Source organism: Schistocerca serialis, chromosome 1 (genome assembly GCF_023864345.2).
Source record: "Schistocerca serialis cubense isolate TAMUIC-IGC-003099 chromosome 1, iqSchSeri2.2, whole genome shotgun sequence".
Classification (NCBI taxonomy): domain Eukaryota; kingdom Metazoa; phylum Arthropoda; class Insecta; order Orthoptera; family Acrididae; genus Schistocerca; species Schistocerca serialis.
This window is the reverse complement of record NC_064638.1, coordinates 358,531,215-358,603,303: the sequence shown is the minus strand read 5'-3', so window position 1 is coordinate 358,603,303 and position 72,089 is coordinate 358,531,215. Positions and strand designations below refer to the sequence as shown.

At 43.0% G+C, this 72,089-nt stretch overlaps 1 protein-coding gene across 1 annotated transcript; it reads left to right on the top strand.

Moving 5' to 3' along the window:
* Nucleotides 1–28,556: 28,556 nt before the first annotated feature.
* On the top strand, nucleotides 28,557–48,699 carry LOC126473258 (mRNA export factor GLE1-like). Its single transcript, XM_050100237.1, has 5 exons — nucleotides 28,557–28,766; nucleotides 40,756–41,007; nucleotides 44,823–45,074; nucleotides 47,911–48,503; nucleotides 48,603–48,699. The coding sequence occupies exons 1-5, from the start codon at nucleotides 28,557–28,559 to the stop codon at nucleotides 48,697–48,699; spliced, it is 1,404 nt and encodes a 467-aa protein (XP_049956194.1).
* Nucleotides 48,700–72,089: the final 23,390 nt, after the last annotated feature.

The following is a 72,089-nucleotide window of genomic DNA, read 5'->3' as shown; positions in this document are numbered from 1 at the left end:
TCCAGGATACCAAACAGCATAGATAGCACACGGCCGTTGGGCATTTTGATCCCAATAGCCATACATCAACACGATATCGACCTTTTCCGCAATTGGTAAACCGTCCATTTTAACACGGGTAATGTATCACGAAGCAAATACCGTCCGCACTAGCGGAATGTTACGTGATACCACGTACCTATACGTTTGTGACTATTACAGCGCCATCTATCACAAATTGAAAAGAGTGGTGCAACTAAAACATTCATATTTCTTTACGTACTACACGAACATGTAATAAAAAATGGGGGTTCCTATTTTAAAAAACGCAGTTGATATCCGTATGATCTATGGCAGTGCCTTCTAGCGGGCCAACCATAGCGCCATCTGCTTTCCCCCGTCAAGCTAGACGGGTTTCGTTCTTTGCCGTTTTTTCGTTTGATGTTTATTTCGTGAGATGTTTGGTCCGGTCACTATCAATGGACCACCCTGTAGAGGCAACATGGCTCAATATTTCTGCAGGGGACTCCCAACAACCTGTTGAGTCGACGTCACGTCGAGTTCCTGCATTGCGCTGGTAAAACGAAGCCCGTCACGATATTAGGAGGTATCCCATGACTTTTGTCACCTCAGCGTATGTAGTATCAGCATGATGAGTGCCCACCTTACTACTGCTTGTGGTTAGGAAAGTGTTTACCCAGTTCTTCTCTGCTTTCTGGATAGTTGGCTTACATCTTTACCTGATCCGGCGCCACTCAATTATTTCTCTACAGTAAATCAAAGATGAAATCTATGCCTAAGTTTCGACGAACGAAGATGATTTAAAAAAGTACATCGTTGCACCATGTGCAGTGATGTCTGAGGAAACTCATCAGTCTGTCTAGAAGTCCTTGCAGCAGCGACTGCGAAGGTATATTGCTGTAGACGGTGGGCATTTCGAACAAAAATGGCTCTGAGCGCTATGGGACTTAACATCTGAGGTCATCAGTCCTCTAGAACTTAGAACTACTTAAACCTAACTAACCTAAGGACATCACACACATCCATGCCCGAGGCAGGATTCGAACCTGCGGTCGCGCGGTTCCAGACTGAAGCGCCTAGAACCGTTCGGCCACAACGGCCGGCGCATTTCGAACACTTCAAGACACAAACTGAGTTTTAAGCAATGTTTATCTACCTCTACAACAATGCTTTGCAAGCCACTGTCAAGTTCAGGGCAGACGGTACGTCCCATTGTACCATTTATTAGGGCCTTATCCCGTTCCATTCACATATGGATCGCGGGAGGACTGACTGCATAAATATCTCTGTGTGTGATGTAATTAGTCTAATGTTGTCTTAGCGGCCTCTATGCGATCTTTATGTAGGGGGTTGGAATATTCTCTAAGATTCGTCATTTAAAGTTGGCTCTAAAAGAGGCCATAGTCAACGCTATAGAAGATGATAAATACCACATGTGACTAGCGCCCGAGACGACATATTGTTGGCTCAACTGGACTTACCAAAACTTTCTTACCATCAAGTAGGTTCATCCAGCTGTGTCTACAACATGAATAGACAGTTGATATTTGTCTTGTGCTTGTGCTGGGAAGGTGAGTAGTGTACACAGGAATCTGATATTTGTGTGAGGCGACCAGTCTGGAAGGCATCACTTACAGCACATCCCAGCAGTGATCGTATGCTCTGAGTATGCTAACGTGTACTCTGGATTTCTGATGAATGGAAGATCATTATCTTCAAACTTTAGTTTGCGAACTGACAGCATACGAGTCATGATTTGGGAGGTTTTTTGAATTCAGCGTCATTCTTTCTACATCTGCCGGCCGGGGTGGCCGTGCTGTTGTATGCGCTACAGCCTGGAACCGAGCGACCGCTACGGTCGCAGGTTCGAATCCTGCCTTGGGCATGGATGTGTGTGATGTCCTTAGGTTAGTTAGGTTTAATTAGTTCTAAGTTCTAGGCAACTGATGAGCTCAGAAGTTAAGTCGCATAGTGCTCAGAGCCGTTTGAACCATTTTTCTACATCTGTAAAATGGACGCCTTCGAACAGATCATTGTTTTTCTGCGGGATACTAGGTCTTTAAACGAATCCACAGACCTCAGTTTCCATCCTCGACTAGAGATCGTTTGCTTCATTCTTTTTTTCTTAATCCGATCCTACACTACTTCAGTGATCCACAATATAGCGGCTGTCTCATGGCGGATATCTTAAAAAGGAAACAGTTCAATACATGGGATAATCAAGTAGTTCTCTAGCCCTGAATTCAAAAGAACGCATCTGAGAGGCGTTTTACTGCCAACAGTTCTTCCTTCTCAGATCCTTACCGTAACCAGAGCTGTTTTACAGTAGGAATGACAATGACTTACTATAGTGGTCCTACACATCAACATTAACAGATCAACACAGCACTATTCGCACTATATTGGCGTTTGGAGCTAGTGACGTTACATGAACTCTACGAAGCGGTTTCGATTTTTTTTAATAATCTATTCTTGTACGAAAACCAGTGGAAATACGCTGCTGCCAAACGATATCTCAGGCATGGTTACTATAAATAACAGATTGGCTCCTTATAACAAATAACTTCAGAGCAATATATTTCAAGGAACGAAGTAGCTCACTATAGACTGATTTTTCACAGACTCCAGCTTACAAAGGCGCACTAACCCCAATAGGACTGAGCTACGGACAGTGTTCACACCAACCTAATGACTGTTGCCTATCTTTATCTGGCTATGGAAATTTATTAACGCTAGAATAGAGAAATGAATTCGCATCTTCCTTACTAAGTCCATGTTGTGTGAAAGTCGGGCCCTCTTTTCGCCTACGTCCTCCTCTAGCATGCTGTTGCTTCTTTTTCTTCAAATCTTTCTTGAGAGAAGTACTTGGCAGGAGAAATACTGCTATGACGCTAGCGAAAGTTCGCCCATCTGGCGGTTTATCGTTGTCATTTCCTGTCGTGTGTAATGAGCTCATAACTATCCCACCCCATCCATCAGCACTAAATATGCTCATTTGACTACCTCAAATCTCCAGAGTTTCCGCTACTAAAGTACATTTCATTGTCCTAGTCACAATGGAATCTTCTCAGGTTATACAACCCCAGAGTAATATTCTTGTTTTCTTTTTTTCGTGTTAACTGTACTGCAGATCTATTCTTATAACAGTGAAACAGTTTGTTCTCGTATATGGGTTTCTTATGAAATTGCTATCTAGTAGCATCGCACCTAGGATGCTAGGGATCCTGTGTATGCAGGACTAGTTTGCGAAGTGATAGCAGACAATTCCTCAACTTATATTTGGGATGGCAAAGTTCCATGACTGTTTTTAAGCCATACTTGTGTCACATTACATTAAACACAGAAATTACTGTATTAGTGGTGCGATGTTATTAATCTTCTATTACTGCTTTAAACTGGCTAAATTAGGTAAGCAGAATAGACCAGTAAAGGGCTGAGAACGGCAGTCTTAGGTCGAGCGATACATGTCTGCTTTCTTACGCAGGAGCTTAACTCGCTGCAGTCAAATAGTCTATGCACTGGCTAGAATTGCGAATTAATAAATAATCAGATATATTAACCCTTCGGTGAGCGCGCCTGCGGCAGATAGCCGCATGATTTAGTTTTCTGTTAGTGTCGCAGATAGCGTTACAGTTGCGTCCACGTCAAGATACGTATATGTTGTTCTCAACGGATGTCACCACTTACTACAATTGTGCTATTCATGCTTTCAGCAGTTTGGTCGCTGTTGCTGCTTGAAACGTGAGTGTTGCATTTGCGGTGTGCCTGCCGGTACGCGCTTTGTGATGTATGTATTTTCTATACTTGTGTTTTTCTTTCGCCTCAAGGCAATCTTTCTTTTGTATTAGTATATAATGAATATTCGAATCGAATCAAAGTTCCCGTATACAATTTTCATTACTTTTTTCAGTCTTGGATATTGATTTGCTGCAATATATTACTTTTACAAATATATGTGTTTCATTAGGTCTCATAAAAGCGTGGAAATGGAGAAAAAGAAGGCATTTGACAGGCACCGTCTAACTGTTCGTCCTGAAGACTATGAGAAAGTACTGCGAGAATTGTCAGAAGAAGAATTACAAGAATTGTCAGATTCGTGTGAACTGAGTCGGAAGAAGAAGTTAATCAAGAAGAAAACCACAGCAGTGACTTCGAACAATCAACTGGGGAAACAGATGACCACCTGGTTGAAGAGGGGAGTCAAGAAACAGAGAATTACCGATTTTACGTAGGAAAAGATAAAGAAACTATTTGGATAAGTAAACCGCTTCTTTCTTCTCCTAAAACCAAGGCCAAGAACATCCTAAAAGTTTTGTCAGGTCCAAAAGCAAGTGCTGAAATTACGGAAAAAGAAATTGATGCATTTTACCTATTTATTACTGATATTAGGTTAAAAACGTAAAACTTATTGCGGTGCAAAAGGCACAAAGCGCCCACTCATGGAAGAATGAAAGCCGCGCCCACCGAAGGGTTAAAGATAAATAAATAGTTAATAAAATGGATTTTAGTCTAACGTCTGAAAAGTATGAAGACGATACTAGAGGATTATGTTGAATAATTGTTGCTTTGATCAATCAGATAATCAGAAATATATTAAAAAGTGATCATACAGTTAACAATTATAATATATATATATAGAAATAAAATCTCTTTCAATAGCTATGAAGTTGCAGAATCCCAAAAAGCTAATAAGTCGTCAAAGACGCTCGAGAAGTAAGCCCAGTCCAGTGATAACAAAACACAAAATATTTGCCAGCTCAGCTTTAATCTACATATCTACACACGTGAGGTAAATAGTAGAAAATCATACTCTGCCCGTCTTACGTCCGTAATGATGACAGAAAAAATCAGAGTTTAGAACTGGAAAGCATTTAGAACTCGCGAAAGCTAAAGTCACCTCGAAAGTTAGAGCAATCGAAAGCCCGTTCACGCTCGAAAATCTATCACCTTCAAGACTGAATACCACAAGTTATCTCAGGCAGGTCTGCCTTCTCCCACCTGTCGGAACTAGTGTCCCTCTCCAACTCCCCGCTTAGCTCTGTGCTCCAGTAGTGTTCTGTCACTGCCTGATTCTCATTGGCTGAAGGCCATACCCACCAAAAACATTCTTAGGTTATAAAGACTTGATTTAGCTTGATCACCTTCTCTTTCAAACTTACGCATTATTACAATATTTAATAAATTGAATGTTATTAACTTTCTGTCGCACTCACACCAATTCTAATAAGTATAAATAACAGTTTCATGTCCGCGGCTCGTGGTCTTGCGGTAGCGTTCTCGCTTCCCGTGCACGGGGTCCCAGGTTCGATTCCCGGCGGGGTCAGGGATTTTCTCTGCCTCCACATGACTGGGTGTTGTGTGTCTTTCATCCTCATTAAGTAGCCGTAGTGGCGCTAAAGAACTCGTGGAGCGGCGGGCGAACCTCCCCGCGAGGGTTCTCCCGGCCACCAAAAAACTGCGAACTCTGCAACCAGACCGACACCATCGAGCATCGTTTTGGTTGCAGAGAGAGCGGGGAAATATGGGCGGCAGCGAGAAGAATGATCGCCCACTTCAACAGAGCCGACGAGAGGGCGATACATGTCACAGTTGTCACTGTCCCGGACGCGAAGCCTTTCCCCAACGCAAAACGCCTGGCCACAATGTGGATCATCGCCATGACGGCACACGCCATCGTCAGCAAACGGCAGACCGACAAGGCGCAGTTCCTCACGGACCTGTGGGAGGAACACAGGAGGGCTAAACAACGCTCCAAGTACCGCGAGACCTTCCAGAACTTCCTGCAGGTCCCGCTGGACGCCGCCTTCCGAGATGCCTTCAACACGACGTGACCGACGCCCTCCCACAACACCCACACCCTAGTCGCTGAGGACGTCGCCCACCGATCCCTCCAAAGCCCCGACGTCAAGTGTGGTGCAGTGCGGAAAGTGTTTGCGAAAATGTGCGCAAAGTGAAAGTGTGTACGTGTAGCAGTGCCAAAGTGAGAGTGACGTGTGCCAATTATAGCGATACAGTGTCCAGTGCCCAATAGCCAAATAAAGCAGGCAAAAAGGGAATGATCAGTCATTAATTTAGTGCAAAGGATACAAAGACGTGTTCCAAGATAACAACGAAATGTCAAACAGTGTGTTTCATGTAATTAATGTGTTCTCTCACTCACATCCTCTCTCTCTCGCTCTCTCCATTCAAGGTACGTTTTCTTCTCTCTTTTCGTTAATCATTTTTTGTTTTTTTGCTCTTTGTTTGCTGTGTTTATTCCTGTGATATCAGATAAATGTTTCCTGTCAATTGTTTATGTCTTTTTTTAATTACAAACTAGCGTTACTTTGATTTTTTTTTAATTTTGAATTTAAAAAAAAGTTTCCTGTATGCTATTAGAAATGCACCTATTTTGGCATGTTCGCTATATGTTTGCCAAAGGCGAAAGGGGAATTTATATATATATATATATATATATATATATATATATATATATATATATATAAATTTCGGCGCATCATGTGCCTAAACGTTGCATGCCCCTTTGCGATTTACAATAATTTTAACATTAGACATTCTTTGCCCCAAATTTCCGTGAAACTGTTGCGTCCACCCTCACGCAGTACATTAATAACCTCCTGCATTCATTAATTTATTCACATAGATGTTCTGGTCTATATTCCCCTTTTCGCCTTTGGCAAACATATAGCGAACTTGCCAAAATAGGTGCATTTCTAATACCATACAGGAAATTTTTTTAAAATTCAAAATTAAAAAAAAATCAAAGTAACGCTAGTATGTAATTAAAAAAAAGACATAAACAATCGACAGGAAACATTTATCTGAAGGACACTCAGATAATAAAAGTGTTGTAACTCAACCAAAAGACTACTAAAAGAACAATCAGAACAGAGAACGAGAAAATGAACATCACCGCTCAATGATCAAGCACACCATTTCATGTAAAGAACTGTAATTGTTAAAAAATTGTAGATAAAAGTTTATATACGTTACAAAAAAAATGCCATACACTCATTATTATTATTATTACAGTTTGATTATCAATAGATACGACAGAATTCTCGCGCTTGCATTAATTAGTTATCAATGACGCGCGAAAAGAAAGCCCAATTCCGTGATCACAAAATACACAGTGATGGTAAAATATTGTTAGATATTTGTTAAACAGTAACTTCGGCTTGCTTGAGAGAAGCGTCTTTTGGCGCTCGATATATTTGCGGCGTCAGCTTGTACTTGCGATTGACCACTTCTAAAACACAATTGTTTTTAGTATCGGCCGTAGTCAACGCTTAAATTTTCCTACCCAGAGGGTGATTGTGCTAGTGACTGGAGGCTCAAGAGGCGGATAACGAGCGCAATGAGCGCAACCGACTGCAAATAGTGGCACATGCCGGCACCAATAACACCTGCCGCCTGGGTTTTGACGTCATCCTTGGTCCCTTTCAGCGGATGGTTAATATGATGAACGGAACTAGCATCGCACACAGCATGCAGGCTAAGTTGACTTTAAAACATCGCAGCTAGGGTCGATCGCGGTTTTCTGGTTTGGAGCAGAGTCGAAAATCTGAACCAGAGGCTCAGACGACTTTGTGACGGTATCGGAAGCGAATTTCTCAATGTCCGCTATTGGGTGGAGAATTTTAGAGTCCCTGTTGACAGGTCAGGCGTGAACTACACGCTAGAAGCAGGTCCTAGGGTAACGAAGTACGTGTGGCATGCATATGGGGTTTTTTATGTTAAACACCACCTCCCCGCCTTGGGAACAAAAACAAATTGCCTGGCAAAATCAAAGTTACTTCATCCGTATTGTTCTCAGAGACTGCTCATCCTCGTAGGTTGGATACAGAGAAAGTTAGTATGATATTAGTAAACTGCACGAGCATCCGAGGAAAGATTCCAGAATTCGTATCGTTTATTAAAGGTTATAATGCCCAGAGTATTAGAAAGAGAAATTTGGTTGAAACTGGAAGTGAATAGCAAAGAAATCCTTTAAGTTCAGGCTGGAATATTTATCATAGGCGTATTTATGGCAGTAAGGAATTCGATAATATCTAGCGAGATTATGACAGATTCCGAACGTGAATTAATCTGGGTGAATCTAAGTATCAAAGGTCGGTCAAAAATTGTAATCGGATGCTTTTACAGGCCCGCTGGGTCATAACTGCAGTGATAGAGCGCTTCAGAGAGAACTTGCAGAAAATTATTATCAATTTTCCTGATTATGCAGTTGTAACAGGAGTGATTTCAACTTATCAAGGACAGATAATGAGAGTCATGCCATCAAAACTGGTGCTAAAGACAGAGATTTGTGCGACATTATTCTGAATGTCTTGTCGGAAAATTATTTCTAGCATATAATTAGAGAACAAAATTGTGGAGGTAATGTCTCAGACATCCTATCACCAAACGCATGTGAACTTATACACTACTGGCCATTAAAATTGCTACACCAAGAAGAAATGCAGATGATAAACGGGGATTCATTGGACAAATATATTATACTAGAACTGACAAGTCATAACATTTTCACGCAATTTGGGTGCATAGATCCTGAGAAATCAGTACCCAGAACAACCACCTCTGGCCGTAATAACGCCTTGATGCGCCTGGGCATTGAGTCAAGCAGAGCTTGTATGGCGTGTACAGGTACAGCTGCCCATGCTGCTTCAACTCGATACCACAGTTCACCAAGAATAGTGACTGGCGTATTGTGACGAGCCAGTTGCTCGGCCACGATTGACCAGACGTTTTCAGTTAGTGAGAGATCTGGAGAATGTGCTGGCCAGGGTAGCAGTCGAACATTTTCTGTCTCCAGAAAGGCCCGTACAGGACCTGCAACACGCGGCCGTGCTTTATCCTGCTGAAATGTAGGGTTTCGCAGGAATCGAATGAAGGGTAGAGCCACGCGTGTCGTAACACATCTGAAATGTAACGTCCACTGTTGAAAGTGCCGTCAATGCGAACAAGAGGTGACCGAGAAGTGTAACCAATGGCACCCCATACCATCACGCCGTGTGATGCGCCAGTATGGCGATGACGAATACATGCTTCCAATGTGCGTTCACTGCGATGTCACCAAACACGGATGCGCCCACATGATGCTGTAAACAGAACCTGGATTCATCCGAAAAAATGACGTTTTGCCATTCGTGCACCCAGGTTCGTCGTTGAGTAAACCATCGCAGGCGCGTCTGTCTGTGATGCAGCGTCAAGTGTAACCGCAGCCATGGTCTCCGAGCTCGTAGTCCATGCTGCTGCAAATGTCGTCGAACTGTTCGTGCAGATGGTTGTTGTCTTGCAAACGTCCCCATCTGTTGACTCAGGGATCGAGCCGTGGCTGCACGATCCGTTACAGCCATGCGGATAAGAAGCCTGTCATCTCGACTGATTGTGATACGAGGCCGTTGGGATCCAGCACGGCGTTCCGTATTGCACTTCCTGAACCCACCGATTCCATATTCTGCTAACAGTCATTGGGTCTCAACCAACGCGAGCAGCAATGTCGCGATACGATAAACCGCAATCGCGATAGGATACAGTCCGATCTTTATCAAAGTCGGAAACGTGATGGAACGCATTTCTTCTCCTTACACGAGGCATCACAACAACGTTTCACCAGGCAACGCGGGCAACTGCTGTTTGTGTATGAGAAATCGGTTGGAAACTTTCCTCATGTCAGCACGTTGTAGGTGTTGCCACCGGCGCCAACCTTGTGTGAATGCTCTGAAAAGTTTATCATTTGCATATCACAGCATCTTCTTCCTGTCGGTAAAATTTCGCGTCTGTAGCACGTCATCTTGGTGGTGTAGCAATTTTAATAGCCAGTAGTGCAGAATCAGTTAACATAGATGAAGGTATCGGTGATCTTTAGGCTGTGATAGCAGCTGTGACTTCGAGTTTGACAAGGAAGTTAAGAAAGGCAAGAAAGTATTTTTGCTAAGCGAGCATGACAGGATACTAACTGTAGAGCGCCGGCCGCTGTGGCCGAGCCGTTCTAGGCGTTTCAGTCTGGAACTACGTGACCGCTGCAGACGCAGGTTCGAACCCTGCCTCGGGCATGGATGCGTGTGATATTCAAAAATGGCTCGGAGCACTATGGGACTCAACTGCTGTGGTCATAAGTCCCCTAGAACTTAGAACTACTTAAACCTAACTAACCTAAGGACAGCACACAACACCCAGCCATCACGAGGCAGAGAAAATCCCTGACCCCGCCGGGAATCGAACCCGGGAACCCGGGCGTGGGAAGCGAGAACGCTACCGCACGACCACGAGATGCGGGCATGATGCGTGTGATGTCCTTAGGTTAGTTAGGCTTAAGTCGTTCTAAGTTCTAAGGGGGCTGATGACCTCAAATGTTAAGTCCCATAGTGCTCAGAGCCATTTGAACCAAACTGTAGAGTATCTGAGTAGTCAGCATCATACACTCCTGGAAATTGAAATAAGAACACCGTGAATTCATTGTCCCAGGAAGGGGAAACTTTATTGACACATTCCTGGGGTCAGATACATCACATGATCACACTGACAGAACCACAGGCACATAGACACAGGCAACAGAGCATGCACAATGTCGGTACTAGTACAGTGTATATCCACCTTTCGCAGCAATGCAGGCTGCTATTCTCCCATGGAGACGATCGTAGAGATGCTGGATGTAGTCCTGTGGAACGGCTTGCCATGCCATTTCCACCTGGCGCCTCAGTTGGACCAGCATTCGTGATGGACGTGCAGACCGCGTGAGACGATGCTTCATCCAATCCCAAACATGCTCAATGGGGGACAGATCCGGAGATCTGGCTGGCCAGGGTAGTTGACTTACACCTTCTAGCGCACGTTGGGTGGCACGGGATACATGCGGACGTGCATTGTCCTGTTGGAACAGCAAGTTCCCTTGCCGGTCTGGGAATGGTAGAACGATGGGTTCGATGACGGTTTGGATGTACCGTGCACTATTCAGTGTCCCCTCGACGATCACCAGTGGTGTACGGCCAGTGTAGGAGATCGCTCCCCACACCATGATGCCGGGTGTTGGCCCTGTGTGCCTCGGTCGTATGCAGTCCTGATTGTGGCGCTCACCTGCACGGCGCCAAACACGCATACGACCATCATTGGCACCAAGGCAGAAGCGACTCTCATCGCTGAAGACGACACGTCTCCATTCGTCCCTCCATTCACGCCTGTCGCGACACCACTGGAGGCGGGCTGCACGATGTTGGGGCGTGAGCGGAAGACGGCCTAACGGTGTGCGGGACCGTAGCCCAGCTTCATGGAGACGGTTGCGAATGGTCCTCGCCGATACCCCAGGAGCAACAGTGTCCCTAATTTGCTGGGAAGTGGCGGTGCGGTCCCCTACGGCACTGCGTAGGATCCTACGGTCTTGGCGTGCATCCGTGCGTCGCTGCGGTCCGGTCCCAGGTCGACGGGCACGTGCACCTTCCGCCGACCACTGGCGACAACATCGATGTACTGTGGAGACCTCACGCCCCACGTGTTGAGCAATTCGGCGGTACGTCCACCCGGCCTCCCGCATGCCCACTATACGCCCTCGCTCAAAGTCCGTCAACTGCACATACGGTTCACGTCCACGCTGTCGCGGCATGCTACCAGTGTTAAAGACTGCGATGGAGCTCCGTATGCCACGGCAAACTGGCTGACACTAACGGCGGCGGTGCACAAATGCTGCGCAGCTAGCGCCATTCGAAAGCCAACACCGCGGTTCCTGGTATGTCCGCTGTGCCTTGCGTGTGATCATTGCTTGTACAGCCCTCTCGCAGTGTCCGGAGCAAGTATGGTGGGTCTGACACACCGGTGTCAATGTGTTCTTTTTTCCATTTCCAGGAGTGTATATTCGGCATTGAGGACAAAGACGTGGGGCACAAATGGAATAAATTCTAAAGTATGGTTCAATACGCCTTAGACAAGGATGTTCAGAGCTAGGTCTTAAGAGATGGAAAACATCCGCCATAATTTAATATACATGTTAGAAAACTTCTAAGTAAACAAAGAGAGCTTCATCTGTTTCGTCCAGCCTCGTCGTCAATCTTTTTGTGTCTAGGAAGCCTGCATTATCGGTTCGCTAGACAATCGAACAAGTCGTGTTAATGAGTTTTATCACAATTAATGAAATAGAATACTTAACATTGACAATTACACAAATGTGTCGCAAGCAAAGCGTGGCATACGAAATAATCAGTCTTTGCAGTGACTGCTGATCTCTAACTGACAAAAGTCTGTCCTGAACTGCTATCGAAGGCGCTATCGTTGACACTGCTATCCAAGTGGAGTAGACGCCGCTATCGAACAAGTTATTCACAGAGATCTTTTAGTAACAATTCTAAAAAAAAATCAGTATTAGTTGTGAAATGTAAACAAAATTGAAATAAGTGTATCAGGTAAGAAACTAAGAGAAAATGGAAAACTAATGAGAAAGAGAACCAAAAGGGACGCTTCTAGCGAAAGTATTCACTGTAAGTGAAGCGTCCTCTGATATCCGTACAATAAGGCAACTGATGAAGTGTTGGCAAAATGTTCGCGGTACTGCGGTGAACGGCGCAATCGTTGATGAGATTCTCACAGGTAGACCATGTACTGCACAGCGTCACTGAGTTGTAACTCAAAAATGGCGTAGGCAGTGTGTCCCAGTAGCCCGGCCACAGCATTGCACTTCGTTTTTCGGTGCAGTTTAAGGACAGGGTCGTCACCTGTCGGTCGCGGAGCTTATGTCCCCTTCACATAGGGGCTGCTGCTGTCGCGTTCTCGTCCTGGAAGGAAAGTCGGTCAGCGTGCGACTGGCTGACTTCTTCTCACAGCCTTCTCTGCTCTATCGTTCCCGACTGGCGTGCCGGCGCTTGACTTTACGCCGTAACGTCATCAAAGATTAGAGAGAACTCAAAACCTAGCTGAGACAGAGAAGTTGCTGTCCATGCATCAGCACGGCTTTAGAAAGCATCGCTCCTGCAAAAAGCAACTCGCCCTTTTTTCACATGATATCTTGCGAACCATGCATGAGGGGTGTCAGACGGATGCCATATTCCTTGACTTCCGGAAAGCGTTTGACTCGGTGCCCCACTACAGACTCCTAACTAAGGTACGAGCATATGGGAATGGTTACAAAGTATGTGAGTGACTCAAAGACTTCTTAAGCAATAGAACCCCGTACGCTGTCCTTGATGGTGAGTGTACATCGGAGGTGAGGATATCATCTGGAGCGCCCCAGGGAAGTGTGGTAGGTCCGCTGTTGTTTTCCATCTACATAAATGATCTTTTGGATAGGGTGGATAGCAATGTGCGGCTGTTTGCTGGTGATGCTGTGGTGTACGGGAAGGTGTCGTCGTTGAGTGACAGTAGGAGGATACAAGATGACTTGGACAGGATTTGTGATTGGTGTAAAGAATGGCAGCTAACTCTAAATATAGATAAATGTAAATTAATGCAGATGAATAGGAAAAATAATTCTGTAATGTTTGAATACTCCATTAGTAGTGTAGCGCTTGAGGCAGTCACGTCGATTAAATATTTGGGCGTAACATTGCAGAGCGATATAAAGTGGGACAAGCATGTAATGGCAGTTGTGGGGAAAGCGGATGGTCGTCTTCGGTTCATTGGTAGAACTTTGGGAAGATGTGGTTCATCTGTAAAGGAGACCGCTTATAAAACACTAATACAACCTATTCTTGAGTACTGCTCGAGCGTTTGGGATCCCTTTCAGGTCGGATTGAGGGAGGAGATAGAAGCAATTCAGAGGCGGGCTGCTAGATTTGTTACTGGTAGGTTTGATCATCACGCAAGCGTTACGGAAATGCTTCAGGAACTCGGGTGGAAGTCTCTAGAGGAAAGGAGGCGTTCTTTTCGTGAATTGCTACTGAGGAAATTTAGAGAACCAGCATTTGAGGCTGACTGCAGTACAATTTTACTGCCGCCAACTTGCATTTCGTGGAAAGACCACAAAGATAAGATAAGATAAGAGAGATTGGGGCTCGTACAGAGGCATATAGGCAGTCATTTTTCCCTCGTTCTGTTTGGGAGTGGAACAGGGAGAGAAGATGCTAGTTGTGGTACGAGGGAGCATCCGCAACGCACCGTGTGGTGGATTGCGGAGTATGTATGTAGATGTAGATGTAGCTGATAAACAAAAGCTGAACGAAGGTAAAATGAGTGTAAGAAGAGCAATTAGATAAGCGTTCAGTGACTTTGAAATTAAAATTTTGTCATCCGATCGGAGTAAAAAGCGTAACAGGTTTCGGTCTTAAAATCAATAAGCGGTTTGAAATCCTCTATTCATTCACTCAGTTACCATACCGAAACCGAAACTGTAGATACCAAAGAGAAAGCCGAAATGCTGATTCGGCCTTTCGTAATTATTGTTTCACCCCGGTAGATCGTAACACGGTCCCTACTTTCAGTCACTGTACGAACGTCGAAATGCCAGATACAGAGATAACTGATTGCGGAACAGAAAAGCAACTACAATCGCTTAGTAATGGAAAGGCACCTGAGGTAGATGAGACACTCACAAGATTCAACAAAGATGATGCGAAAGAACTTTCTCCCTTTCCAGCAGCAGTTTATCATAGATCGGTGGAGCAACGAAGGGTAGCTAACGACTGGAAAAAAGCGTAGGTCAGTCTCGTTTTCATGAAGGGTCGTACGACAGATGCGCATAATTATAAGACTATAACGTTGACGTCAGTCTGTTGCAGAATTATGGAACGTATTTTGTGCTCAAGAAATATGAAGTTTTTGGAGAACGAAAAGCTCCTCTGTAAAAATCACCGTGGATTCCGCAAACAGAGAACTTGTTAGACTTAGCTCGCTCTGTTCCTCCATGAGATCCATAGCGCTGTAGACAATGGCGCTCAGGTCGATGCCGTGTTTCTTAACTTCTAGAAGGCATTTGACATCGTCCCAGCCGCACTGCCGTTTAGCAAAAAGAATGTCAGCCTACCAAGTGTTGGACCAGATTTGCGACTGGATTCAAGACTTGCTTATAGAGAGAACTCAACAAGTCGGTCATAACGGAAGAAAAACGACATATATAAAGGTAGCTTCCGGATCACCCTAAGGAAGTATGTTTACAATGTATATAAATGACGAAGCAGAAAGCGTCAGAAACTCTTCAAGACTGTTTGCAGATGATACGGTTGTCTGTAAGAAAGTAACAACACGAGCAGACTGTATCAATTTGGAGAATGGCTTGGCAGTTGATCCTGATTGTAAATAAATGTAACATATTGCGCATATCCAACTCTTTGGAATCAATTATGGGAAACAGATTTTCTAAAAGCAAACCGAATGTGATCTACTTATGCAATTTTTAGGAAAATCAGTTTTGAACTGATTTTGTAGAACTTTAGATAATGGCACGTGAACAATATTTTGTGCTGGAAAACCTTAGTTTACTAAGTTGTTGTGTCCAAAGTTTCATGTTTATCATGCCTTTAATCAACGGGATGTAGGAAGCCAAAGTTAAAACTTTATTTGCAGTGCTATTTTGCCGTATACGTAGCTTCAATTTAAGTAGCATTATCAGCCCTGATTAGAAATTAAACCCGCTTTTCTGGGGGAGCGGTGGATGGGGTATTTAGACACGTTGTTTCGAATGAGATTGATTTTGAAGGTTTAGTAGAAAACTATATTTGTAAAAGACGTATAGAATATACCCTATTTTCACCTTTTCACAAAAATCATCTTTTCTATAACTTTGTAGATTATTGGAAAATAGTAGGTGAATGAAATTTTGCATTTCACATCCTTGTGCTACCGACCTACTGCGTATTAAGTTTAATGTTCACCATTAGTTTACTCTACGAGATACAACAATCCGTAGTTAACATTTCTTTTCGTGTCGCGATTTTCGCGCCCAACTTTGATTCAGATTATCTAGCACTGTTAGCTCGCGCTGGACAATCAATTGCACTTTCTTAGCGGTAAAAACTATAGTCTTTCTAATGAGCCCAGTTGGGAAAGTTTTATGGAATACAGTTTTTTGAAAAATCATGTCCAAAATACCTCATTTTTACCTTTTTACAAAATCTTTAATTTTGAGCTTAATTTATTCAGTATTGGAAAGTGACACAGAAATGAAACTTTACATTTGAGACTCTTGTGTTGATAGGTTACTATACGGCAAGATTCACGTTCGTCGAGCCTATATAAGAACCTAAACTTCGAAATATTTTCTGGCGCCGACTTTTTCGGCCAATTTTGTCTAAACTTTTCTGGCTGAATATGACTCGTAAAATCCTGTTCATTGTTATTCTTAGAGGACGCATAAAGTTGTACAAGAGGACCAAACTTTATCTCTTACAACAAAATATTGCCGGAGATATAACAGCTCGTCCAGTATTACATCGAATAACTTTAAACTTTACCAGTGTTCATTAGGGACATGTGTGAATGCTCCTGTACAGTTTGAACGAATCAGTGACAGTCGAGCATGGAGGCCTACTTGAGTTGACATGAAATGACCCCTATTCTACGCAAGTGTCGACTGTTAAATAAACTGAAGAGCCAAAGAAACTGGTACACCGGCCGAATGTCGTATAGGGCCCCCACGAGCAAGCAGAAGTGTTGCAACAACGACATGTCACGGGCTCGACTGACGTCTGAAGTAGTGCTGCAGGGAATTGAATCCCGAAGGCCGGCCGAAGTGGCCGTGCGGTTAAAGGCGCTGCAGTCTGGAACCGCAAGACCGCTACGGTCGCAGGTTCGAATCCTGCCTCGGGCATGGATGTTTGTGATGTCCTTAGGTTAGTTAGGTTTAACTAGTTCTAAGTTCTAGGGGACTAATGACCTCAGCAGTTGAGTCCCATAGTGCTCAGAGCCATTTGAACCATTTGAATCCCGAAGGGCAGTCCACAAATCTATAAGAGTACGAGTGGTGCAGATTTCTTCTGAACGGCACGTTTCAGGGCATCCCAGATAAGTGTGGGGAGTTTGGTGGCAAGCGGACGTGTTTAAACTCAGAAGAGTGTTCCTGGAGCCACTCTGTAGCAATTCTGAACGTGTGGGGCGACGCATTGTCCTTCTGGAATTGCCCAGGTGCGTCAGAATGCACAACAGACATGAATCGATTGATGTGACAGCATGCTTATGTACGTGTCACCTGTCAGAGTTGTATCTAGACGTATCAGGGATCCTATACCACTCACGCCCCACACCATTACATAGCCTCCACCAGCTTTAACAGCCCCCGCTGATATGCAGAGTCCACGGATTCATGAGATTGTCTTCATACCCGTACACGTTCATCCGCGCGATACAATCTGACATGAGACTCGTCCGACCAGGCAACATGTTTCCAGTCATCAACAGCCCAATGCTAGTTCAAAAATGGCTCTGAGCACTATGGGACTTAGCTTCTGAAGTCACCAGTCCCCTAGAACTTAGAACTACTTAAACCTAACTAACCTAAGGACATCACACACATCCATGCCCGAGGCAGGATTCGAACCTGCGACCGTAGCGGTCGCGCGGCTCCAAACTGTAGCGCCTAGAACCCCTCGGCCACCCCGGCCGGCCCCAATGCTGGTGTTGACGGGCCCAGGTGAGGTGTAAAGCTTTATGTCAAGGATACACGACTGGGCCTTCGGCTCCGAAAGCCCATATCGATGATGTTTCGACGAATGGTTCGCACTTTGACACTTGTTAATGGCCCAGCATTGAAATCTGCAGCAATTTGCGGAAGGGTTGCACTTCTGTGACGTTGAACGATTGTCGTCAGTCGCTGTTGGTCCTCTTCTTGCAGGATCTTTTTCCGACTGTAGCGATGTCGGAGATTTGATGCTTTACTAGATTTCTGATACAGTACACTTGTGAAATGGTTGCAGCGGAAAATCCCCATTTCATCGATACCTCGGAGATGCTATGTCCCGCCGCTCATGCACTGACGACACCACATTCAAACTCACTTAAATCTTGATAATCTACCATTGTAGCAGCAGTAACCGATCTAACAACTGCGCCAGACACTTGATGTCATATATAAGTGTTGCCGTCCGCAGTGCTGTATTCTGCCTGTTTACATATCTCTGTATTTGAATACGCATGCCTATACCAGTTTCTTTGGTGCTTCAGTGTATATTATCCATCAGCCAGCAAACATCTGCATTTTATTGTTTTAATTTTTAACTAAATTATCCTGCTGCGCTTCTTGTTTTTTTGTGTGTTGTCGATGTATTTATGCATAAATATTACACTGTGCTACTTGTTACTCATTTAAACTCTACACTCTAGTGTTTACTTACACATCTTAAAATGGGGCATGGTGCTGTTTGGACAATGTAAATCAGAAGTAGTTACAGCGAGGTGGGTGTGTTTACGCGGAAAGAAATCATGACGTCCTTATGATATATAACTCTTTAATGTGTTTCGTGCCATTTGTTTAACATTTATAGCAACGTTAAATGTTCATACAATGGTGTGCTTACAAAGAATGTCTTGGATCAGGCGTCAAGTGTCTGGCGTTAGGCGTCAGGCGTAAGACATTGGGCATTACGCGTGCACTGATGATCCAGAACATTATGACCATCTACCTAACAGCCGGTATGTCAATATTTAGTTAGGATAACTATGGCAACAAGTCGTAGCATGGAAGCAACGAGGCCTTGGACGGTGCCTGGAGGTATTTGGCATCACATCTGCACACACAAGTCACCTAATTCTCGTAAATTCCGGGGAGTGGCGTGCCGAATCTGACACCACGTTTAATCACATCCCAGATGTGTTCGATTGGGTTCAGACCTGGAGAGTTATGGTGCATGCACATCAATTGTAGCTCCTCACTGTGTTCCTCGAACCACTCGACCACACTCCTGGGCTTGTGACATGGCGCATTATCTTGTTGAAAAAGGCCATTGCCATCGGGAAACACGATCGCCATGGAGGGCTGTACTGGTCTTCAACGAGTGTACAACACTCCTTGACTGTTATGGTGCCTTGCAGGAGCTACACTGGATCCGTGGATGCCAATGTGAATGTTCCCCAGAGGATAATGTAGCCGCCACCAGCTTGTCTCCAACGTACAGTGAAGGTGGCAAGGAGCTGTTCCTGTGGAAGATGATGGGTTCACACTCCCATCGGCATGGTGAAGAAAGTGTCGGGATTGACCAGATCATGCAACCTCCACTACTGGGCCAACACCCAGTGCCAATGGTCACATGCCCATTTTGGATGTAGTTGCCAATGTAGTGGTGTCAGCATTGGCACATGCATAGGTCGTTGGCTGTGGAGGTCCATCGTTAGGAGTGTTCAATGCACTGTGTGTTCAGACACACTTGTACTCTGCCGAGTATTAAAGTGAAATGTTAGTTCTGGCACAGTTCGCCACGTGTCATGTTTTACCAGTCTGCCCAGCCTACAATAGTAGGGGGACAAAGTAGGAATCAATGCAATTTGTTAGTGAGAGTAGCTAACATTCAGGGGAAAGTATACATTTAGGGGAAAACCTATTGTTGTCTTTTGATTGACATGTCTTTAACCCCTTCTTCTACTAAGAGGATTATGCCCCCTAGGGGTAATCCATTCTTAATGTATTGTTTGGTTAAGAGTTTTTCCATGTCATTACCACTCCTTCTCCATCCTTTTGGAAACCCAGCACCACTTCTGATATCAAATTAATTGACTAATTAGCCAGCCCGAGTGGCCGTGCGTTTCTAGGCGCTACAGTCGGGAACCGAGCGACCGCTACGGTCGCAGGTTCGAATCCTGCTTCGGGCATGGATGTGTGTGATGTCCTTAGGTTAGTTAGGTTTAAGTAGTTCTAAGTTCTAGGGGACTGATGACCTCAGCAGTTAAGTCCCATAGTGCTCAGAGCCATTTGAAACATTTAATTGACTAATTAATTAAACTGATTGATAAATTGGCGGAAAATAGCACAATTGTGCCACTTTCGGTATTCACGAGCTGTTTCAGGTTATTCGAATACCTAGCTACCACTGTAGCAAATTGATGGACTAATTAATTAATTAAATCGATATCTTTCAGATTCCTTTGCCTCTCCCTTCTGGAAATATTGATTGCTCGATCGCAGTGCATGGGATATTGTTTAAACAATTTAGACAATGTGTGGTATATTGTTTATTTAAACAATTTATGGGCTACAAGGTTTTCCATGGAATATAATTTAAAGAGAATTTCTTAGGAAATCGATTGCACTGTGTGGAATATTTAAACAATTGCGGGGCTTTTTTCATTCCTATCACATAAGGAAACAAGTAACTACACCATCACAGATCTTTTAAACTTACCTGAAAAACATTCTCACACGTCGCCACTCGCACAGGCTGCTCCAGCCGCACACCCCAGAACCCAGGACAGCTGTTGGCTGCCTCACCGTGGAGGCCTGTGCAGCAGCGCCCTCTGGCTTATGCCTCAGGGGCATGGAACCAGTGGTGTCTGTGACTTGCCAGCCACTACAGCCAGCAGAGAGCTGACCACTCGCTGAACAAAAACACACTTCCTGTCGGCGTCCACCGCGATCTCAAGTGGTCTGTATGCATGAACCAACCTGCCGGATACCAGCGCATGCAAGACACTTTCCTTCCAAAGCAAGTCCCTGACAGGGAATCGATCCAGAAACACTGTTTAAGATAATAAATAATTAATTTCCAGTCACATGATCCTCATCTAGGGGATATAAGATGGACGCAGTAGTACTTCACACGCAAAAACTGACGATGTCACAAAACTAGTAGCAGGCTGCTCTAAATACATTTAAAAAAATCGTTGCATACAAAGAGAGAAAGTGCTACGAACTAGCATGGGCCTTTAATTGCCCCAGCCTTCCTGGCGCATTTTTTTTGCGGTGCATTTCACAAACTGCTTCAGGAGTTGTTAGATCTGGTGCGGATATCGCATCTTGAAGATGTCACAAATGTTGTTTCAGAAGAAGTGACATAGGAAATACTAATATATGCAATTAAACAATTTGCTTCAAACACACACGGTTTAAACCTACTCGAAATAAAAAAGACCGTCACTGCACAGAAGTTTGCATGCATAAACAGTAGTGTTATTTTTTATGAGAAAATTCATTAAATAATCAAAACCAGTTTTCATTTGACGTCACGACTGGAAGTGGTGGTGTATGAAATGATAATTCGAATTTCAAATTTCGATGTGAATATATAGCGTCATGATTACGGAGTTTCCGATCACTACAGATCTACTAAGTGTATTTTCTTTGTTAAAAGAACTATAGAATTCCTAAGTTGAGTGGTTCTCTCACCAACACCAGGACAAAGAAGAAGGGAGGAGAGGGTATACTGCGTGATAGGAAAGTAACAACAAGAAATCCACTGTGATGTATTAAGAAACACGATCCAGTCACAGTTAGATGACTGAGACGGTTGAAAACACTCTTACATCTCACGGACGCTCATATTCACCATGAAGCAATACAGCTCCAATGCTGAGAGACCAGATAAAACTAATGCCGTAAACGCGGACCATGGCTGCAGCCGCAGAAGCGCTTGTCAGCCAGAGTGAGACCCGACGGCCGTGCAGGGCCCCCACCCCACGAGAAGTGGTAGCAGTTCAGATGCTATCAATACCTCCTCCCATCAGCCATGGACCTCGCAATTGGTGGGGAATCTTACGTGCCTCAGCGATACATATAGCTGCACCATAGGTACAATTACAACGGAAGGGTATCTGCTGAGAGGCCAGACAAACGTGTGGTTCCTGAAGAGGGGTATAAGCCTTTTCAGTAGCTGCAGGGGCAACAATCTGGATGATTGACTGATCTGGCCTTGTAACGTTAACCAAAACGGCCTTGCTGTACTGGTACTGCGAATGATTGAAAGCAAGGGGAAACTACAGCCATAATTTCTCCCAATGGCATACAACATCACTGTATGGTTAAATGATGATGGCGTCCTCTTGGATAAAATATTCTGGAAGTAAAATAGTACTCCCTCTGGGGGGAGACTACTCAGGAGGACGTCATTATCAGGAGAAACAAAACTAGCATTCTACGGATAGGAGCGTGGAATGTCAGATGCCTTATTCGGGCAGATAGGTTAGAAAATTTAAAAAGGGAAATGGATCAGTTACAGTTAGATACAGCGGGAATTAGCGAAGTTCGGTGACAGGAGGAACAAGGTGGTCAGGTGAATACAGTGTTATAAATACAAAATCAAATAGGGGGAATGCAGGAGTAAAAAATAGGCGCACGGCTTAGCTAATATGAACAGCATAGTGAACGCATTATTGTAGCAAAGATAGACACGAAGCCCACGCCTACCACAGTAGCACAAGTTTAGATGTCAACTAGCTCCGCAGATGACGAAGAGATTAAAGAAATGTTTGATGAGATAAAAGAAATTATTCAGATAGTGAAGGGACACGAGAATTTAATAGCCATGGGGGACTGGAATTCGATACTAGAAAAAGGAAGAGAAGGAGACGTAGTAGGTGAATATGGAATGGTGGTAAAGAATAAAAGAGGAAGCCGCCTGGTAGAGTTTTGCACAGAGCGTAACTTAATCACAGCTAACACTTGGTTTAAGAATCATGAAAGAAGGTTGTATACGTGGAAGAGGCCTGGAGACACTGGAAGGATTCAGAAGATTACATAATGGTAAGTCAGAGGTTTAGAAACAAGATCTAAATTTTAACATATTTACAGGGGCAGATGTAGATCCTGACTACAATCTATTGGTTATGAACTGTAGGTTAAGAAGAAACTCCAAACAGGAGGGAATTTAAGGAGATGGGATTTGGATAAACTGAAAGAACCAGAGGTTGTAGAGAGTTTCAGAGAGAGCATTAGGGAATGATTGACAAGAATGGGGTGATGAAATACAATAGAAGAAGAATGGGTAGCTTTGAGAGATGAAATAGTAAAGGCAGCAGAGGATCAAATAGGTACAAAGACGAGGGCTAGTAGAAATCCTTGGGTAACAGAAGAGATACTGTATTTAATTGATGAAAGGAGAAAATATAAAATTGCAGTAAATTAAGCAGGTAAAAAAGAATAAAAACATCTCAAAAATGAAATCGACAGGAAGTGCAAAATGGCTAAGCAGGGACGGCTACAGGACAAATGTAAGGATGTAGAGGCATATATCACTGGGGGTACGATAGATCCTGCCAACAGGAAAATTAAAGTCACCTTTGGAGAGAACCACTTGTATGAATTTCAAGAACTCAGATGGAAAAGCAGTTCCAAGCAAAGAAGGGAAGGCAGAAAGGTGGAATGAGTATGTAGAAGGTCTATACAAGGGTGATGTAGTTGAGGGCAATATTATGGAAATGGAAGAGGACATAGATGAATATGAAGTAGGAAATATGATACTAAGTGAAAGGTTTGACAGAGCACTGAATGACTAAGTCGAAACAAGACCCTGGGAATAGACAACACTCCATTAGAACTACTGATAGCATTGTAGAGCCAGCCATGATAAAACTCTACCATCTGCTGAGCAAGATGTATGAGATAGGAGAAACACCCTCAGAATTCAAGAAGAACATAATAATTCCAATCCCAAAGAAAGCATGTGTTGACAGGTGTGATAATTACAGAAACTATCATTTTAATAAGTCAAGGCTGCAAATTATTAACATGAATTCTTTTCAGACGAATGGAAAAACTGGTAGAAGCCGACCTCGGCGGAGATCAGTTTGGATCCTGTAGAAATGTTGAACATTGCGAGGCAGTACTGACCCTACAACTTACCTCAGAAGATAGATTAAGGAAAGACAAATCTATGTTTGCAGCATTTGTAGACTTAGAGACAGCTTTTGACAATGTTGACCCCTCTATTTCGAATTCTGAAGGTGGTAGGGGTCAAATACAGGGAGCCAAAGGCTATTCACAAGTTGCACAGAAACCAGATTGCAGTTTTAAGAAAAGGTGGTCACAAAGGTGAAGCAGTGGTTGAGAAGGGAGTGAGACAGGGTTGCAACCTATCTCTAATGTTATTCAATCTGTATATTGAAAAAATGGCTCAAATGGCTCTGACCACTATGGGACTTAACTTCTGAGGTCATCAGTCCCCTAGAACTTAGAACTACTTAAACCTAACTAACCTAAGGAGATCACACACATCCATGCCCGAGGCAGGATTCGAACCTGCGCTTCCAGACTGTAGCGCCTAGAACTGCTCAGCCACTACGGCCAGCTCTGTATATTGAGCAAGCAGTAAAGGAACAGAAGAAAAACTGGAGTAGGTATTAAAATCCATGGAGAAGAAATAAAATCTTTGACATTTGCCAACGACAGTTCTGTCAGAGAAAGCAAAGGACCTGGAAGAGCAGCTGAACAGAATGGACAGTGTCTTGAAAGGAGGATATAAGATGAACATCAACAAAAGCAAAACGAGGATAATGGAATGTAGTCTAATTAAATCAGATGATGTTGAGGAAACTAGATTAGGAAATGAGGCACTTAAAGTAGTAGATGAGTTTTGCTATTTGGGGAGCAAAATAACTGTTGACGGCGAAGTAGAGAGGATACAAAATGTAGACTGCCAATGGTAAGGAAATGGTTTCTGAAGAAGAGATATTTGTTAACATCGAGTATAGATTTAAGTGTAACTTCCTGGCAGATTAAAACTGTGTGCCAGACCGAGACTCGAACTCGGGACCTTTGCCTTTCGCGGGCAAGTGCTCTACCAACTGAGCTACCCAAGCACGACTCACGCCCCGTCCTCACAGCTTTACTTCTGCCAGTACCTTGTCTCCTACCTTCCAAACTTTACACAAGCTCTTAAGTGTCAGAAAGTCTTTTCTGAAAGTATTTGTATGGAGTATAGTCATGTATGGAAGTGAAACGTGGACGATAAATAGTTTGGGCAAGAAGAGAAATGTGGTGCTACAGAAGAATGCTGAAGATTAGATGGGTAGATCACATAACTAATGAGGAGGTACTGAATATATTTGGAGAGAAGAGGAATTTGTGGCACAAATTTACCAGAAGAAGGGATCGGTTGGTAGGACACATTCTGAGGCATCAAGGGTTCATCATTTTAGTATTGGAGGGAAGTGCAGAGGGTAAAAATCGTAGAGGGAGACCAAGGCATGAAACAGATTCAGAAAGGTGTAGGTTGCAATAGTTACTCGGAGATGAAGAAGCTTGCACAGGATAGAGTAGCATGGAGAGCTGCATCAAACCAGTCTCTGGAGTGAAGACCACAACAACAATACACCCACACAAACACTTGTCATGCTGGTTCTTCTTAAATTTCCACCGAGTTTATACGCGACACACGCGGTCCCAAAGGCGACTCAACGCAAAGTGGCTATTAGTTCATTATTCACCTGTCCAGGGGACTCCTTCTGCCAAATCGTCATAAGCTTTGGCAGACCAGAAGCTTTCTTGGACTCTCTGACACTGGTACACATTGGATGGACCAGCCCCAGTCCTGAATAAAGGCGAAAAAACAAAAGAGCCTGTTAGAGTGTCGTATGAAGGTTTTGTTTTTTACATGTGTGAAAAACAGCGACTTAATGATGCAGACTTATAAAGGTCCTATAATATGTGTGTACAGGAACTGAATTTTCAAAAAGGAATACGATGTTATAGAATCCTCCTATAGGCTTTAATGCAAAGAATGCTTTATTCCAAGTGTACCATTGACTCCTGTTCGTCCGTTTCAGCACAGCAGCATGTAACTGAACAATCACTGCAAATCCATGCTCACTCAGTTATTTAACTTCAAGTCTGTGTAGGATGTCTGTGAATAAGGTAACGCCGCAATTCTAATAGTGAATACGACGAGTGGTAGTGAGCATATTGTGCAAAGTGTGGTCATGCTTTAGTTATTGCTATTGAAGAGGGATAGTGACTATATAGTTTTGCTCATTCAAAAAGCACAGCTGTACCCACACATTAGAAAAAATATTATAGAGCTATTAATTCCTCAATGTTTAACAACAATTAGACTTGAGAGTAATAAGTGGGCACCTCGAGCACACTAGGAGATAACTTAATGATCAAACCCACCCACACACAAAAATAAATATAAAAAATTAAATCATTGAAAATTTACTCACATAATGAACTCCAGATCGTGCAGTTCGTTGCCATTATTTTTAGTTCTTTTCATTCATTTATATTTACCTTAATATTACCATCTTCAAAAAACTGGAAGTCCCAGGAAGTCAAGATTTCATTAAACTTGTCTGGCAAAATAATTTTAAATTTAGTATCAAGCTCCAGACAAATTTTCTCCCCATGTCTCCCCATGAGATATATGTATGACATCTTATGCCTGATAGATGAACCAAACAATAAAATTGACCAGTTACATACAGACATAAATTCTGTTCGTGATAAGATACATTTTACAATAGAGAAAGAGCAAAATAAACAGTTAAATTTCTTGGACATCACCATAAAAATTCAAAACAACCAACATACATTTGCCACATACCGAAAACCGACAACAACAGACACAATTATACTTGAAACATCACACCACCCCAGTTCTCAAAGTAGGCAGAACTTAGATATATATTCCACAGACTATACACAGTATCACTAGATACAAACAATTAAAAAAAGAAGAAAGGAATACTAGAATACAAATAGCCACAAACAATTAATACAAAGAGAACTTAGTAACAAAGCTGAACAAGAAAATCAAGAAACAGAAAAGAACGAACTCCCAACTATCACCAACACAAGGACAAAATCACTCACGAGGAAGTATGCAAAATACAAGAATAAAAATGACACAAAGTGTGAAATAAACAGAAAATAAAAGACGGTACACTATGACACAGCCATAAATACACACACAGAATATCCAATATTTTCAAAAAACAAGGCATAGAAGTAGCACATCATACCAACAACTCAGTTCAAAAATACTTCCCAAAAACAATAGAAAAAACTGATCTATGTCAGTAATCAGGAATATACCAAGTGGAATGCAATACATGTGATGGAAGATACACAGGTCAAACCAGGAGGACATTTGACATCAGATATAAAGAATGCGCAAGAGCATGGAAGTATAGGATAAATCATTCAACTTTTGCAGAAACAGTTAAGAAAGTCAATTGTAAATAGTGCAGTACAGAAAATACTGCAGAATGCCAAAAACTTCCAAGTGCATATGTGAAATGAAGCCTGTCGACACCAACCACTGCTAAAAAGGAAGGAAGGAGCAGATTATGTAAAGAAACACTGCAAGTAGCTTGCAGACCAACTTTGCAAAAAAAAAAGATGTTTTTAACCTAAAACAATCAAAAAATGTACAAACTTATAGATCCAATTTACAGACTAACCACAGAAGAAGGTGAAACGCGTCTGGTGTAATTCTTTTTAATTAGATTGCAGTTAGCTCAAGACGGATAACCTACAGTAACAGATGTTAACAGGAGCTGCGGAAGATGGCCAGTTGATAAAATTTGCCACCGGGGGGGAGGGGGCACATTCTCCCACTCCCCATCTCCTCCACATTCGTTCAGTTTATGCAATATTCAGAGTTTCACTAAGAATGCAGTTAATCAACTGAAACGGCAATATATCTTTTCATGTGCAGAAGTAAATGAACAGTGTTTTCCTAAGTTAAGTAGTGAACTATTTATCGAGAACCAACCAATTCTTTCTGAAGATTTCGGTTCCTTCAGTTGTTTCATTTCTGTTGAACTTGGTCAGGATACTTGTCTCATTAACAAATCTGTGACTGTATAGGCTCCTGGTAGTCTCCATGGGTTTGCTGCAACGTCCTAATATGCTTCCCTTAAGCCACCCAGTGTACAAGACCAGCAGTCAGTTATCTGCCAAGCGGAATCGACGTGGTTCTGGCTTACATCCCTGTCTTGCGAGCTCACTTCAAGGAGTGTGAATCAGACTGGAACCGAAGCATGCTCTTCAGTAGCACGTACAGTATACAGTTCGCCCTGAATTATTTCTACAGAACACTGGGGGTCTTGCAGCCGTAGTTTCGAGATGACTGGCGCCGGAATGAGAGTTTCAGCGTTGCAAACAGCTCTGCAACATATAAACGTGCGCCAAAAAAAAGCAACCGATCAGGACCACAGGAGAGCCCAAAACTGTTTGGCTGTGTCGTCCTCAACCTAATCGCGTCACCTGAATGCAACACTCAGATACCTGGATTCAGCACACCGCTTTCATAGCCGCTGTCAGCTTTCCAGACCTTGAAGCCGCTAATTCTGAATGAAGTAATTCTTCGGTCAATCTCATAAGGCCGAGTGCATCCTATTCCAGTCGTCTCACCGTGGAAAATCGTCGGAAGTACCACGAATTGAATCCAAGTCCTCTGTCTGGAAATCATACATGCTAACCACTGAGCCTCAGAGGCAGATTATGAAGGTGCATGTACAGTAATTATAGCTATCAGGGCTGAGGCAATAAAAAAGTAATAAGGGAAATCTCATTACCTTAAAATGACCTCCCATATGCATAATACTGAGATTGTCATTTGATGATATGCACCTTAGAATTTACTGCCACAATTGCTATTGTGTGTCTTGCAAACAGTAAGTGAATGGTGCGGGGATGTGAGTGGACAGCGAGGCACGTGCGTTCCACGTTCTGAAGGGGCCAGCGTTAGTGCCAGACAGATTTTGGTACGACCACTATGGAGGCGAAGTCTCACCTGTTACTGCTCCTAGTGTCCGTCGCTGCAGCGATGCCAGCTCCAGCGCCCAAAAACGATAACCGGAGAGGCAGGTCCGAGGCAAGCAAAAGCGACGTTGACTTTGTGGTCGTGCTGCTTCCCACCAACCCAATGGAAGGAAAGATTGACGTCGCCGAGCTGCTGAAGAAAGCGAGAGATACCATGCACCTGGTAAGCTGATTACCTCCTCAATTCCAAATCTACATCTACATCTACATCTACATGATTACTCTGCAAATCAAATTTAAGTGCTTGGCAGAGGGTTCATCGAACCACAATCATACTATCTCTCTACCATTCCACTCCCGAACAGCGCGCGGGAAAAACGAACACCTAAACCTTTATGTTCGAGCTCTGATTTCTCTTATTTTATTTTGATGATCATTCCTACGTATGTAGGTCGGGCTCAACAAAATATTTTCGCATTCGGAAGAGAAAGTTGGTGACTGAAATTTCGTAAATAGATCTCGCCGCGACGACTTCCATCTCAACTCGCGTATCATATCTGACACACGCTGTCCCCTATTAAGTGATAATACAAAACGAGCTGCCCTTTTTTGCACCTTTTCGATGTCCTCCGTCAATCCCACCTGCTAAGGATCCCACACCGCGCAGCAATATTCTAACAGAGGACGAACGAGTGTAGTGTAAGCTGTCTCTTTAGTGGGCTTGTTGCATCTTCTAAGTGTCCTGCCAATGAAACGCAACCTTTGGCTCGCCTTCCCCACAATATTATCTATGTGGTCTTTCCAACTGAAGTTTTTCGTAATTTTAACACCCAGGTACTTAGTTGAATTGACAGCCTTGAGAATTGTACTATTTATCGCGTAATCGAATTCCAACGGATTTCTTTTGGAACTCATGTGGATCACCTCACACTTTTCGTTATTTATCGTCAACTGCCACGTGCTACACCATGCAGCAATCTTTTCTAAATCGCTTTGCAACTGATATTGGTCTTCGGATGACCTGACTAAACGGTAAATTACAGCATCATCTGCGAACAGCCTAAGAGAACAGCTCGGATTGTCACCCAGGTCATTTATATAGATCAGAAACAGCAGAGGTCCCAGGACGCTTCCCTGGGGAACACCTGATATCACTTCAATTTTACTCGATGATTTGCCGTCTATTAAACTGTGAAAGGCTCTAGCAATCTACCAGTGCTCTTATAAACACTTAAGTGGTTTATCCAGAGCCTTATCGCCATCAAAATAAGCATATTGGCCAAATATTCAGTCATTTTCATTTTCAGAGCGCGAAAAAGCCCCATGGGGCTTAATAACAGCTGTGGCATTGCCCACTCAGTTTCTCTACAGACCAGTGTTGGTATCTCGTCGTCCCTTGTAACGGGGTAACATGAAAGTGAAGAGTGAACAAAGGCTTCTTCCTGCCTTAAACGATACCCAATTAGTGCTACCAGGGAAGCAAAGTGTCGATACGGCATCGGACAGCCATGTGACATATGTTTACGCGTTCTTCTCCTGGACATTTTTGTAATTCCTTCTTTTGTCGAACAATAAATATTTATTCTGTCGCCCACAACATCTTTGCAATTACCTTTATTATACCTTAATCTCTCTAAATTTCTGTGATTATCTTTTTTTATGGATGTCTATTCTCGCCGGCCGGAGTGGCCGAGTGATTCTAGGCGCTTCAGTTCGGAACCGCGCTGCCGCTACGGTCGCAGGTTCGAATCCTGCCTCGGGCATGGATGTGTGTGGTGTCCTTAGGTTAGTTAGGTTTAATTAGTTCTAAGTTCTAGGGGACTGATGACCTCAGATGTTAAGTCCCATAGTGCTCAGAGCCATTTGAACCATTTTTTTGTCTATTCTCCAACTGATCTACTAAAATTAGTATTCAATATTGCAGTGTCCACAGCTCAGAGAAGCTCGAACGTTTTATCGTACCTTTTACGCCCTTGTACAGTAAGTCTTACTGTTTAGCTTGACCTTACTTTTCATGATTATTACGTTATGATTTGAATCTACAGTCTGGAACCGCGCGACCGCTACAGTCGCACGTTCGAATCCTGCCTCGGGCATGGATGTGTGTGATGTCCTTAGGTTAGTTAGGTTTAAGTAGTTCTAAGTTCTAGGGGACTGATGACCTCAGCAGTTAAGTCCCATAGTGCTCAGACCATTTGAACTACACTCCTGGAAATGGAAAAAAGAACACATTGACACCGGTGTGTCAGACCCACCATACTTGCTCCGGACACTGCGAGAGGGCTGTACAAGCAATGATCACACGCACGGCACAGCTGACACACCAGGAAGCGCGGTGTTGGCCGTCGAATGGCGCTAGCTGCGCAGCATTTGTGCACCGCCGCCGTCAGTGTCAGCCAGTTTGCCGTGGCATACGGAGCTCCATCGCAGTCTTTAACACTGGTAGCATGCCGCGACAGCGTGGACGTGAACCGTATGTGCAGTTGACGGACTTTGAGCGAGGGCGTACAGTGGGCATGCGGGAGGCCGGGTGGACGTACCGCCGAATTGCTCAACACGTGGGGCGTGAGGTCTCCACAGTACATCGATGTTGTCGCCAGTGGTCGGCGGAAGGTGCACGTGCCCGTCGACCTGGGACCGGACCGCAGCGACGCACGGATGCACGCCAAGACCATAGGATCCTACGCAGTGCCGTAGGAGACCGCACCGCCACTTCCCAGCAAATTAGGGACACTGTTGCTCCTGGGGTATCGGCGAGGACCATTCGCAACCGTCTCCATGATGCTGGGCTACGGTCCCGCACACCGTTAGGCCGTCTTCCGCTCACGCCCCAACATCGTGCAGCCCGCCTCCAGTGGTGTCGCGACAGGCGTGAATGGAGGGACGAATGGAGACGTGTCGTCTTCAGCGATGAGAGTCGCTTCTGCCTTGGTGCCAATGATGGTCGTATGCGTGTTTGGCGCCGTGCAGGTGAGCGCCACAATCAGGACTGCATACGACCGAGGCACACAGGGCCAACACCCGGCATCATGGTGTGGGGAGCGATCTCCTACACTGGCCGTACACCACTGGTGATCGTCGAGGGGACACTGAATAGTGCACGGTACATCCAAACCGTCATCGAACCCATCGTTCTACCATTCCTAGACCGGCAAGGGAACTTGCTGTTCCAACAGGACAATGCACGTCCGCATGTATCCCGTGCCACCCAACGTGCTCTAGAAGGTGTAAGTCAACTACCCTGGCCAGCAAGATCTCCGGATCTGTCCCCCATTGAGCATGTTTGGGACTGGATGAAGCGTCGTCTCACGCGGTCTGCACGTCCAGCACGAACGCTGGTCCAACTGAGGCGCCAGGTGGAAATGGCATGGCAAGCCATTCCACAGGACTACATCCAGCATCTCTACGATCGTCTCCATGGGAGAATAGCAGCCTGCATTGCTGCGAAAGGTGGATATACACTGTACTAGTGCCGACATTGTGCATGCTCTGTTGCCTGTGTCTATGTGCCTTTGGTTCTGTCAGTGTGATCATGTGATGTATCTGACCCCAGGAATGTGTCAATAAAGTTTCCCCTTCCTGGGACAATGAATTCACGGTGTTCTTATTTCAATTTCCAGGAGTGTATTTTGTTTCTGGTTCGCCTTACAATCCAGTAGCTGATTTCGCAATTTCTGTCTCAAAATTATATTATTCAGCTGGTATCTTCCTGTGTCTCTAGGCTTTTCCCAAGCGTACCTCATCCTATTGCAATATATGGTCGATGTATTTAGTTCATAATATTACACTCGAATTTTTTGAACTGTGAAAGGTTCTAGCAATCTACCAGTGCTCTTATAAGGCGATACCATCGGATTATTTTAGTTTGTTATGGCCATTTTGGTGCATTTATCAACATATAAAGGTAGCTGCCATTTAGTGAAATTCTGTGAAACTACTGTATTAGTAATCGTACACAGTTAATATTCCTGAGGCATACTGAGTGTCAGTTGATTTACGATAATGATGTAGGACGAAGCAAAGAATAAAATTTGCACCACTGCCAGGATTCGAACCTACATCTCCTCTCTATTAGGCAGCTGCGCTATCCACTGCGCCACACTGGAACTACAGCGGCAGTACTTGCGTCGAATACCCTAGTACGTCTTCCTCACCGATACAAATTCCAGTTCATGCCTCAATCATTGCTATTACCCTTCTCAACTCGCATTAGTATTGTAGAGGCTCTCTGATATTGGAATAGCCCCTTAGTAATGAGCGAAAATGGGCGAATCCTACCTGTGCCTCAGGTGTAGTTGATATGTTAATCAGGAAGACATGCACGGATATGCTGAGCAGTTCTGGTAGCTAAAGCGTCTGAGTGGTGCAGTGTCTGGCGTATCTGTTTACAAAGTCAGAGACCTGGGATTGATGGTGCTACAAATTTTAATTCATTGCTTCTTTCTACATCGTTATCGTAAATAAAGGTAAGGCTCAATATGTCTCAGGAATATCAACTGTATACGATCAATATATCACTTATACCTGAGATACAGGTACGATTAAACCCGTTCTGTGCATTGCCAAGATGCTATTTCAGTATCGGAAAGCCTCTGAAATATTGATGCGAGTTTAGAAGAGGGATATCAAGAGGCTGAGGCGTGAATTGGAATGTGTATCAGCGAAGGAGATATACACTAGGATATGCTATGCAGCTGCAATGCCAGTGTGACGCAGTGGCTAGCACAACGGCTTTGTAAGCGGGTGATCTGGTTTCGAATTCTGGCATTAAAAAGAATTTTAATTAATTCGTTCATACTCCATCTTTAATTTTTTCGTAGTTCAGCATTTCCTTACGATCATCCATCAGCGGCATTTTCCAAGTACTTTGGATATGTTAACAATGTTAGCTATCGTATTGCACGTCCATAGGGTACATCTACGGTTACCTTCGCTCGCTAGGCAGTATAATACACAGGGTTCTGTCAAAAATGTTTTAAGCCCATCAGAAATTTACGAAGATAATCCGTAAGATTGTCTCTACTAAATGCAGAATATCATGTGTAAAAAGAGCGAATGTGTATCACGCGAGCTGTTGTCTGTGAACCTGTGCCGAGTCTTACAAGCTTTTTTTTTTTTTTCGTTCAGGAACAACGAAACGTTTCGACTTTATGATATGCTCTGTGATCCCGCAACTGAGGTACGTTAGACATATAAGTGTAACCGTTTTTTAATCCCTTTTATAAACAGGAGTGCCCTGTGCTCTTTATCTGGCACTCGTGACCATTCATCCTCTAGAGATTCTCGAAAAACACAAACACAGAAAGAGGCTGCACCTAGTGAGGCTGGTCCGAACTCTCTCCGTTCTGTGTGTATGTGTGTGTGTGTGTGTGTGTGTGTGTGTGTGTGTGTGAATTCCTGAGGGACCAAACTGCTGAGGTCGTCGATCCTTAGATTTACACACTACTGAAACTAACTTATGCTAACGACAACACACACACCCATGCCCGAGGGAGGACTCGAACCTCTGACGGGAGGGGCCGCACAATCCGTGACATGGCACCTTAAACCGCGCGGCCGCTACGCGGCTGTCGGTTCTCTGTGACAGAAGCTATGCTTATAGCGTGGCCACATTCAGTCTGTTGTCCCACTGAACACGCTGAGTGGAGTGTGGAGAGAGTTTTAGCCATGGCCATATTTAGTGTTGTTAGACCACTAGGGTGAACCTACGGAGAAATTTTGTAGCCTCTAGCACTCAAAAACGCCATTTTAATTAAAAACTCGTAATGTGGTATTTAAGATTATTAGTCAACTGTGTAAAATTTTACAAAAAGATTTATAATTTAATGAACTGATGTTACAAATGCAATTGACTGAAATAATTAGAGGTTTCAACATTGTTTATTTTCTAAATAAAAGATTCCGAGAAAAATATAACAACCAAAATAATTTTACTGATGTTTAGGTCGAACACAATGAAAAAAAACAGGAGTTTCAAAGAATAATATTGGCTACTCGGTTCATGCCTACAATTCGAACTACGCGTTACTGTTAGTTGTCTTAAAATATCACATTCAACACTAAGCGAAGTCAAATCGGTGAACCTGTCAACTAATATAGAGGCTCGAAGGCTCTTTCTGATCAACTTCAGTACTGAAAATGACGTTTCTCCACTGTTGTTTGTGACCAGAAATAACAAGCATGCCGACCTCAATATTACGAAAACAATTTTAGAGTTTTTTCTCATGGAGAAGTTTATACATTCCCCTTTCCTGACTAATTAATTTTTCATTTTCCTCACCTTCTTTTTGAAATTCGTCGTAAAAAAACCCTTGAACGGAATCATTTCACTTCCTAGATGGTCATCTCAGTCATTATTATACGCTGCGTCCCATGTACCAATAAATCTTTAATCCAGCCACAAATTTCGTATGGTAATCGACATACGCAGACGCTAAGACATCAACCACAACAGTAGTACACCGTTTCTATGCCTATTAGCGCCACAGATGAATAGATTCAAGGAATGTATGACGAGAAAAATAAATTAGTAAGATCGTTAAGGGAAACGAAAATATAATTGTGACGACGGACTGGAATTCGGTAACAGAAAAGAAAGAGAAGGCAAAAAGTATAACATATCCAAGAGAAAGAAATGAACGTGAAAGCCACCTAGCTGAATCTAGCATAGACAACAATTTAATCATTGCTGACATTTGATTTCAGAATAAGGAATGAAAGTTGCACAGGTGGAAGAGACACAGGAAGGTGTCACATAGATTATATAATAGTAGACAGAGATTTAGAAACTAAATTTTAAACTGCAAACATTTCCAGTGCCTCCGTTGTTTACTGGTTATGGACGCTAGAATGAACCGAAGAAATTGCTGTGAGATAGAAAGTTAAGAATATGTGATCCACGTAAGTTAAGAGAATCTCTGATTGAGGAGGTTTCAAAGTGATAATTAGGCAACAATTGATTGTAACTGGAGAAAGGAATTTAACAGAAGATAAATGGGTGGCCTCTGAGTGAGGAACTTATATTGTAAAAAGACGGAGCCCGAGAGCTATCTGTAGATCATACACAAGATACTGAATTTAACTGACGAAAGGTGAAATTATAAAAGTTCAGTAAATGATGTTAGCAATAAAGACTACAGACATCTAAAAAATGAGATGGACAGAAACTGATAAAGGCAAATAAGAAAGGGCTTGAAGAGTAATGCTAAGCTTTACAAGCTCTATTTATGGCTGTTTCTATTTATACAATAGGACATATTTTTAACATTTCTTGGAGTTGTTCCATGTTTTGATTGATTACGATGTTATGTCTCAGCATAGTAATAGAAATAATAATCTTAATGATATTAATAATAATTATTATTATTATTAAGTAATGGTACGTACATATTTGCAGTTTTTTTTCCTTTTTTTTCTACGTGTAGCTGGAGTCAGCCCAGGTAAGTCCAGCTCATCGCTGGCAAGCGTCGATTTGTTTCCCATTACAAACAAAATGATTTTCTAAACTTGGAATTTTATGTGCCCATTCGATAGAGCGGAATCAAATTAGTCTGGCGTGTATTAACAGGAACTGTAAAACTGGAAGAAAACCAGCACTCCAGCATGACAGCACCACACTGGCCCACACTGACTGCTGCAGCTAAGCAGAAGCGCTGCTCAGTCGCTACTGGAGTTCCGCTTATTCTGTTCCTGTTAATAAACATCGAGAAAACCGAATATCGCACGAGACTAATTTGACATCGCTCTATCTAATGGGCACGTAAAATTCAACTTTTAGAAAATTATTTTCTTTGTAATGTGAAACCAACTGAAGCTTTCCGTCGACGCTGTTATATTAAAAACATCATGCGCAGGATTTGTTTCGGCTGACTCCAGCTCCCTGTCGTAAAAACTAAATTGCAAATTTCCGCCGAAACATCAGTGGAAATGTACCTAACGACCCACAGGAGAAACATGGGTTTCCATTTGCAGTTTATTTTTCTCCTCTGCACCGAAAAACATGGGGTATTTTAGAGGATTCCAGAAGAAAAATAAACTGCGGATGGAAACCTGTGTCAGAAACGGTCATCCATCGAAGCAACAGAACATCGATTTCGTAGGAGACAAGACCTTTCTACGCAGGAGCAAGCTCCATCTTTTCCACTGGCGATCGTGGCAATCAATCGCAATCGCTGAAAAACATACGACATTGCGAAGCGTTCCACCTGTGGTCCGTCAACACACAGTCACGTTTGCTGCCGAAGGGCTAATCTCTTAGAACGCGCAAGCGGATAACGCTCTTTATCTTCGTTGGACCCCCCCCCCCCCCCTTCCTCAAGTATCATGAAACATTTCTGGAAGACCCCATGTATTCGTATGTCATGAATCAGTACCAATATTAGTTGAGAGACTATTCTCATTTGAAGTAGTGAGATGAATGTTTAATAAGAAGAATGAATACTGGCCAGAAGACATTTGATAGTAAGAGCCATTTGAAGCTAAGTGCTAAGGTAAAGGGCTACAGGAAGGAGAAACAAAATTAATACTATCCTCATTTAAAAATTGTTAGTGCATTTATATATAACTGTGGAAATACTCTGGAATGGCATCAGGGCACATTACCGTTCTATCTCTGCCGTAGTAGTCACTTTTTATTTGTGTTTCATTTGTGGGAAAGATAGATGCAGCCTATAAGAATATTAAAGAGACCTTCGGAGAACAAGAAGCACCTTTACTAATGTTAAGACCTGATATGAAAAGCCAGTACTAAGCAAAGAAGGGGATGCTGGAAAAGGAAAGGAATATATAGGACTACACAAGGGAACGAACTTGAAACCAGTGTTACAGACTTTTTACTATCACTTTCCGTCCTCTAACCGTAAAAGTAGAGCAGGCTGTTCGAGAGTCATAGAATCATCATTGGAAGGTCGGAGAATTTTCGATCAAATACCGGGAGAGCTGGTAGTGAATCAGAGCCAGTTCCAGTCTGGAATATTTGGAAGGGGACTCCCAGTTTCAACATTTCGCTTACGACCTAGAGAAATCTCCAGAAAACTCTGGTCAGGACAGAGGCAACAGGAACGGTTTTAATTTAGTTCTGAGATAGTATATCCCAGGAAGGAAAATTACTTTGTGCAAAATTGTAATTGTTTATGAGCAAAGAGCGTAAAGCGAATGACTCTCGACATTTCAAATATACCTGCGCTTCTCGTTTTGTTTAGTGTGTATTATAGAAAGAAAGAAGAAATTAGATGAACAAGAAAAGGGAAATATTATACTCCAAGAAGAATTTGATCGTGCACTGAAAGATCTAAGTCGAGGGTGCTGGAGTATACGACACTCTTTCGGAGTACAGTATTGGTGCCTCCATAATGAACTATCTACCAAAGACAAATACGTTGACTCCAGTGTTTATAGGATTGAGTGCGTCGACTGTGAAGCTTCATATGTAGGCCAGACTGGTAGGAAATTTCTAACGAGGTTTAGTAAATATTATTTAACAAGAAAGGGCAGATTATTATTGAGCACAAAAAATCTGGTGGCCACCGGCCCCCGACGTTGAAGAATTTCCATATACTCAATACCGCCCGCAAAGCGAAAAAGCTAAATCTTTTAGAAGAAATCGAAATTCTTATGCACCCCGGTGCAGAGAAAGGTAGGTTATAGAATGATCAGTCGGTTAGCAGAAACTGTTTTATTATTTCATGGCACCCACAATACTAATCCATCAATCGTTCTTTGCCGTGAATGTTACTTAACAGTATTCATGCCTTTATCTTCAAACTGGTTTATTATGCTCTGACTTTTTATGTTTTACTTTTATTTTAAGTATTATTGTTAGGCAGGTTTCAACAATTTCATACTTTATAAACGTGATTTACCTTCTACACAGCTTGTGTCTTTGCACTATTTTATCGCTGTACCTGCTCTAATCTAATTTTAACAGTTCTAGTATTTACCTGATTAATTGTTTTCTGCATATGCAATTTAGCTGTGCAAACACTTTTCTTCACCACGTTGGTTAAACAAAGCTATATACCCTTAATGTTTCTTACTATGACTGAATACTCTTGTCTTCACTCCTCTACATTTGTACGGCCAACTACGAGGTCTGATATATCTTATGCACTCTACCGCATTATATTTAAATTTTGCCGACTGTACGCAACGCTCCGTGCTGTGTACGTCGGAAGGCGGGTGGCTACGTACTGTATTAGGTCATTTAAGTTGAGAGAGAAGAAATAAAAACATTGATCTTCGCTAACGAAATCGTAACACTGAGGTGATAAAAGTCGTGGGATATCTCCTAACACAGAGTTGGACCTCTTTTTGCCCGCCGTAGTGCAGAAACCCGACATGGCATGGACTCACCAAGTCGTTGGAAGTCCACTGTAGAAATATTGACCCATGCTGCATCTATAGCAGTCCATAATTCCAAAAGTGTTACAAGTGCGGAATTTTCTGCAGGAAATGACCTCTCGATTACGTCCAATAAACATTCTACGGGATTCAGTCGTGCGATCTAGTTGGCTAAAATATTCGCTCGAATTGTCCAGAATGTTCTTTACACCAAACGTGAACAATTGCAGCATGGTGAAACGGAGCATTCGCATCCAAAAATTATACATTGTTGTTTGTGAACACGAAATCCGTGAATGGCTGCACTTGGTCTACCAGTAGCCCAACATAACCATTTCCAGCCAATGATCGGTACAACTGGACCAGAGGACCCAGTCCGTTCCATGCAAACATAGCTCACCGTCAGCCATCACCACCTTGCACAGTACCTTGTTGACAACTTCAGCCCATGGTTTCCTAGGATCTGCGTCACACTCGAACACTACCATCAGCTCTTACCAACTGAAATCGGGACACAGCCGACCAGGCCACGGTTTTCCAGTCGTCTAGGGTCCAACCTATGTGGTCACGAGCCCAGGAGAGGCGCTGCATGCGATGTCGTGCTGTTAAAAAGGGCACCCAAGCCAGTCTTCTGCTGCCATAGCCCATTAATGCCAAGTACAGTGTGCTAATATATAGGTTTGTCGTGAGTCCACAGTGATTTCTGCCATTATATCACGCAGTTCTGCTTGCCTGTTAACACTGACAACTCTACGCAAACGTCGCTGCTCTCGGCCGTTAAGTGAAGGCCATCGGTCACTACGTTGTCTGAGGCCAGAGGCAACACCTCAAATTTGATATTCCCGGCACACTCTTGACACTGTGGATCTCGTAATATTGAATTCCCTAACGATTTCCGAAATGGGATATTAGATGCGTCTAGCTCCACCTACCATCCCACGTTCAAAGTCTGCTAATTCCCGTCATGCGACCGTTGTCACATCGGAAACCTTTTCACGTGAATCACCTGAGTACAAATGACAGCTCCACCAATGCGCTGCGCTTATGAGCGTTGTGTGCACAATACTGCCGCCATCTGTACATGTGCATAACACTATCCCACTAATATATTAGAGTCGCCAGCGGACCTGACACTGTCTTCAAAAGATGTTATAAGATGAATATCAATAAAAGTAAAGCAATAATAATGTAACGTAGTTTAGTTAAATCGGAAGGTGCTGAAGGAAAAACAATAAGGAATAAGACACTAAAAGTAGTAGGTGTGTTTTGCTATTTGGGATCCAAAGTAACTGACCACGGTCAAAGTACGGAGATATGTAATGCGTACTGGCAGTAGCAATAAAATTACTTCTGGAAAGGAGAAACACATTAACAACGAAAATTAATTAAAATATTAAGATGTCTTTTATAAGGTATTTGTCTGGAGTGTAGTTTTGTACGGATGTCAAACATAGTCGATAGACAGTTCAGACAAGAAGATGACACAATGTTTTGAAGTGTAGTGTTATAGGAGAATCCTGAAGATTTGACGGATAGACATGATGCCTGATGAAGTACTGTACTCAGTTTGGGAAATCTGTGGTACAGTTTGACTAAAGGAAGGCATCGGTTTGATAGGTGACGTCCTGGGGCATCAAGGATTCGTCAATTCACAGTGGCAGGAAGTGTGGTGGGTAAACACTGCATAGCAAACCAAGTCTTGACTACAGCAAGGCAGTTACAAACCGTATAGGTTGCAGTAATCATGTAGAGATGAATAGACTTGCACATTTCTGACTGTACAATAATCACGATACTGCCGTAAATAGTTAGTTCTCAGACCTTGAACGCAGTAGTTTGCAAAATATACAGTGTGCCCTTTTTGTTCCCTGCAGATGCGACAATCACAACAACAGAAACCTCAGAAGTCGCAACCACAGCGACAGAAATTTGACCAGCAACCTATAAAGCAGACGCAGCAATTTGACATACAGGCACTGGAGACAGAGCTACCTGAGATAGATCCAAAGGATCTTGAAGAGGGACAGAAACTTGCGGAAATGTTTGAACAATCAATGGCTCAGCGACAAAAACATAAAGAGGTCAAGAAACTTGAAGCGGACAATGAAGAGGACAAGAAACTTCAGGTAATTTCAATTTTTTTCTTGTTTCATCATATCTCATGTTTCTGGTAGATACTGTAATTGTACTTTGGAATTTTATTCCCACTTTTACATCCCTTATACTTTAATTTGCCTAATTTTCCTTATACTTTTTGTCTTAATGCAATACACTTGCATTAAAGGGCGGATGTTGGCTCACCACATTACTTCTCACGTAAGTTCATAGTTCTTGTCAGTTGTAGGGACCGCCACAGTCTGATACTTTGCTTCATACTACCCCCATCCACATATTTTTAATATATCTCTGCCTCATCATGTTATTATGTTAACTGGAAATGCCCCACAAGGGCCAACCCGTAATTGTCAATAAACAGCTAAAACAATTTACGACCAAGACAGTCTTATTTTAAATCTTCCAGAATTATTGAGCTGCTTAGGAGCTCCAGACAAGACAAAACTATACCACCGCTGAGCAAGATGTGTGAGACAAGCGCAATATTCTTCAGACCTGGAGAAGAATGAAATAATGACAGTCCCAAAGAATGCAGGTTCTGGTAGATCTGAATATTATCGACTCGCCGGTTTAATGAGTCATGACTGCAAAATACTGACATGAATGATCACAAAACAGAAAAGCTGATAGAAGCAGATCTCGGAGGAGATCGGTTTCCATTACGTAGAAATGTAACAACGCGAGAGGCAATACTAACTCTAAGTTTCGTCTTAGAAGATATATTAAGGAATTACAGACTACGATTACACGATTCGTAGGTTTAGAGACACCTATTGACAGTCCTGAGTTTAATACGTCACTTGAAATGCTGAAGGCAGCACGGGTAAGAAAAGTAGCTATAGGTTACCTATAACTTGTACCGAAATCAGGCTGCAGTTATAAGAGCGGAAGGACATGAAATACATGCAGTAGTTGAGAAGAGAACGAAAGAGGAGTTCACGCTATCCCCAGTATTATTCAGGCGGTACTTTGAGAAATCGGTAAAAGAAACCAAAGAGAAATATCGGAAGGGAACTTGAGGGAGAAGAAATAAAAACTTTGATGTTTGCTAACAACTTTATTACACTGAGGTGACAAAAGTCTTGGGATATCTCCTAACACGGAGTTGGACCTCTTTTTGCCTGGTGTAAGCAGAAACCCGACGTGGCATGGACTCAATATGTCGTTAGAAGTCCCCTGTAGAAATATTGACACATCCTGCCTCTATAGCCGTCCATAATTTCAAAAGTGTTGCAAGTGCGGGATTTTATGCAGGAGATGGCCTCTCGATTATGTCCAATAAATGTTCTAAGAGGTTCATGTCGTGCGATCTAACTGGCCAAAACATTCACTCGCATTGTCCTGAATGTTCTGTAAACCATTCGCGAACGGCTGTGGCACGGTGAAAAGGCGCATTTTCATCCATACAAAAAAGAAATCCATATTTGTATGGGAACACGAAATCCATGAATATCTGCACTTGGTCTACAAGTAGCCCAACATAACCATTCCTAGTCAATGATCGGTTCGACTGGACCAGAGAACCCAGTCCGTTCCATGCAACCACAGCCCACCATCAGCCACTACCAGCTTGCACAGTGCCCTGTTGACAACTTCGGTCGATGGTTTCGTGGGATCTGCGTCACACTCGAACACTACCATCAGGTGTTACCAACCGAAATCGGGACCCAGCCGACCACGCCACCGTTTTCCAGTCGTCTAGGGTCCAACAGATATGGTCGAAAGCCCAGGAGAGGCGCTGCAGGCGTAGTCGTGCTGTTAAAAAGAGCATCCAAGTCAGTCTTCTGCTGCCATAACCCATTAATGCCAAATGCAGTGTCCTAATGGATACGTTTGTCGTAAGTCCACATTGATTTCTGAAATTATTTCACGCAGTGTTGCTTGTCTATTAACACTGACAACTCTACGCATACGTCGCTGCTCTCGGTCGTTAAGTCCATCCGCCACTACGTTGTCTGTGGCGAGAGGTAACGCCTGAAATTTGGTATTCTCGACACACTCTTGACACTGTGGATCTCGTAACATTGAATTCCCTAACTATTTTCGAAATGGAATATTCCATACGTCTAGTTCCACGTTCAAAGTCTTTTAATTCCCTCCATGCGACCATAATCACATCGGAAACCTTTTCACGTGAATCACCTGAGTACAAACGACAGCTCCACCAATGCGCTGCCCTTTTATACGTTGTGTGCACAATACTACTGCCATCTGCATATGTGCATGACACTATCCCATGATTTTTGTCACCTCAGTGTAATTATATTAGAGACACCAGCGAAACTGACACTGTCTTCAAAAGATGTCATAAGATGAACATGAATAAAGGTAAAGTAATGATAATGTAACGTAGTGTTGTTAAATCGGGATATGCTGAAGAAAAAATAATACGGAGTGAGACACTAAAAATAATAGGTGTGTTATGCTATTTGGGAACCACAATAATTGACCATGGCCGAATTACAGAGATATGAATTGCGTACTGGCAATAGCAACAGAAGTATTTATGGAAAAAAGAAACACATTAACAACGAAAATTAATTAAAATATTTGGCAGTTTTTATCAAGGTATTTGTCTGCAGTGTAGTCTTCTATGGATCTCAAACGTATTCGATAAACATTTCAGACAAGAAGATGACACAGTCTTTTGAAATGTAGGGTTATAGGAGAATCCTGAAGATCTGACGGGTAGACATGATGCCTGATGAAGTACTGTATTCAGTTTGTGAAATCTGTGGTACAGTTTGACTAAAGGAAGGGATCGGTTTGATAGGTGACGTCCTGGGGTATCAAGGATTCGTCAAATTCGCAATGGCAGGAAGAGTGGGGGGTAAACACTGCATAGCAAACCAAGGCTTGACTACAGCAAGGCAGTTAAAAACGGTATAGGTTGCAGTAATCATGTAGAGTCTATTGTATTTTTACTAATTTATTTATTTATTCAAGAAATTTTGTTTAAGAAAAATCTCTGTTTCTTATTTATTTTTGGTATTTTTAGTTATGATTTCCAGTGGTCTTATTTAGGTTTTATCTTCAGTCTTTTAAAAGATACAGAATATAAGTCTTTGGTTTTAAATACCACAGGAGAGCTATATATGTATCCGACAACATCGATCTCGCTGATACTCCCCGTCGGAACTGTTCCGCCTGAAACCTCTAAAATGTTTATTTCGTTAGGAACATCATTCGGCACATCTAGGTGCTATGTTGTATGATGCGTATGGATTGATGTGTCTAAATTTTTTTTATCAAAGACAAGTTTATTGCTTCTGAGATATTCTCTCGAAGAATATTAACTGCGAAAAGATGCAGGCTCGCACTATGATTCCACACTGCACTGTAATTTCAATTTACGATATCTGAAGAATGTTTGTCATTTCTTTTATAAATTGATCAATACACTCTTTGAATGCGTATTATTTTCTTGAAATTATTTTTTGTGCCATCGACTAACTAAACATTCACACTGGAGCTTAATAGCGTCGCACAGCAATGGCAAAATCTCTCCAACATAAAACACGTCCGATCTCTGTAATCGCTTCACACAAGAGTCCTCAAATATACACCTTTGGTTACTTATTCCAGAGAGATGCATCCGTAACACGGAACGTCCAATTCTCGTAGACCGTTTATACTGCTGTAGGCATTAATAATTCACCGCACCTGTGTCAAAGGATTTTACCATTTACCATGCATTACAAGAGATAAGTAGACTTGCACATTTCTGACTGTACAATAATCACGATACTGCCGTAAATAGTTAGTTCTCAGACCTTGAACGCAGTAGTTTGCAAAATATACAGTGTGCCCTTTTTGTTCCCTGCAGATGCGACAATCACAACAACAGAAACCTCAGAAGTCGCAACCACAGCGACAGAAATTTGACCAGCAACCTATAAAGCAGACGCAGCAATTTGACATACAGGCACTGGAGACAGAGCTACCTGAGATAGATCCAAAGGATCTTGAAGAGGGACAGAAACTTATGGAAATGTTTGAACAATCAATGGCTCAGCGACAAAAACATAAAGAGGTCAAGAAACTTGAAGCGGACAACGAAGAGGACAATAAACTTCAGGTAATTTCAATTTTTTTCTTGTTTCATCATATCTCATGTTTCTGGTAGATACTGTAATTGTACTTTGGAATTTTATTCCCACTTTTACATCCCTTACGCTTTAATTTGCCTATTTTTCCTAATACTTTTTGCCTTAATGCAATACACTAGCATTAAAGGACGGATGTTGGCTCACCATATTACTTCTCACGTAAGTTCATAGTTCTTGTCAGTTGTAGGGACCGCTACATAGTCTGATACTTAGCTTCATACTGCCCCCATCCACATATTTTTAATGTATCTTTGCCTCATAATGTTAATAGATTAACTGGAAATGCTCCACAAGGGCAAACGCGTCATTGTCAATAAATAGGTAAAACAATTTGCAACCAAGACAGTCTTATTTTAAATCTTCCAAAATTATTGAGCTGCCTAGGAGCTCCAGACAAGACAAAACTGTTCCACCGCTGAGCAAGACGTATGAGACAAGTGTAATATTCTTCAGACCTGAAGAGGAATGTAATAATGACAGTCCCAAATAATGCAGGTTCTGGTGGATGTGAAAATTATCGACTCATCCCTTTATTATGTCATGATTGCAAAATATTGACATGAATGATCACAAAACGGAAAAACTGATAGAAGCAGTCCTCGAGGAAGATCGGTTTCCATTGCATAGAAATGTAAGGCAATATTAACTCTACGTTTCGTCTTAGAAGATATATTAACGAATGACAGACTATGATTACACGATTCGTAGGTTTCGAGACAGCTATTGACAGTGTTGAGTTTAATACGTCACTTGAAATGCTGAAGGCAGCAGGGGTAAGATACAAGTAGCTGTAGGTTACCTATAACTTGTACCGAAATCAAGCTGCAGTTATACTAGTAAGAGCGGAAGGACATGAAATAAATGCAGTAGTGGAGAAGGGAGTGAGAGAGGAGTTCACGCTATCCCCACTATTATTCAGGCGGTACGTTGAGAAGTCTTTAAAAGAAACCAAGGAGAAATTTGGGAGGGGAATTTAAGTTGAGGATGAAGAAATAAACACTTTGATGTTTGCTAATGACATTGTAACACTGAGGTGACAAAAGTTGTTGGATATCTTCTAACATGGTTCGGACCTATTTTTGCCCGGCGTAGCGCAGAAACCCGACGTGGCATGGACTAAACAAGTCGTTGGAAGTCCCCTGTAGAAATATTGACCCATGCTACCTCTATAGCCACTCATAATTGCAAAACTGTTACAATTGCGGGATTTTGTGCAGAAAATGACCTCACGATTATGTCCAATAAATGTTCTACGGAATTCATGTCGAGCGATCTAGTTGGCCAAAACATTCGCTCGAATTGTCCAGAATGTTCTTCAAACCAAACGCGAAAAATTGTGGCATGGTGAAACGGCGCATTCTCATCCATACAAAAAAAAAAAAAAAGACATTGTTGTTTGGGAACACAAAATCCATGAATGGCTGCACTTGGTCTACAAGTAGCCCAACTAACCATTTCCAGCCAATGATCGGTTCGACTGGACCAAAGGACCCAGTCCGTTCCATGTAAACATAGCCCACCATCAGCCACCATCAGCTTGCACAGTGCTTTGTTGACAACCTCGGTACATGATTTCTTGGGATCTGTGTCACACTCGAACACTACCATCAGGTGTTACCAACTGAAATCGGGACTCAGCCGACCAGGCCACGGTTTTCCAGTCGTCTATGGTCCAACCGATATAGGCAAAAGCCCAGGAGAGGTGCGGCATGCGATGTTGTGCTGTTACGAAGGGCACCCAAGTCAGTCTTCTGCTGCCATAGCCCATTAATGCCAAAACAGTGTACTAATGGATACTTTGTAGTAAGTCCACATTGATTTCTGCCATTATTTCACGCAGTGTTACTTGTCTGTTAACACTGATAACTCTAAGGAAACGTCGCTGCTCTCGGTCGTTAAGTGAAGACCATCTTCCACTACTTTGTCTGTGGCCAGAGGTAACGCCTGAAATTTGGTATTCTCGGCACACTCTTGACACTGTAGATCTGGTAACATTGAATTCCCTAACGATTTCCGAAATGAAATATTCCATGCATCTAGCTCCACGTTCAAAGTCTTTTAATTCCCGTCATGCGACCGTTATCACGTCGGAAACCTTTTCACGTGAATCACCTGAGTACAAATGATAGCTCTTCCGATGCGCTGCCCTTGTATACGTTGTGTGCTCGATACTACCGCCATAACATTATCCAATGATTTTGTCACCTCAGAGTAGTTATATTAGAGACACCAACGGAACTGACACTGTCTTCAAAAAAGTTATAAGATGAACATAAATAAAAGTAAAATAATGATAATGTAATGTAGTTTAGTTAAATCTGGAGATGCTGAAGGAATAACAGTAAGAAATGAGACACCAAAAGTAGTAGGTGTGTTTTGCTGTTTGGGAAGCAAGGTAACTGACCATGTGCGAAGTACAGGGATACGAAATGCATACTGGCAGTAGCAACAAAAACAATCCTGGAAAAGAGAAACACATTAACAACGAAAATAAATTAATATGTTAGGATGTCTTTTATCAAGGTATTTGTCTGGAGTGTAGCTTGTAGGAATGTCAAACGTAGTTGATAAACATTTCACACCAGAAGATAACAGAATCTTTTGGAATGTAGAGTTACAGGAGAATCCTGAAAATTAGACGGGTAGATGTGATGCCTGATGAATGGTATAGGTTGCAGTAGTCATGTAGAGATGAAGAGGCTTGCGCATTTCTGACCATACAATAGTCATGATGCTACTGTAAATAGTTCTCAGACCAGTTTGCAAAATCTGAAATATACAGTGTATCATTTTTGTTCCCTGCAGATGCGACTATCACAGCAACAGAAAAATGACCAGATACCCAAAGAGCAATCACAGCGAGAGCAACATAAACATGACCAGGTGGCATTAATTGAGCCAGAGTCACCTGAAACAGAGACACTTGAGATAGAGCCGCAGGATAATGCAGAGGGAAAGAAAGTTATGGAGCTGTTTGAAAAATCACTGGCACAGCGACAGAAGCAGAAACGGCTCAAGAAACTTAAAGAGGAGCAACCAGTGTTGACCAGGGGGTATTTTACAGAAGTCATGCCAGATTCGCCAGAACTGGCGGGTGCATTGGATACAGATGAGTCACAAGAGGCAGAGATGAAGTCGGGTGAGTTGCTGGAGGAAGTGATGAAGATGGCAGAAGAGTCGCCCCAGATAGCGATACAGGTGGCAGAGGAGTCGCCCCAGACAGTGGTGCAGATTGCAGAGGAGTCGCACCAGGCAACGACGCAGTTACCAGAGGAGTCGCCCCTGACGTCCATGGCGCCCTCCATAAAAAAGCTGAAAGAAGAGGATTGGCCCGAGGAGCTCTTCCCCTGTCCACCAGGGGAGCAGAGGGACGCCGATGGTAATTGCGACGAGATCAGGTGAGATCCCACCTTCAGCTCCTTTCCCTTGTCCTGTAGCCTCCCAGTGGGAATGCTCTGTCTGTTACATGCAGCAGAGATGGCCCGGTATTACCATAGGAAGCGGCGAGCCCGGGAACTCGGCTCGATCAAAAGCAGTGGTCACTTGCTTGGGCAGTTCACGGCCAGCCAGAGGATCGGATTAAACGCCGTGTGAGGCAGAGCTTGCGACTGCTGTGATCCCTCCGATGTTATCGTGGCAGGTGATGAGGAAACGGCAGTGGCCATGATTTGATGAAATAGTCAAATAGAGCTGACGGACAATTAACACCGTGTGTTCTAACGTACGTTACGTGTCACACAGGCGATCAGGTATGGCGAAGTTTCTATAGATTCACGGATAATTTTTGGAACCGCGCTTTATTTGGGAATATTATTACAGTCTTAATCGGAAATAAGACGTTCTGTAGATATGTTAAAAACGGATATTGGCTGTGTGGCTGGCAATTTTTTGAAACAAAGGAGAATAAATCCAAGTTAAGTGTAACGTCACTATGTAAACTTTTCTCGCCCGTTAACTAATAATTTTTTTTGTAGAGCCTGCTGATCTACCATACAGCTTTATTATCCGAACATGGCGGCCAGACAGAACGCTGAAATTAGTGTCAAGGTAATTGTGTGATTCGACAACAGTAATACTACAAAGTTGTTAAAGTTTTCGTGGCAACTTGAAGACAGATTGCCTGTCGGCTTCTGTCTCGGGTTCTTCGGCCGACTTTTGTTTGACGGTTGTTGTCCGTCATTGCTGTCCACCACCAGCAATGGAGGGTGAAGCTTTGACAAGCCAACCACTCGTGATGTAGAAAACTCAGAAAAATAGTCAAACAACGTCGTCTGTAAAACCGGTGACACAAGCAAGTAGGCAGTTTGTCAGTAATGTTACTCGTAAACGTGAACATCCTATTTTTATAAGAATATGGATTTTACTGGAATAAATACGTAACTTTTGTATGTAAATCTTTTGTCGCTGCGTGATAGATAGCGCTATAGTTGACCAATAACACAGTTGAGTTCCAAAACGGTATCATCTCGCGAAAAATTCATTGGATCGAAAAAAGGAAACCAGACGTGTCCCTTAATTGCAGAAAATGTTTGTTTGAGGTGTGTCCTCTTACCTCTCACCAACAGCGTGTCTGCTTGTAAGTACTATCGTTACAGCAGTGCAAGAGCGCTGTAACAAATATATTTAAGAAGACCGCGAGCAGAGTTGCTGTTTGGTGGACTTGGTGCTCGGTTCCTACTTGAGCTAGGAATATGGGGTACAAAGTCTGGTTTAGCCCGAAGCAGCTGCCATCAGTATGCCATCATACGTCTGTCTTACTTAAACTATGTTTCAATATATTAAGCAAGGTTTGAACGACGAACCGGAGACGGCGCCCAGGCAAACTGTGCGAATTGATTAATTCATTTTGAAAAATATTTTAAATGAGCTGAAATTAATGCTCAGCTAATGGCAACTTTTGTATGTGCACCGTTTGTATTTCAGGTTCAAGTACGTACGAAAAACATGTTTTTCTGGGAGGTTTTTTAAGCATGCCATTTCTGTAATTTAAACTTGTAGAATCGGTTCAAACTTTGAGCTAAGGTGGATAAATAGATAAATCTGAAACGAAATTTTTTATCCATTAATCTTTATCCATTGTCCGGGCACGATGGTTTAAAATGGAGGTAAAAGTAGCACGTAAAAGTCATTCTTACGTGAACTGAAAGTGCGGAAACGGTTTAAAGTGATTCAAATCAATAAAAAAAACGCATTCTGACGGTAAAATTGAAAACTTTCTTTCAAAAATCTAACTTCATTCTGATTTTACGTGTAAAAAAACACGTTTTGTTGTGAGTTTTTTAAGCACACCACTGCTATGTTTCAGACTTGTGCGAATCGGTTCAATATTTACAAGGAGATAGACAAAAACATGTAATTAATGTTCGTCCTGTTGTTTTTTTTTTTGAAAGCTTTATGCTTTGCCACGATATATGCAACATGGTTCTAAAGACAATGAAAAACCTATACCACATCGGTCGTCGCCCGACTCAACAAAAATCTACAACGGTTGCTAAGCTGTGGCGATCTAATTTCAAAATTATGCTAGAATAGAAGTAGAGAACCAGAGTGAAAAATGCTCCTATCACACAACAAAAAAAGACTAAAATCTCCTGGACGGAGCCAGAGATATAAAAGAAGGGAAATAACTTTTGGACTTACCTTGCAGCTTCAAAGACATTTAAATCAAAACATCTTGGTATATCCGCGCTTTTTTACGGGTTAACCCTACTCCGCCAGCTCTCTTAGCTGCAAGGTGTTGGCAAATTTATAGGCTGAAGTCTCTAACACTGTGCCCAAAATCCAGAAGATCCCTCAGCCATAGTAAACAATACATAATGTCATATGGCTGAAGAACGTGCATGTAATATCTGAAAAAAGTTTTTATTGTGGTAAAATTCCTAGAAGTGGATTTGTTCCAGGGGGGACAGCAACATGTACAACGTTACTTCACTTGACACGACGTATCTTGTTATACTACATGTGTATTAATACGAACACGTAAAAATGCGCGAATATGTCAAGATGCTTTGATTTAAATGTCTTTGAAGCTGCAAGATAGTTGGAAAACTAGTTCCCTTCTTTTACATTCCTAACTCTGCCCAGGACATACTCACGTTTTTTGTGCTATGATAGGAGCATTTTTCATTCTAGTTCCATACGTGGCTGAGCATCCTAGTTATCTGTTGGGAACCTGATTCTAGTATTCTGTTAGAAATGTTGTCAGTTCCATGAGACTTTTATTTTTGAGTGAGTTTATCATTTTCCTAATTTCAGAGAGAGAGGTGGGCTATAATTTCAGTTTCATCAAACTGATAGATATTGCCTCTTCCATATATAGCCTTGTTTTTTCTAATGAACATATGGATCCTATTTTCTCCACAACATATAAAAATGATTATTAAAATATTGCCCACTTCTGATTTTTTTATTAACAGAATTTTCATTCAGTTTGATGGTAGTAGCCGACAGTCTTCCTGTGCTCTTAGTGTCTCCGTTTCCCTTTCAACAATACTCCAAACTGTTTTCATTTCATTTTCAGATGGTGTTAATCTCAGACATAATACACGTAGTTTTGGACTTTTCAATAGCTTTCCTTAATACAGCACAGTAGTTTTTGTAATATTTGCCTGTTTCTGGGTCGTTATTAGATACATTTACCTTTTCCAGTTACAAGATATATTAATCACCTTAGTAGGCCATGGTTTCTTACATGATTTCTTACAATTACATTTCACTGCTTTCTTAGGGAAACTGTCTTCAAATATGCTCACAAACGTATCATGAAATAAGTTATATTTCAAATTAACATCAGGTTCCAGGTACATCTCATCCGAATATAACTGCTGCAAACGTCCCTAAAATTTGCAATAGTTAAATCGTTAATTTAATGCACCAATTTGGAAGACTGTTCCACAGTATTGTACTGCAGAATAATTTTTAAGATACTCGTATATCGCAACTTCTCCTTTTTCCATATTGTATCTAGTTACATGTACTGAAACCTTATATCGACTTACATCTGCCTTTTCCATATCTGTGACTACATAATGTTCAGACAGGTATAGTACATCTGTTACATCCTAAGTTTATAAATCTTCCAAATAAACAAGAAGCTCATCTAGTTTGCATTTTAATCCCTGATATTCTGATGCAGTATACTAACACTATTTTTCACTGTACTTTTTAAAATATGTAGTACCTGCCTGTCTGAACGTCTCATTAAGCTTAATTCTTTTCAATATTGAATCACTAAACATGGATCTTAGCCTGAAAAATAGGTGCTTTCATGAGTTGCAGTGCTCCTTCCCCCTTAAGGATTTTGCTATCAGCCCAGCAAATTTACCCTTCCATATCCTACTGAGATGCATGTCATGCCTAGTGAAATCCCTCCTACAAATAACATTAACCGGAACCAAACCCATATCTTGACTCAGTAGCCACCTGAAGCAGCCGATACAAATCCGTATTGACCCTCCTTACAGAACTGTTCAACTAAGGTCGTTACAGAAGGTACTTTTAGCAGGTCACACTCAATGTTATAGCCCTGGTCCCTATCAATCCTGTTTCCTGCTCCCTCACTACCAAAACATGACCCTGCTTTGCAAAGCCCTTGCACAGGGATCCAACATCCTGTACCATTTGGGAAAGACGCGCACTACGCTTGCAAGAGTTTGTGATCTAGTACCTGTTACCTATTTTTCCAGCAAAATCTGGCACACGCCTTTTCCATGGCTGTTTCCTAGCAACAGGACATTCTCCCCTCCCCCCCCCCCCCTCCCCTGCCCCCACTTTCTAGTTTTTCTGAAACGGTTGGTTTCCTTATGAAAGTCTGTTGGATATTAATCACATTTATGTCTACTTGAGCCTCTTCGTCTCTTAACTGAGGTAGCAAGGTAAACCTACACTCCTGGAAATTGAAATAAGAACACCGTGAATTCATTGTCCCAGGAAGGGGAAACTTTATTGACACATTCCTGGGGTCAGATACATCACATGATCACACTGACAGAACCACAGGCACATAGACACAGGCAACAGAGCATGCACAATGTCGGCACTAGTACAGTGTATATCCACCTTTCGCAGCAATGCAGGCTGCTATTCTCCCATGGAGACGATCGTAGAGATGCTGGATGTAGTCCTGTGGAACGGCTTGCCATGCCATTTCCACCTGGCGCCTCAGTTGGACCAGCGTTCGTGCTGGACGTGCAGACCGCGTGAGACGACGCTTCATCCAGTCCCAAACATGCTCAATGGGGGACAGATCCGGAGATCTTGCTGGCCAGGGTAGTTGACTTACACCTTCTAGAGCACGTTGGGTGGCACGGGATACATGCGGACGTGCATTTCCTGTTGGAACAGCAAGTTCCCTTGCCGGTCTAGGAATGGTAGAACGATGGGTTCGATGACGGTTTGGATGTACCGTGCACTATTCAGTGTCCCCTCGACGATCACCAGTGGTGTACGGCCAGTGTAGGAGATCGCTCCCCACACCATGATGCCGGGTGTTGGCCCTGTGTGCCTCGGTCGTATGCAGTCCTGATTGTGGCGCTCACCTGCACGGCGCCAAACACGCATACGACCATCATTGGCACCAAGGCAGAAGCGACTCTCATCGCTGAAGACGACACGTCTCCATTCGTCCCTCCATTCACGCCTGTCGCGACACCACTGGAGGCGGGCTGCACGATGTTGGGGCGTGAGCGGAAGACGGCCTAACGGTGTGCGGGACCGTAGCCCAGCTTCATGGAGACGGTTGCGAATGGTCCTCGCCGATACCCCAGGAGCAACAGTGTCCCTAATTTGCTGGGAAGTGGCGGTGCGGTCCCCTACGGCACTGCGTAGGATCCTACGGTCTTGGCGTGCATCCGTGCGTCGCTGCGGTCCGGTCCCAGGTCGACGGGCACGTGCACCTTCCGCCGACCACTGGCGACAACATCGATGTACTGTGGAGACCTCACGCCCCACGTGTTGAGCAATTCGGCGGTACGTCCACCCGGCCTCCCGCATGCCCACTATACGCCCTCGCTCAAAGTCCGTCAACTGCACATACGGTTCACGTCCACGCTGTCGCGGCATGCTACCAGTGTTAAAGACTGCGATGGAGCTCCGTATGCCACGGCAAACTGGCTGACACTGACGGCGGCGGTGCACAAATGCTGCGCAGCTAGCGCCATTCGACGGCCAACACCGCGGTTCCTGGTGTGTCCGCTGTGCCGTGCGTGTGATCATTGCTTGTACAGCCCTCTCGCAGTGTCCGGAGCAAGTATGGTGGGTCTGACACACCGGTGTCAATGTGTTCTTTTTTCCATTTCCAGGAGTGTATATTTTGTGCCGGTGATGAAACCATCAGCTACTGTTCTACTTCTGTGGTCATTTTCGATTTTCTCTTATATCGTAGTAATCTGCATTCAGATACTGTGGCAACATTAGTTTGATAAGCCCATCGACGACAGCAAGGTCGTATCACATCGGTTGAGAAAACTCGGTTTTTAATTCACCTATGGCTAAAAATCGCATATAAAGCAACAATGGAACGCGGTTTTGACTGTTGTGAGACTGACGCAAGGCACACTTTGGAATCGAGAATCAGTATGTTTCACGACAGATCGGAGTCTCTCAGGAGTTACGTTCAGAATGCGTTGCACAACGCTTGCCTTCAGTTCAGCTGAGTTTGTAATCAGAGAACTGAACGCAACATCTTTCAGATAACCCCACAGCCAGAAGTCACACATATTACATATTACAGATAGGTGATCTGAACAGCCAGGCTATAGGGAAACGACGGATGATAATTCTAGCATTTGCAAAATGCCTCTGCAGCAGCTGCTTCACTGGCTGTACGATGTGCGGAGGAGCGCAGTCTTGCATAAAATGATGGTACACACACATCCATGCTGTTGGTGGGATGGAATGACGTTGGTGTGCAAAAGACTCTTATAGCATTTGTCAGTGACGGTAAAGGTTAACAGGACCAACAGAAGCCATCTGCTCGACAAAAATATGGCCCTATCACAATGATGCCGTCAACCCGCATCACACAGTTATCTTTGGAAATTGAAGTGGTACTGACTGATATGCGAACTTATTTTTCGGCGCCCATATTGCCTGTATCTGCGTTTCTGCTCATTGAAGTTTCCTTGGAGATGGAAATGGACTTCGTCTGTCCGCACAATGTTCCATCGCCATGCATTGTCCACTTCCACGCGAACAAGAAATTCTAGAGCAAACGTTTGTCTTACTGGTAGATCATCATGAAGAAGTTCCTGAACATGGGTAATTCTGTATGGATAGTAAATTCAGGATGTTTCGTAGAATTTTATACACCATGCTCACAGGTATGTCGAACGTTCAGACAATTCCACGCGCACTGCATGTTTGCACACTACCGCTGAACCACCTCATGCAATGCTGTGGCCACGTCTTTTACTGACGTCGGATCAATTGTTTTGCTCTCTACCACATTGCACTACAAAAGAACCTGTGTTTTAGAATTTCGTAATCAGTTTCTCCAGACCCTTGGCAGACATCGATTCAACGCCTTTTCTCATAGCCTTGAGTATCCGGGACTTCTGCAGAGTTACTGACACACGGTCATCATTCTCGTAAAAGAGTCTTGCCGACAGCGTGCGATCCAGCGCTAAGACAGTCAATCCTCGTCTCAGACACAAACTGAGGAACAGTAGTGTACTTCACGTCATTTATTTTACATATTCTGCCACTTGCAGCGCCATCTAGTGGTAAAATTTTAGTTATTTTTTTCCATAACGTTCCTCAGATCTTCGATAATATTCCCTATAAATTTGATGTCATTTTGAACTGTGGTTCTTTTTTTACAGCATGTTGAAACTGAAACTTTAAGTGTGTGTGCGTGTGTGTGTGTGTGTGTGTGTGTGTGTGTGTGTGTGTGTGTGAATCCGTATAGGGTGATTATGATTGAAGTTTCAGTTTCAAAATGCTGTAAAAAAAAAAGAACCATTGCTCAAAATGACATCAAATTTGGAAGGAATATTATGGAAGATGTGGGGAACGTTATGGATATATGTACGAGGGTAATCTCAAAAGTAAGGTCTCCTACTTTTTTTATGAGTACAATGACCTGTTTATTTCTACAATGGTTTACATCAGTTTACAGCTTGAACATTTAGCTATTTTTGACATAATCACCATTTCTGTCGATGCACTTTTGTAGACGCTGTGGCAATTTTTGTATGCCCATGTCATACCAGCTCGCCGCCATGCTGTTCAGAAAGTTATGAACCTATTCCTCCACCTCGTCGTCGGAGCTTTTAACCTAGGGAACAGAGGATGGTCACTGGGCGCCAAGTCAGGAGTATAGGGTGGGTGGGTGATTCTGTTTCACTGAAACTGTTGCAGGAGAGCAATGGTTTGCCGAGCGATGTGTGGGCGAGGGTTGTCATGGAGAATGTGTACGCCCTTGCTCAACATTCCTCTTCTCCGGTTCTGAATTGCCCGTTTGAGTTTTTTCAGAGTCTCACAGTACCTGTCAGCGTTAATTGTGGTCCTCAGAAATTGACGGTCTCCCGCTCCTTTGTTCGTCGTGAATTTCGGTCCGACCAGCTGCAAACTCTCTACACCACTTACGAACATTTTTGACATCCATGCACGACTCACCATACACTTCCGTCAATCGGTGATGGATTTCAATCGGCGCAGTGCCCTTTGCGTTCAAAAACCGAATAACTGCGCGCAATTCGTACTTGGCGGTAACATCCAACGGGAGCTCCATTCTCAACGGCTGCCAAGCCACGACTGAGCGCCTCAGCGTGGCGTGCGCATGTTTACACACAGCGCCTGAAGCACTCTTCATAACAGTGTGACCAACAGCCACACAAACAGAGTTCTGTACTTATAAAAGAATAGGAGACCTTACTTTTGGGATTACCCTCGTATTTCCTGATAGAAAAAGGGAAGTTCCCAGAAGACATGGTCGGACGTCAATGTAACTTCATACACATACACTCTATCGGTGCATATGTAAATTATTGTAGTTGCGATTCTCTGTAACAGGAAGACCAGCCAACAGACTGCAACAGTGTTTTTCTTGTTTAGTGTTGTTACCGGGTCTGGTAAGATATGTAAGGTGCATGAATAGCGTCAGACGTTGGGTTACCACAGTAAAGAACATGGAGATGCTGCATACTCGTGTTGGACAGTGTTATAAACATTTGACAGGGCCTCATTATGGGTTTCTATTTGGCAGGCTGGTCGAATCGCGCAGTATCCAGATTTTTGGACCATTCAGATGTGACAGTAGCCCATTGTTGAACTCTGTGAGAATGTGAGGGCAGGCTTACTCGTCGTCAGGATCCTAGTCGATTATGTCCGGCCACTACAAGGCAGAATCGTCTTATTGTGTACCAAGCACATTGTACCCCTGCACATCTGCGGCTGCCTCCCAAAAACAAATAATGGACTCCCTGCAACATCTGCGTCATCCCGTTGGTCGAAGACCAGTAGCAGCCAGACCAGAAATTATCACCCCATGTGTAGGCTCTCATTACCACTATAACTAAAACGGTGGCATTTGGAGTGGTGCCATGACTGGTATCATGGGCTGCTGATGAATGGTGTCACATCGAGTTCAGCAATGAGTCACAATTCTGCACTACCAGAGTAGGTGGATGACCATCGTAGGCGAGTGTGGCAGCAACCTGGTGAGAGGTCCCATTATTCTAATGTTTTGGAGAGGCAGAGAGGTATTACTCCTAATGCCTGGCGTGGGGAGCAATGAGATACGACCTAAGGTCACGGATGGTAATGATTGAGTGAACACGGCACAACAGTGCGTCATAGACATCCAGCACCCTTGGTGGCATATCTCAAGAGGACAATGCTCGTAGACACATGGCACGTGTCTACATGAACTGTCAGCTTGATGTTAAGGTATTCCTGTGGCCAGAAAGATTCCCTGATGTGTCCCCAACAGAACATGTGTGAGACCAGCTTGGACATCAACTCCATCCCAGTGCCATTATCCAGGATATCATGAAGTTGTTACAGCAATTGTGGGCCTACTTACCTCAGGAGAGGATACAACGGCCTTGCAACAACCTTCCCAACCAAATTAGTACGTGCATCCAGGTCAGAGAGGGCGCAATGCCACACTAATAAGTGGGCTGATACTGTCAAGTTCTTTGTAAACTTGTCTCAACTTCGTAATCACCGAAATAACATCACATACCATGAAGTTTCAATTTGTTTCCTTCTTCCCTTCTAGGATCCTGAAAACCATGATTCGTAATTATATTACCTGTTCCTTAAATTTGTGATACCTAACTCTGCTGTTGTAGTGAATCGTCCCACAACCATGAAATTAGACTGCAGCTTTTGTTAACTGCTGCTGCCATTTGTTACAATGTCTGAGGTTAACCCTTAAGTACGATAGGGTTTCAGCTTCATAGAACATCCCGTTCATCCTTCCAGGTCGAAGGACAATACTCGCACTTCATCAGACTGGAATCTATAAAGTCTGCTAAGCTGCCGATTTACTAGGTTCCGAATAAAATGTTGGAGATTGTTGTCTCTATAAACTGAAGTACATGCGGTATTACCCATGTTAGTCGGTTTCGGAAGTTGACTGGGCTGGCGAACATTTACTGTGCGTGAACCTGTGGGGAAGGTCTTGAGATACCAATTGGAGAACAGAAAACTCCTTGCTGAAAAGAAGATGATGAAGAGAAGGGAATTAGATGTAATCCTGTATATCAAAAATATCGACCTGAGACTGAGCACAAAAAATGACTACAGTTATTGGCAATCAGAAAGAACGGTCTCATTTTCCTCGGGTAGCATAAAGTGACCGAGTTTCCTGAACTCATTAACATATCGCTCAAGACAGCGAAGTCAGAAGGAGTGAAAATATCTATGAAGGTGTTTCATAGATATTTTCACTCCTTCTGACTTCGCTGTCTTTGAACGATATGTTAATGCGTTCAGAAAACTCGGCCACTTTATGCTACCTGAGGAAAATGGGACCGTTCCTGTCCGTAGCGAAGTGACCCTCTCCATAATGTAAGCACTGTAAATTAGAATATATGGAATCAGTTGACAGGTATCCTACACTGCCCGATACTACGCTGCTGACAGCTTGTATGTCCCAACGTGAGATATTTATAGCGGTGACGGAAAGGGAGAAAATATCGATGCGCATCCCATCTAATCCCATGCACATGAATGTACTTGCGAAGAATCTACGAATCGAAAGTTAGACAACATGGTTGGTATTGAACGATAGTCGGCTTCCATTCACGAACAATTTTATTGGGGAAACTCTTCACGCCAATCACTTTAACAGCTGATTCGGATTCACAAAGTATTTCCTGATCGTCACATTCTAAATGTTACTCCAATAATAACACCTTACTTAAGCGCCATGTGACTAGGTATGAATGCCGTTAAATTGTGCTTTACACATAAATCTCTATTAAATGTTTGCTTACGTGCGTCCTTTACTTCCATTTTGATTCTGTTTTTACTAAGCAGATGTAATATTAATAATGGTGTCTTTAGTTTCGGGATGACCCAAGTGTATTAACTTCCTGACAGACACTGGATGCATTTTCCTAACACTATCTTTTTTACACTGAATAAAATGTTGCACATTAGAGCAGTAAGTAAGTGCAGATGCCACTAAATGGGCCGTGTCTGACTGCAACCCAATGAGATTCTAACCAAATGTCAACATAGCAGACCCAAAGTACAAACAAGTTAGGAGCTCGTTTCATCAGACTATGCAAGAGGAAAGCCTAGAACAAGTGATTTAGCACTTTGACAACAGTGTGCAGCAGACAGAATGCTTCACTGTTATGAGGTAAATGTAGTAACTTCACCAATAGATATTATAAGAATGGTTTTCAGAACGCAAAATTTGTATTAAGGAACACTCTGAAATCCTGAAGTTAAACGCTAGAGCAGCCGAGAGTGCCGAGAGGCTCAAGAAACGAAAGGACATTTGGTCACCAGTGTGGGATTGATCACTTCATTATCAGCTATAAGACCTCTGCCCTCCTCAAGATCTTTCTCAGGGTGAGGCTATTCCACCTGCAGCAGCTCTATTAAGTTGCAGGATGCTCTGGTGAATTCAACGAGTGTTTACAAGCTGCCGCCAACTTGGGTACAAGTTCATAGACATCCGGCTGTGGAAGGGATTTTTGATCTGCAAGCTGTAGTCCTGCCAGGCGCAATGTGACTGGCTGAGAATGGGGGCCGCGCCGATCTTCTGTGGATGAAGAACCGATCTGCCCATCTGCAGGCTGTTCAGTGTTAGAGGCTGGGCACCTGTGTCACCATTACTGGGGCAGTACAAGTATCACCTTACTGGCTGTATGCTGGGACCACCACTCGCGCTGTCCTTCATGTTGCTGTCGAGTCTCTAACATTCTGCGTGGTGTCTGTTTGTTCTAAGTCGTGTCTCCCTACCACTTTCGCGCAACGACGCTCTGAGCGTGTTTTTTAGGGAATTGACTAGTTTGGACCTGGGACCTGTTGCTGGTAAGGAGACGCCAGACCACACATGACATGTAGAGTTCAGAAGAGTTCAGTGAGACTAGCGATGATACAACCAAATACTTAATGATTTCAGCGTCAGCTCCACTGCACTCCCTGTAAAGGAATCTTAATACTAACTAAATTTAGTGGAAGGGGTACAAGGCTTTCCTATTTTTAGTTAGCTGGTAAAATAACGTCGAAAAAGCAGTTAAGTTTACCATTGGAATTTTTATTCTACTCACAAAACATTGTTTATAAATTGCGCTATTGATGAAAGGAAATATTTTAATACATGATGATAAAAACCATCTGCGTTCAACAAAAATGTGAACTCGCATTCCCTGAATGGGTTTCCAAGTTGTATAATGGATCGAAGGATGACATATGCCATATCACATCTATACTCTAGGTTTAAGTTGAGTTTCATAAAAGGGAAAACTATCAAAATGGTCTACAGTGAACCTCAATTATCTTTAATTACTTATTTAACTTCTCATAAATTACAGTGGCTGATGTGACTTCTCAATAATTATATAACAGAAAAATCATCGCGTTTCAGATTTTAACTTCAAGTAGCAAATGTGAATACCACGAAGTTTAATTGACGATCGACACTAGTATTACGTAAAAAGGGGATGTAACAGATGACACTTTTGCAGTTCTGAGTGAAGCCTTATGCGCTCTTATGCGGCATCGCATGCGTTCATTACCTTGACGGTGTTTAGGCAGCGTCAGGGGGCGGCGGTCGGCACAGCTCCACACAGCTCGCCATCTCGGAAGCAACTCTCTCCTCGCTTCTCCTTACTACAATTTACCGAAGTTGGTTTAAAAAAAGCTATCTGGGTGTGTTTTCAACTGACCAATCAGGGTCTCAATGTTAACCCTAAGCTCCGCCTACAAAAATTCTGTCTATCCAGTGAGAAACGTTATACTTTTCGTGGTGGAGCAATGTTTTTAATGTTTGCTACGTAACATAGACGCGTATAGTCTCACGCTAAAACTTGCAGCTGGTGTTATCGTAAGATCTATACTGTTCTTCTGGAGGGCTCTATCTTTTAACATGGGCTGGGGGCTGCTCTTGGTGATCGGCCGGCGATGTGGGTGTCCGTCCTTTATCGTAGGGCCTTCTAGCCTACACAGCTCTGCTCTCGGCTTCTGTTCTCGTTTCCCCCTTCGGAACTGCGTCTGTTTCATGGTGGGAAGGTACGACATGCATTTAGGCGTTCTTGTGTTAGTCTGTGGTATTCCATTTGCTCACTCGTTGATCGTTTTACTTTGGTTAATTTAATGTCAGGATTTATTCGGAGCTGTGTGACATACTGCCGGATTTGCTATCATGTGAGGGTTTTCATGGAAGGTGTTGGATTTGCCTGACACCTTACAAGTCTTCCGCCTTAATGCCGTCTCGACAACTGACTATAGGTGTCTGCAGTATTCTGGGATCAAGTCCAGGTGCAGCTCAATTAACTGAAAGTGCTGAGGTTCCCACAGACGTCCACAGCCATGCTAGGCTTTTAAGATACATGGCCGCCGCACCCTCCTAGGGGGCACGGCACCAACCACAGGCAATGCTAGAACCTGCGCTCAGCAAGTTCCTTGCTAGGCACTTTCATCCAACCTCGTGGTTTCAAAAAGCCTGCACTCAGCAAACAGCCTGCTAGGCAGCACCGGGAAGAAGACAGAATGATTGTAAAGCTCTCGCCAGTAAATGATAAACGCTTGATCTTTTTTGACGTAGGATCCGAATCTGCGATTAAAAGGGTGTTTGCATTTGAAAATAAAAAGTTGAGCACCGCATGAGATGGACAGTTTTAGCACAGACAAATATCCCCTTCGAAAACATTAACTTTTTACCTCAAACATTTCTTCCATGCGATGTGTGTTTGTCGAGATATTTAGTTGTTCCAAGTTAAAACAAGCACCATATAGACTCATGCTCATAAAGTAAGGATAATTGCAAAATGTCGTGCCACACGACATGGCATTATACAAAACTGGCGCTAACAGCATAGAGCCGCCCGCGGTGGCCGAGCAGTTCTAGGCGCTTTAGTCCGGAACCGCGCGACTGCTACGGTCGTATATTCGAAACCTGCCTCGGGCATGGATGAGTGTGATGTCCTTAGGTTAGTTAGGTTTAAGTAGTTCTAAGTTCTAGGGGACTGATGACCTCAGATGTTAAGTCCCATAGTGCTCAGAGCCATTTGAACCATTTTTAATAGCATAGACACATACGTAACACACACGACACAGATCTGTAAGTCCACGGTATTGGTGATAAATTGAGAAAATCGTCCCGAAACACATGTGCTACAAAACGCCACTGTTTCCTGCGCATGTACTCCGACAGCAATATGGGATATGATCACCATGCACACGTACAAAGACCGCACAACGGATTTGCATATTCTGGATCAGGTGGTCGAGCAGCTGCTGGGGTATAGCCTCCCATTCTTGCACCAGTGCCTGTCGCAGCTCATGAAGTGTCCTAGGGGTTTGAAGACGTGCAGCGATACGTCGACCGAGAGTATCCCAGACGTGCTAGATAGTGTTTAGGTCTGGAGAACAGGCAGGCCACTCCATTCGCCTAATATCTTAGGTTTCAAGGTACTCCTCCACGATGGCAGCTCGGTGGGGCCGTGCATTATCATCCATCAGCAGGAAGGTGAGACCCACTGCACCCCTGAAAAGGCGGACATACTGGTGCAACATGACGTCCAGATACACTTGACCTGTTAACAGTTCCTCTGCCAAAGACATGCAGAGGTGTACATGCACCAATCATAATCCCAAACTACACCATCAAACCATGACCTCCATACAGGTCCCTTTCAAGGGCGTTAAGAGGTTGGCATCTGGTTCCTGGCTCACGCCAGATGAAAACCCGGGGAGAATCACTGTTCAGACTATACCTGGACTCGTCCATGAATATAACCTGGGACCACTGTTCCAATGACCATGTACTCTGTTCTTGACACCAGACTTTACTGGCTCTCCTGTGACCAGAGGTAAGTGGAATGCACCTCGCAGGTCTCCAGGCAAATAAACCATGTCTGTTGAGTCGTCTGTAGACCGTGTGTCTGGAGACAACTGCTCCAGTGGCTGCGGTAAGGTCCCGAGCAAGGCTACCTGCCGTACTCCGTGGCCGTCTGCGGCCACTGATGGTGAGATATCGGTCTTCTTGTGGTGTTGTACACTGTGGACGTCCCGTACTGGAGCGCCTGGACACGTTTCTTGTCTGCTGGAATCGTTGCCATAATCTTGAGAACACAGTTTTTGGCACACGGAGGGCCTGTGTTACGACCTGCTGTGTTTGACCAGCCTCCATTCGCCCTAGTATTCTACCCCTCACAACGTCAGGAGTATGTGTAGTTTGAGCCATTTTCAACACACGGTCACCATTAGCACGTCTGAAAACGTCTGCACACTTACTCGCTGCACCATACGCTGACATGCACCAACGCACCTCTGCATATGTGGAGTGCTGCCAGCGCCACCGTCCGACGACCGCAGGTCAAATGCACCGCATGGTCATACCCCGAGGTGATTTAAACTCGTAAACCGCCCACCAGAGCGTTGTTTCACCATCTATCAGCATTATCCTTAATTTATGAGCATGAGTGTGTATTGTCTAGTTTGGTGAGTAGTAACTCAGTATCACTGTGGGGAAAGGTCGCACTGTCTCCTAACTGGAGCCCTACCAGCAATCGATACAGAGTGAGCACTGTGGCAGGATGTGCGCCGATTGAGGTTGGTGGGCCAACGTACGGAGGAAGTTCATCGCTTACTCTAGCTCCGAAACAAACGTGGGCATACCATGTCGTCGTGAGTCGTAGACTACAACTACGTCTACATCTGTATTTTGCAAACCAAATTACGGAATTTGGCGGAGGGTTCTTCGTTTATCATTGTTACTTCCCCCCTTTTCTGTACCAGTTACGAAGTGTCTGCGCGAGAACTACTGCTGGTAAACTTCCAGTTGAGTTCAAACCTCTCTAATTTTACCTTTTGTGGTTGACTCTTCTGGGAACGATATTAAACCATCCTGTTAAGCATAATGCCTCTCTTGCAGCGTCTGCCACTGAATTTTTTTTTATAAGTGAGGCTTCATTTGCATTTAAGTCTGCAGTGAAACTCTCTTTGCTTTCGGAGCAGCTTCTTAACGAGGCTGTCGAACCATGTCGGATGTTTCACTTCCCTCATTACTTTGCTCAGCACCCTTTGCTCAGCACACCGGCAACTTTGATGAGCACGTTGTTATTGCCTGCCGCCTAGGAACGACTATCTCGGAAACAGTGAAGCTGGTCGGCTGTTGGCATGCTATTGACTTGAGCATCTTTAGAAAGTGGTTCGTTGACAGCGAAACCACGATTAGGCAGCAAAAAATTTCCAGAACGAGATTTTCACTCTGCAGCGGAGTGTGCGCTGATATGAAACTTCCTGGCAGATTAAAACTGCGTGCGGGACCGAGACTCGCACTCGGGACCTTTTCCTTCCTCGGGCAAGTGCTGTACCAACTGAGCTATCCAAGCCCGATTCAAGCTCCGTCCTCTCAGCTTTACTTCTGCTAGTACCTCGTCTCCTACCTTCCAAACTTTACAGAAGCTCCCCTGCGAACCTTGCAGAACTAGCACTCCTGAATGAAAGGATATTGCGGAGACATGGCTTAGCCACAGCCTGGGGGATGTTTCCAGAATGAGATTTTCGCTCTGCAGTAGAGCACTTGCCCGCGCAAGGCAAAGATCCCGAGTTCAAGTCTCGGTCCGGCACACAGTTTTAATCTGCCAGGAAGTTTCATATCAACGCACATTCGGCATCATTGTACGCATATACTCTGGTGTCCAAAATTAAAGCAACGAACCGTTGTTTCCCCGTCTTGTGTCTAATTCACCGTATAATCATAAAAACTGTCAGCAGATGTCCGTAAGATCATCTTCTACACGGAAAAAGCCATTCCAGTCAACGGACGACCACGTCAACGACAACGTCAGGGCAACTATCAAACGCGGTAGTGTTTGCTGAGTAGTCCCACATCCACAATCGTTGTGTATACAGTCACCGACGGTGCAGTGTGGCACAAAGGAGACACCCACCAGACTCTCTGCGGTGGAGAGCAATAAGAAGAATGGAAGTAGGACAGTCGCAAACAGATGAGGCCCGAATCGTTCTGTTGTTTCTCGGATGTGGCAACCATTTATAGAGACCGAAACAGTAACCCAAAGACAAGGGCTGAGTGGAAAGCGTGTGATATCAGAAAGGCAGAAACGTTATTTGGATGTAAGGGCACGATGCTATGGCCTTATCACTGCATGGCAACTGGCGTCTGACATCGCAGCATCGATTGGACGGGTTATATTGAGACAAGCGTTATACACAAAGCTTCGGCAGAGTGTCCGTTATTGTTGAAGACCTGCTGTATATGTACATCTGATGCGTCTTCACAGAAGAGAATGTCTAAAGTGGAACAGTCTACATCTACATTCATACACCGCAAGCCACCCAACGGTGTGTGGCGGAGGGCACTTTACGTGCCACTGTCATTACCTCCCTTTCCTGTTCCAGTCGCGTATGGTTCGCGGGAAGAACGACTGCCGGAAAGCCTCCGTGCGCTATCGAATCTCTCTAATTTTACATTCGTCATCTCCTCGGGAGGTATAAGTAGGGAGAAGCAATATATTCGATACCTCATCCAGAAATGCACCTTCTCGAAACCTGGACAGCAAGCTACACCGCGATGCAGAGCGCCTCTCTTGCAGAGTCTGCCACTTGAGTTTCCTAAACATCTCCGTAACGCTATCACGCTTACCAAATAACCCTGTGACGAAACGCGCCGCTCTTCTTTGGATCTTCTCTATCTCCTCCGTCAACCCACCTGCTACGGATCCCACACTAATGAACAATACTCAAGTATAGGTCGAACGAGTGTTTTGTAAGCCACCTCCTTTGTTGATGGACTACATTTTCTAAGAACTCTCCCAATGAATCTCAACCTGGTACCCGCCTTACCAACAATTAATTTTATATGATCATTCCACTTCAAATCGTTCCGCACGCATACTCCCAGATATTTTACAGAAGTACAGTCGAACAGTGGGGCAATCTTCTTTTCACAGATGAGTCCCAATTCGGTCTGGAGAGTGATTCTCGACGCATTCGCAACTGGAGGGAACATGGAACACGACTTTTGGAGCCAAACATTATGAAAAGGCGCCTATATCGAGAAGGATCCCTAATGTTGTGGGCGGGGATTATGTTGACCGCATGAATACCTCTTCACGAAATTGTATGGGTGAACTGGCAAGGTTTAACTGCTGTCAGGTATCGTGACGAGTCTTAGGACCTCATGTCCGGCTCTTGCGAGGTGGTGCCGCCTTTGTATTAATGGACGACTATGATAAACCTCACAGAGCAAGAGCGGTTGATGTTTTCTTTGGAACGGAAGATATTGCACGTATGGCGTGGCCTGCCTGCTGTCCCGATTTGAATCCCATAGAGCACGTCTAGGGTGCACTGTGAAGATGGGTTGCATCACTTCGACATCCACCAACCGCTCTCCAAGACTTTCGAGTAGCTCTTCACGAAGAATGGACGTTATTGCGTCAACATGAAATTGATGATGTCATTCACAGCATGCCCCATCGTTGTCAGGACTTTATTGCTGACAGAGGTGATCACACCCCATACTGAACACATTAAAAAGTGGTCGTCCGCGGCTCGTGGTCTTGAGGTAACGTTCACGCTTGCCGCGCACGGGGTTCCGGGTTCGATTCCCGGCGGGGTCAGGGATTTTCTCTCCCTCGAGATGACTGGGTGTTGTGTGTGTTCCATTGTCATTTCATCGTCGTTCACTCGCAAGTCACCGTAGTGGCGTTAAAGAACTTGTGGAGCGGCGGCCGAACCGCCCCACGAGGGGTCTCCCAGCCACCAATGCCATACACTCATTATTATTATTAACAAGTTGTCTGAATGTGTGTGCAAATCCATTAAGATGGAAAAAAAGACTAACAGTTTTCTCTACCGTCATACATATTGCAGTTGTGTAGTTTGCCTATTCTTTACATTTTCCTACTGTTTTGCAGCAAGAGAAACACAACCTTGCAAAATTTCCGTTTGTTACTTTAATTTTGGACAACAGTGAATTTAGAGTATCCTTGCTAACACAAGTTCCTTTTTTCTAGGTCATTCCGTGAATTTAAAAATCTTGCAGTGCCTCCTTTCTGAAGAAATAACAATCAAAAATTTGTTGGAACTATCCACGACAGCAGCAAACTCAAGTAATCGTAGCAAGGGCTCAAGATCCAAAAATTTTGTATTTTTTGCTTCTACTTTAACCTCTGATGTGGCTCTTGAAAGAAAAATGCAACACTGTGTTCAGATTTTTCCATCAAAAATCTGTAGTTTCTCAGACTGTCATCTACGTAAGTCTACTGGTGTGATGTGAACTTGTGCAGTAAGGGAAGATGTTTATCTGGCCTTTTTTGACTGTTCATCTTAATTTTACATTTTATAATTATTTTCATTACATATGAATGGTATCAAAGATTCAATTAATGCAGTGATGGTCAAAGTCCTTCTGATTAGCCTGTGTTGTATTGCACTGTTTCGCTCAATAAAGCTAAGAGCGTTCTTTCTTTCACCACTTCTTCTACGACTGCAGAATTCCTGGTTGTCGACTTATTTATTTATTTATTTATTTTACGAGGGTCAGTCAAAAAGTAATGCCTCCTATTTTTTTTTCTACGTTTAATTGTCAGGAAATTTAAATGCAATTACATAGGTTGAAAACCACAACATTGAGGATCATTTTGTCATTTTTCAATGTAATCTCCGCCCATCTCTACAGTTTTGGTCCATCTTTGAACAAGGGCATGTATCCCAGCACGGTAAAAATCACAGCTCTGCTTCCTAAGCCATTGACGCACGGATGTTTTGACGGCCGCCTCATCTTCAAAATGAATCCCACGATGAGCTTCTTTTAGTGGCTCGAACAGAAGGAAGTCTGATGGTGCCAGGTCAGGGCTGTATGGGGGATGAGGCAAAACTTCCCATCCAATTTTGACAATCTCGTCAGAGGTGTGACGACTGGTGTGTGGTCTTGCATTGTCATGCAAAAGAAGAACATCTTCCATTGATTTTGTTGGGCGAACTCGCTGAAGACGTGCTTTAAGTTTGTTGAGGGTTGTGACGTATTGAACAGAATTTATTGTGCATCCCTGCTCCAAAAAATCAACCAGAATCACACCCTCTGTATCCCAGAAAACTGTTGCCATAACTTTCCCTGCCGATCGCACAGTTTTGAATTTTTTCTTCCTCGGCGAGCTTGTGTGACGCCACTCCATTGACTGCCTCTTTGATTCGGGTTCAAAAAAATGCACCCATGTTTCGCCCCCGGTCACAATTTTTTTCAGAAACTCATCTCCCTCCAAACGGAAGCGCTGCAAGTGTTGGGAGGCTATTGTTTTCCTTGCCTCTTTATTCTGATCGGTTAACATTCTTGGAACCCACCGTGCACAAACTTTTGAGTACCCCAATTGTTTAATAATCGTGATCACACTGCCTTTACTAAGAGAAATAATGCGACACACTTCATCTGCAGTCACCCGACGGTCACCACGAATGATGTCATCAACTTGCTGAATGTTGTGTGGAGTCACTGTTCTCACGGCCTGCCGCTCCGCTTTTCGTCAGTCAACGGTGTTTGCCCTTCAGCTTCCTTACAACGACGAACCCATCGTCTAACAGTGCTGACATCCACTGTCACAACACCATACACCTTCTTCAGTCTTTCATGAATGCGTATGGGCGTTTCACCTTCTGCATTCAAGAATTCAATCACACAACGCTGTCTCAAACGAACATCGATGTCGTCCATCTTACAAACTTCTGCTGTGCTGCCACCTGTTGACACAGAAAGTTACTACTGCAGTGGATTGCAGAAGAAGGTTTGAGGAATGGCGCCAAATTCAAATTTTTCACTTAACTTAATTTCTTTAAGTAGAAAAAAAATGGGAGGCATTACTTTTTGACCGACCCTCGTATTTATTGTTTATTTATCCTGACCAGATTAGGGCCTTGAGGCTCTCTTATACATATGACCATCAAAGATATTACAAAAACAGTCATAGGATTAGTAATAATAATAATAATAATAATAATAATAATAATAATCCCAATACCACAACAGATAAATGCAGATTTTGCAAACAACAAATAGAAACAGTAGATCACATCACAAGTGGATGTACAATACTAGCAAATACAGAATACCCTAGAAGATACGACAGTGTAGCAAAAATAATATATCAACAACTTGCCATACAACATTAAGTAATAAAACAACACGTTCCCACATACAAGTATGCACCACAAAATGTACTGGAGAATGATGAATACAAATTATACTGGAACAGAACCATTATAACAGATGAAACAACACCACATAACAAACCAGACATCATACTCACCAATAAAAAGAAGAAATTAACACAACTAATCGAAATATCCATACCCAATACAACAAATATACAAAAGAAAACAGGAGAAAAAAGTGAAAAATACATCCAACTGGCTGAGGAAGTCGAGGACATGTGACATCAGGATAAAGTTGACATTGTACCAATTATACTATTAACTACAGGAGTCATACCACACAATATCCACCAGTACATCAACGCAATACAGCTACATCCAAACATATATCTACAACTACAGAAATCTGTAATTATTGACACATGTTCAATTACCCGAAAGTTCCTAAATGCAATGTAACATATACCATACAGTTAAAAGGAAGTCACGCTTGATCAAGGTCCGCATCACTTTCCATTTTTAACCAGACATAGCGTCTGAGAAAGGAATATAATAATAATAATAATTGACACTATTAATGATAATTTACAATAATAATGAAAATAATAGTTGCCACTAATAATAATAATGATAATAATAATAAAGTGCGTTAGTGCTGCTCCATCGTAAAAACGTCTTACTGAAAAGTTAATCGTGAATTACGAGCTACAAATTTCCTCCTTAAGTTTTGCCATAGCAGATTATATTAGCTCCAAAATTTATTGCTTGTTAGTTATAAAAACTGTTTATGCAGTATGTTTAGTCAATGATTAAGGAGATAACACTATGACGATGTGAAAGTTTTTACGAAACTTGTACTTGGTGTCAGCATCCAGGTGTTTCGATCTCTGCGTAACCTTGTAAAGGAAACTCTAGATACTGGAATTTTTGACAGAATAGGCTGAAGTATTTTGCTGTCTTTTCACAAATCTGTCATTTATTTCCACTGCTTGTTTTTTAGTAAGCACAAAGTCACAAGCACTGTTTACATCCAGTAAATTTCATGAAATTTTTACAAGACTTAATGCATAGTTGTTCATTGATATCTAGCAAAGAGCTTCATGCACTGTTCATCACAACTGTCGGAATACAAGTGACTAAGTGAAGTAGTGATGCAGTAAAGTCACCTGGCGCCAAAACTGCAAGACACATCAACAACGATTTGTCGTAGAAGCTCTTGGGACAATCGATGACTCAGATTAGTACTTTATAAACTTCCATTTCTATAAGATTTAACATATTTCCAAATTAGTAGTTGTAATTTTAAGATACAAATTCTCTGAAGTTATAATAAAAATCAAAGAGATGCACAAAGGTGTCAAAATAAATTGAATATTTCTAACATTATGACAAAACATAGGAAAAAATAATTTTTAATGCTTATTGTTTTTTTGCCTATATTACTTTTATTTAACATAAATCAATAGGTTGTTAGAAAAGGTAAACGAAATAGAGGAAAAAAACTGAAGTACTGAAGTAACAATTCACACTTTGGAAAAAAAGAACCAAGAACAGAATATGAAAAATATCAAAAAATAACAATCTGTTACAGGTACAATAATGATCTGCAGGTTTAGGTAATTGTATTCAATGTTACTGAAGAAAATAGACAGGTTTTAAGAAAGATGGTTCCATATCAGGACATTTAGAAGAATTTGGAGATGTATCGGCAATTCCACAGCATGAATGGTTTGATGATCATTCTGCTGAGTATTATTATACATTAAGTGAATCAGAAATAAAAGAAGCATTGGAAAAGTATGAAGAAGAGGTTAAAGAGAGAAAAAACGTAGGTATGGCTCAGAGTTTTGTTAAAAAAATAGACAGCGACGCTAGAAAAATAAATATGAACAAAAGAATGTTAACGTATATCAACCATACTGAGGACAGGAGTATTGGACTGAAACCTGTTGATATATTTAAACATATTGGCAGCTTACTAGAAAAATTTGATGGACATGAAGTTATTGATCGATGGAAAGGAATATGAAGGCACAGATGGACTGCTGAAACTTCTAACAAAAAAAATTGCTTTCAATGATAGATGCCCATTAGCTGAGTCACTTGATTTATCAGATTATACAGATACATTATTTCACTTAGAAACATTATATTCCAATAATAATCCAAATAAAATAAAATCGAGT

Coding starts and splice junctions, on each gene's coding strand:
- LOC126473258 (XM_050100237.1), top strand. CDS start 28,557: ATGGAGGCGAAGTCTCACCTGTTACTGCTCCTAGTGTCCGTCGCTGCA. Junction 28,767..40,755: donor CGAGAGATACCATGCACCTG/GTAAGCTGATTA, acceptor TGTTCCCTGCAG/ATGCGACAATCACAACAACA. Junction 48,504..48,602: donor GGTAATTGCGACGAGATCAG/GTGAGATCCCAC, acceptor GTATTACCATAG/GAAGCGGCGAGCCCGGGAAC.